General features: G+C 31.7%; 5 protein-coding genes across 5 annotated transcripts; 2 read left to right on the top strand and 3 right to left on the bottom strand.

Annotated features, from left to right (window-relative positions):
* Positions 1-1,967: 1,967 nt before the first annotated feature.
* Positions 1,968-23,798, bottom strand: LOC133327642 (transmembrane protein 198-like). The gene is made up of 6 exons (XM_061536168.1): positions 23,716-23,798; positions 5,725-5,827; positions 5,004-5,266; positions 4,777-4,941; positions 2,510-2,779; positions 1,968-2,177 (listed from the first exon to the last, which is right to left on the bottom strand). Exons 1-6 carry the CDS (start codon positions 23,737-23,739, stop codon positions 1,995-1,997), a joined length of 1,008 nt encoding a protein of 335 aa, XP_061392152.1. The 5' UTR covers positions 23,740-23,798; the 3' UTR covers positions 1,968-1,994.
* Positions 23,799-27,953: 4,155 nt separating this feature from the next.
* On the top strand, positions 27,954-28,275 carry LOC133327631 (cytochrome c oxidase assembly factor 6 homolog). Its single transcript, XM_061536157.1, has one exon. It carries the CDS (start codon positions 28,003-28,005, stop codon positions 28,273-28,275), a length of 273 nt encoding a protein of 90 aa, XP_061392141.1. The 5' UTR covers positions 27,954-28,002.
* A 113-nt stretch (positions 28,276-28,388) lies between these two features.
* LOC133327603 (N-alpha-acetyltransferase 38-B, NatC auxiliary subunit) lies at positions 28,389-28,799 on the bottom strand. Its single transcript, XM_061536127.1, has 2 exons — positions 28,767-28,799; positions 28,389-28,709 (listed from the first exon to the last, which is right to left on the bottom strand). Exons 1-2 carry the CDS (start codon positions 28,797-28,799, stop codon positions 28,389-28,391), a joined length of 354 nt encoding a protein of 117 aa, XP_061392111.1.
* A 3,182-nt stretch (positions 28,800-31,981) lies between these two features.
* On the top strand, positions 31,982-36,925 carry LOC133327610 (molybdenum cofactor synthesis protein cinnamon). The gene is made up of 7 exons (XM_061536140.1): positions 31,982-32,018; positions 32,079-33,036; positions 33,101-33,370; positions 33,430-33,588; positions 33,659-33,821; positions 36,519-36,620; positions 36,780-36,925. Exons 1-7 carry the CDS (start codon positions 31,982-31,984, stop codon positions 36,921-36,923), a joined length of 1,833 nt encoding a protein of 610 aa, XP_061392124.1. The 3' UTR covers positions 36,924-36,925.
* Positions 36,926-45,890: 8,965 nt separating this feature from the next.
* LOC133327620 (short-chain dehydrogenase/reductase family 9C member 7) lies at positions 45,891-47,024 on the bottom strand. Its single transcript, XM_061536149.1, has 2 exons — positions 46,242-47,024; positions 45,891-46,135 (listed from the first exon to the last, which is right to left on the bottom strand). The coding sequence occupies exons 1-2, from the start codon at positions 46,990-46,992 to the stop codon at positions 45,891-45,893; spliced, it is 996 nt and encodes a 331-aa protein (XP_061392133.1). The 5' UTR covers positions 46,993-47,024.
* Positions 47,025-72,089: the final 25,065 nt, after the last annotated feature.

Below are 72,089 nucleotides of genomic sequence, written 5' to 3' on the forward strand. Positions count from 1 at the left end.
AATCGAGATGTACAGGAGTCACAATGAAGTCCGAAAATTTTACCAACGGGTAAAACACCAAACCGAAGGCTTTGGTGCAGGCACATCCTCCTGTAGAGATGAAGAAGGAAACCTGGAAGGAGCATTTTGAAAAACTTCCAATAATAGATGACAGCCAATATGAAGTCAGAATAGCAATAAATCGGATGAAGAATTATAAAGCAGCAGGTGCCAATGGGTTACAAACCGAGCATGCACCAGCTGATTAGTACAATTTGACTAGAAGAATGCATGCCCAATGATTGGAACCTCAGCATCCTGTGTCCCGTGCACAAAAAAGGATACAAGACGATATGTGCCAACTACGCCGATGCGATGCGTCGAACATTGCGAGCGGTAACAGCCACCTTTGAACGAATTGAAAAGGATTCTGCCACAGTGGGTCTGGCAGTAAACGGCGAGAAGACCAAGCTGATGGTATCAACGCGCAAGACGTCCAGTAGACTCGGAACAACTGTGGAACTTGCGAACTACAGCTTCGAGGCAGTCAAAAATTTTATATACCTCAAAAGCAAGGCCAGCTCCCGCCAGACCACACTCACACCGTCTACAAGACGCTGATACTACCCGTGCTATTATATGGATCTGAAGCATGGTACTTACGCAAGCAGATGAGGCAGCTCTTGGGGGTGTTTGAAAGAAAAATTCTCCGAAAGATCTACGTGCCGATCTGCGTCGACGGTGAATATTGGCGGCGAATGAACCATGAACTGTACCAGCTATTCTTGGACATCAGCATTGTTAGACGTATTGAGCTGCAGCGACTACGTTGGCTAGGCCATGTTGTAAGAATGGATGAAGATGCCCCAGCCCAAAAGGCATATAAAAGCGAACCAGCTGATGGTTCACGCAGAAGGGGAAGGCCGCGAATATGATGGAAAGATCAAGTCGAAGACAACATTGCCGAAAATGGTCTTTCAAATTGGAAAAACTGCGCAAAAGACCGACGCGACTGGAAATCTTTTCTAAGCTCGGCTTATGGTATGAAAGTTCTGTCACAAGCCAGCTAAGTAAGTAAGATATGAGAAAAAAAATACCTTTGAGCTTCACTATAGAACTGAAATTTGGAAAATTCGCAGTTTTATAAAATGGCGCCCAACGTGTTATGATCAGCTTAAGTTGCATAAAAACTTGTAGGAAATGTGTTATTGATAATGATTTGGACACGCTACATAGAAAAAAAAATTATTTAAAATTTTATCAAAATAGCGCCCAAAATGAAAACTTTTTTTTTGGGTTCAGATATGACAAAAATATACCTTAGAGCTTCACTATAGAACTAAAATTGGGATAAACTCGCACTTTTATAAAATGGCGCCCAACGTGAAAAAACGTGAAAAATTTTCTCTTTTCATGACAAACTGTATTGGTTTTGTTTTTTGTGTGTGATTTTTGTTTTAAAAAACATATAGTAAACATAAATTAGTATTATTATTATTTTTTTTTAATTTAAAAAATAGTAAATAAAATAATATAACTAAATTATTAATAATAATTATTAATAAATAGTGCTTAAAAAGCATAATCACTTTTTTGGTATTATTTTTTATAAACTAGGAGAAAAAAAATTATATTTCTTTTGTTGGTTTTGTTGTTTGTAACTTTTAGGTTATGTGTGTTTATGTTTTGGAACCATTAAAAACCTGTAAGGATGTCATTTCATTTTTTTCTTTTCATTTTTTTCAAAACTTTACTTAAAGTGCTCTCAATTTATTTTTTTCTGTTTCGTCCAAGTTTCTCAATTTTTTTGTTTGTTTTGGGAAACCATTTAAAGCTTAAAAAGTTATTTAAGACGCAACTGTCAAATGTTTTTTTTTTTTGTTTTTTTTAAATATTTAATGGCAACCCTGTGCCCATTCTATACATTATTCTTACTCTTCTCTTTCTTTATCTCATTTTCTTCTTCTTCTTTATCGTCGTTTTATCACGCTTTACATATAATTATATACCGTTTGTTATGCTATATCACGCACAATCTCGATTTTATCAAACATATCCGAATCGGGTGGTATTGTCGTAAAATGTGTACGATCACTGCGAAAGGTATTCCGTTCATTGGAACTGGTTTTCAGAGAACGTTCTGAGGGTGTTTCGGTGCCGCTTAGCTGGATGCGTTTTTGCAAGGCTGATACGAAATTCTGGAAAAGAAAAGAAAGAATTCATAATTAAATAAAAATCTGATTTTCTCTTTTTCGATCGAAAAAGAGAGGAGACACCTGCGGTCTAAAGAGCTAAAAAACTGCTGAACACCCTTCAGATAGGAAAAAATAGTAGACTTGTATAAAAAAGAAAATTAGAAAATTTTAATTTTATAAAATGGCGCCCAACATGGTTGGATTCTTTAGATCTGCAAGCAACACTGTGGTCCTAAGAGCTTTGTATTCTCTTTATTTGAATACTTAAACCTCTCTTTTACTCTTTTTTTTCCTCTCTCCACTTCCCCAAAACTTCAGGCCCTCTTCCAACTCACCTGCGATATAATATCACCCCGTGCCGTGCGCACCTGATATAGATAACGGAATTTTCGCTGCCTCGCCTCTTCGCGGGTTTCACGCGGTCGTGATTGCATGCGCGCCAGCTGTTGATGTCTCTTCTGAAAGACCCGTTTACGATGATCGATACCCCAGGCGGTAATGAAACTCTGTATCATTAGGCCAATAATTATGCTAATGGGCCAGGCAAAGATCAAAATGCCACCATAGCAGGCGGGTGGATTTGGGTGGGGTTTCATATTGAAGAGCTGGAAAAGAAGAAGAAGAAAAGGAAGACAAAATGTTGAAAAATTATTGAATCACAAATAAAAAGAAAATGGCGCCCAACATGTCAAAATTGTACACCTTTGAGCTTCACTATAGAACTAAAATTTGGAAAAACCTTTAATTAAAAAAAATGGCGCCCAACGTATTATGATCATTTCTAAAAGGGTCATATGAGCTTCAGAGCTAAATTAAAAAAAAAACTTTTGGAGAATGAGGAAACGCTAATATGGACTCACTAAATAAGAACAAAAAATATTGGCGCCCAACGTGAAAACACATTTTTGTGTTTAAATACGACAAAAATGTAACTTTAAGCTTCATTATGGAACTAAAATTCGGAAAACCCCACAACTTTATAAAATGGCGCCCAACGTGAAAATTAATTTTTATTGTGTTAAGATACGACAAAAAGTATATTTGAGCTTTACTAAACTAAATAAAATTCGGAAAATCCCCATTTTATAAAATGGCGCCCAACATGATTTTTTTTTTATTTTGGATAATTTTAAAAGATAGAAGATGAAATGGCGCCCAACGTGACAAAATCTTGTTCTTTCTGGCATGTTAAAATAATGACTGTTTAGTCAGGGGTATCTGCAGAAAAAATCTGAAAAAAGTCGATTTTGAAAATGGCGCCCAACATGACTGATTTTTTTAGACTCAAAAAAAGAATTTAGATAACAAGGAAAATATTTCGTGGTATTGGCTACAGAAAAAAATCCGAAAAAACATTGATTTATAAAAGTGGCGCCCAACATAATAGGGTCGTTCCTTAGAAAATGTCTAGGGGACTTAACGAGAAAAATAAAGAAATGGCGCCCAACAGGATAAAATTCGTCTTTTTCCGAGCATCTTAAAATAATATCTAAACAGTTAAACTCAATTTCTAAAATGGCGCCCAACATGATTGATTTTTTTCAGATTCGGAAAAAAAGTCCTATTGAGCTTCGAGGTGGATATTGAAATCTTAAAAAGGGCATCACTTTAAAAAAATGGCGCCCAACATGATTTGGATCTGAAATAAATCTCTGTCAGATCAAGCGGGATTTTGAAAGAACTTTTTTCCCAGGTCAGCCGAAAAATTTTAAAAAATATTTGTCCCAAACTAGGCAGGATTTTAGGCGTGGATTTTGAAAAGCTCCAGGCCAAACGGATTTTTCAAAGAATATTTGTACCAGGCCAGGCGGGATTTTTGGCGTTGATTTTTTAAGTATATTTGTACCAGATGAAGCGGGATTTTTGGCGTTCATTTTTTCAAGAATATCTGTCCCAGACCAAGCGAGATTTTAGCCGAGGCTTTTTGGAGAATATTTTTACTAGGCCAAGTAGGATTTTAGGCGTCGATTTTTAAAGAATATTTGTACCAGATGAAGAGGGATTTTAGGCTTCGATTTTTATACAATATTTGTACTAAACGATGCAGGATTTTGGCCGTGGGTTTAAGGGAATATTTGTCCAAGGTCAAGCCGTATTTTAGGCGTCGATTTGTAAAGAATATTTGTCCCAGGTGAAGCGGTATTTTAGGTGTCGATTTTTAAACAATATTTGTACCAGGTGAAGCGGGATTTTAGGCATGGATTTTTTAAAGAATTGTGTCCCAGGTGAAGCGGGATTTTAGGCGAAGATTTTTAAACAAATTTGTCCCAGACCAAGCAGGATTTTAGGTGCGGATTCTCAAAGGATATTTGCCCAAGGCATAGCATGATTTTAGGCTTCGATTTTATACGATTATTTGTCCTAGGCCAAGCGGAATTTGAGTCGAGGATTTTTAATGAATATTTGTCCCAAACCGAGCAGCATTTTAGGTGTGGATTTTTAAAGAATATTTGTGCCAGATCAAGTAAGGTTTTTAAGGAATTTTTGTCCCAGGCCAGGTGGAATTGTAGGCCTGGACTATTAAAGAAAGTTTCTCCGTCATCAAATTTCTCAGAGACTTTTAGAGCCTCAGGACTATACGTTTTTTTCTTTTATTACTTACCCATGTGGTCAATTGCAGACCATGCAAAAAGAAATCCACCGAACATATGATCATGGCCGATCCCACCACACTTGTCGTTAAAATTGTCACATATTTTGCACTGCACAACGTTAGAACCGAACAAATAATGGCGCCGCCAATTAAGGCCACAGCTATTTCGATTTGCTGTAAAAGAAAAAACACATCGATTCACTTCTTTAGATTCAAAATCGCCGACCAAAACTTACCCCAAATTCATTATCCGGCATTGTGGCCACACATACCGCCATGGCAGCACCGGCCAAAATCACACCGGCAAAGGCCGATATGAAAAATGTTGCCACCGGATATGTGGAACCGAGTACAGCACCCACTAAGCCACCGACAAGAGATGAGGCAGCATCGGCCGGTTCACCTAAATAGCCCGTGATATAGATACGCATCATGGCCACAGCTTTAATGCCAATAAAGGCTCCGGTTAGAAAACCCACGGCACGCAGGCAGCGGTAACCTAAAGGGGGAAAATAAAGAAAGGAAATTAGAAGACATAGATCAGGGTCTGTTAGGTTTTATGGGGTCAGCTGGACTTTAACACAGTTTCCAAGTAGGAGGTTCGGGGAGATTCTAGTTTTTCTGATAAGAATCCTTTTTTTTACTTTTCCATACACAGATTTTTTCTCCAATCCCTTTTTTATTATTTTTTTGTGCGTGATACCCAAGTGATGTGTCACCGAACGACCTTCAGGCATTTTGTGGTTGTTGTTTATGCAACATAGCTCTTGAAATGTTGTTGTAAAATAGGTGAACTTTATGCACACACTTCTGGGGGTATTTGGCAAATTACGTTTTTTTGTGGTGGTTGGGCGCCACTCACCGAATATCGGGCGTATTTGTGTGTGTATGAGTTTTCAGATTTATGATTTTTTTGTTCAGGGTGTGGGGAGAGGCTTATAAATTTCTTGTACTTACCAAGCAGCACAAATACTATGCCAAAAACCGCACACATTGACCATAAGAGGGCATACATGGTATCTGGTGGGGCACTGGTGCATGGATGATCTTCGAGGAAACCCTAGAAATATACCACAAGACAATTTTTACGGGTTAATAAGGCTTCACATTGTTTTTTTAGTTTGGAGGGGAGGGGAAGGAGAAATAATAAAAAATAAAGCATACTTTTGGGATAATATTTGTACTAGGCTAGGTGGGATTTTAGGCGTGGATTTTTAAAGAATATTTGTCCCAGGCCAAACCAGATTTTAGGGGTGGATTTTTAAAGAATATTTCTCCCAGGACAGGCAGGATTTTAGGCGTGGATTTTTAAAGAATATTTCTCCCAGGCCAGGCAGGATTTTAGACGTGGATTTTTAAAGAATATTTGTCTCAGGCCAGGCGGCAGTTTAGGCGTGGATTTTTAAAGAATATTTCGCTCAGGCCAGGCGGCAGTTTAGGCGTGGATTTTTAAAGAATATTTCGCTCAGGCCAGGCGGCAGTTTAGGCGTGGATTTTTAAAGAATATTTCGCTCAGGCCAGGCGGCAGTTTAGGCGTGGTTTTTTAAAGAATATTTCTCCCAGGCCAGGCAGGATTTTAGGCGTGGATTTTTAAAGAATATTTCGCTCAGGTCAGGCAGGATTTTAGGCGTGGATTTTTAAAGAATATTTGTCTCAGGCCAGGCAGGATTTTAGGCGTGGATTTTTAAAGAATATTTGTCTCAGGCCAGGCAGGATTTTAGGCGTGGATTTTTAAAGAATATTTGTCTCAGGCCATGCGGCATTTTAGGCGTGGATTTTTAAAGAATATTTGTCTCAGGCCATGCGGCATTTTAGGCGTGGATTTTTAAAGAATATTTGTCTCAGGCCAGGCAGGATTTTAGGCGTGGATTTTTAAAGAAAATTTCAGCCAAGACAAGCGGCATTTTAGGCGTGGATTTTTAAAGAAAATTTCAGCCAAGACAAGCGGCATTTTAGGCGTGGATTTTTAAAGAAAATTTCAGCCAAGACAAGCGGCACTTTAGGCGTGGATTTTTAAAGAAAATTTCAGCCAAGACAAGCGGCACTTTAGGCGTGGATTTTTAAAGAAAATTTCTAAGGCCAGGCTGGATTTTAGGCGTGGATTTTTAAAGAATATTTGTCTCAGGCCAGGCAGGATTTTAGGCGTGGATTTTTAAAGAATATTTGTCTCAGGCCAGGCGGCATTTTAGGCGTGGTTTTTTAAAGAATATTTCTGCCAAGACAAGCGGCATTTTAGGCGTGGATTTTTAAAGAATATTTCTCCCAGGCCAGGCAGGATTTTAGGCGTGGATTTTTAAAGAATATTTCTCCAGGCCAGGCAGGATTTTAAGCATGGATTTTTAAAGAATATTTGGCCAAGGCAAAGCGGGAGTTTGGGCTTGGATTTTTAAAGAATATTTGGCCAAGGCAAAGCGGGATTTTGGGCATGGATTTTTAAAGAATATTTGGCCAAGGCAAAGCGGGGTTTTGGGCTTGGATTTTTAAAGAATATTTGTCTCAGGCCATGCGGCATTCTAGGCGTGGATTTTTAAAGAATATTTGTCTCAGGCCATGCGGCATTCTAGGCGTGGATTTTTAAAGAATATTTGTCTCAGGCCATGCGGCATTCTAGGCGTGGATTTTTAAAGAATATTTTCTCAGGCCAGGCATTCTAGGCGTGGATTTTTAAAGAATATTTGTCTCAGGCCATGCGGCATTCTAGGCGTGGATTTTTAAAGAATATTTGTCTCAGGCCATGCGGCATTCTAGGCGTGGATTTTTAAAGAATATTTGTCTCAGGCCATGCGGCATTCTAGGCGTGGATTTTTAAAGAATAAGGAATATTTTTTTGTCTCAGGCCATGCGGCATTCTAGGCGTGGATTTTTAAAGAATATTTGTCTCAGGCCATGCGGCATTCTAGGCGTGGATTTTTAAAGAATATTTGTCTCAGGCCATGCGGCATTCTAGGCGTGGATTTTTAAAGAATATTTGTCTCAGGCCATGCGGCATTCTAGGCGTGGATTTTTAAAGAATATTTGTCTCAGGCCATGCGGCATTCTAGGCGTGGATTTTTAAAGAATATTTGTCTCAGGCCATGCGGCATTCTAGGCGTGGATTTTTAAAGAATATTTGTCTCAGGCCATGCGGCATTCTAGGCGTGGATTTTTAAAGAATATTTGTCTCAGGCCATGCGGCATTCTAGGCGTGGATATATCATGCGGCATTTAGGCGTGGATTTTTATCAGGCCATGCGGCATTAGGCGTGGATTTTTAAAGAATATTGATTGCCATGCGGCATTCTAGGCGTGGATTTTTAAAGAATATTTGTCTCAGGCCATGCGGCATTCAGGCGTGGATTTTTAAAGAATATTTGTCTCAGGCCATGCGGCATTCACAACACATGCGGCATTCTAGGCATAAAGAATATTTGTCTCACAAGCAACTAGAATATTTGTCTCAGGCCATGCGGCATTCTAGGCAATAGGCCATGCGGCATTCTAGGCGTGGATTTTTAAAGTTGTCTCAGGCCATGCGGCATTCTAGGCGTGGATTTTTAAAGAATATTTGTCTCAGGCCATGCGGCATTCTAGGCGTGGATTTTTAAAGAATATTTGTCTAAGGCCATGCGGCATTCTAGGCGTGGATTTTTAAAGAATATTTTCTCAAAATGTCCTTGCCGTACAATGATGTCAAGTTCTTAAGCTAATCAATAGATCTGTTATATATCTGTTATATATCTAAACATTATTATATATTTTTTTAATTGATTGTATCTGCAAAAAACACACTCACACACACACACAACACCCATACATTCACAATCAGCTAAACATTGTCGCTCATCTGCAATAGGTCGTCGTCAGGTCATAATATACGAGGACAAAATCCACATAAACACACACAAAGTTAACAATGCATACATATACACATATATGTATATACTGCAATATAGTTATTACATTGGATGTGCCAGCAAAGCGATCAAGATTTAACATGCAAAAAACAAAACTCAACAATAAATAAATAGTCGTAGGAACTTTTTTTCTGCTGGGCTCTTTTTTTGCAATTTCATTGTTTTTTTGCTGTTGTTTGCATACCATCGACCTCAAACCGATGGCGTTGGATTCCTATCGAAATGTAATTTTTGATGGACGGATAAGGATAATGGCGGAAAAATTGGAAATATATTGGAAAAACAAAACGAAAGAAAATGATTTTCGAAGATAAATGAAAATCAAATTTTAAGGAATCATATTTATGGCGATTTTTTTCGGAAATTTCATTATCATTTCCAATGATACTTTTCACGAATTCAATAAGGACATTTTCTACCTTTAAAAATTTTTTATTTCATTAAAATCCATCAACTAATTCGGAAGTTATGGGCCTGAGAATGTGATACGAAAATATCGACAAAAATTTGCAAATTTTAAGTCATTGTGATTTTTCCCCATAACTATGATTTTTTTCACTGGCTAAGCTAATGATAAATATTTCATTTAAAAGAGTAGATGTTTGCCTTTCATAGTTGGGTTATTTCATCAAAATCGACCAACTACTTCAGAAGTTATGGGCCTGAGAAAAAGATTGCGAAAAATGACCAAAAATTATAATTTTTAAGTAATTGCGAATTTTTCCCAATATCTTTGGTATTTTGTTGGCTAGACCCTTTGTAATCAATTTCATCATAAAGATTGGATATTACCCTTTCATATTTGGGGAATTTCATAAAAATCGGCCAACAATTTCAGAAGTTATGAACCTGAGAACTTCACTACGAAAAATTAACCGTAAAGTACATATTTTAAGTAATTGCGGATTTTCCCCCATATCTTTGGTATTTTATTGGTTAGGCCCTTTAACATTAATTTCAACTTAAAGAGTGGATATTACCCTTTCATAATTGGGGTATTTTATATCAATTCGCCCACTACTTCAAAAGTTATGGACCTGAGAACTTCAGTACGAAAAATTAACCATAAATGAAAACTTTTAAGTAATTGTGCATTTTGCCCGATATCTTTAGTATATTATTGGCTAAACCCGTTGAAATTTATTTAATCGTAAAGAATGGATATTACCCTTTCATAATTGGGGAATTTCATAACAATTCGCCCACTACTTCAAAAGTTATGAACCTGAGAACTTCACTACGAAAAATTAACCATAAATCACAACTCTTAAGTAATTGTGTATTTTGCCCGATATCTTTCGAATTTTATTGGCTAGACAAATAAAATTTAATTTCAACTTAAAGGGTGGATACTACTCTTTCATAATTGGTATAGTTCATAAAAATTGATCATCTACTTTAGAAGATATGGGCCGGAGGAAGTAATTACAAAAAATCGACCCCAAATTACAACTTTTAAGTAATTGTGTATTTGGCCCGATATCTTTGACATTTTATTGATTCAATATAGCAAAGTTATATTCTGTATAGTTATATGTGTATATAATGTAGATATTTCTCTTTCATGATTAAGGGATTTCATCAAAATCGATTCACTACTTCAGAAGTTATGGGCTTGAGAAAGTAAATACTCAAAATCGACCAAAGTTTGCAAATTTAAAGTGATCGTGTATTTTTCCCCATAACTATAGTTTTTATTTGTGGGAGCAATATAACATATTATAGTGTAAAGAGTGGAAATTTATCTTTCATAATTGAGTTTTTTTATAAAAATCGATCATCTTCTTCAGAAGTTATGGACCTGTGAAAGTGATTACAGAAAATTGACCAAAAACTACTCTTTTCGGGTATTTGTGAATTTTAATGGATATTTTAAGCTTTTCATCGGTCATATTATTTGAACTTATTTCACTGTAAAGTATGGACCTTCGCCTTTCATAATTGGTATATTTTATCAAAATCTACCAACTATTTTAGAAGTGGTGGACCTAAGAACGCAATTAGAAAAAATCGATCCAAATTTGCAAATTTTAAGTCATTTTGTATTTATTCTTATAACAATGGCTATTTGTTAGCTGAACTAATGAAAAATATTTCAGGGTATAGAATAGAGATTTTCCTTTCATAAATGGCATCTTATATCAAAATTGGCCCACTACTTCAGAAATTATGGGCCTTAGAAAGTGATTACGAAAAATGTGCCAAAAATTATGAATTTTATGGAAGTGCGTATTTTCGACGTTATGTCAGGCTTTTCTTCAGTCATATTAATGGATCTTATTTCAATGTAAAGTATCGTCAATCCCCTTTCATAATTGGTATATTTGATCAAAATTGAACCACTACTTCAAAAGTTATGGACTTGAGAAAGTAAATACTGAAAAATTGACCAAAATGGGCAAATTTGAAGTCATTGTGTATTTTGCCCCATAACTATGATTTTATACCAGCTGGGGCAATGAAACTTATTTCAGGGTATAGAATTGAGATTTTTCTTTAATAATTTTCATATTTTAGGGACATTGACCCACTAGTTCGGAAGTTAGGAGGCTGAGAAAATGATGACGGAAAATCTACCAAAATTTTCAGATTATAAGCAATTGGATATTTCTGACTCTATCACAGGCATTTGACCAGTCATAACAATGGATCTTATTTCAATGTAGAGTATGGGCATTTATTTTTCATAATTTGGTTATTTTATCCGTATCTACCAACTACTTCCGAAGTTATAGGCAAGAAAACGTGATTACGAAAAATCGACCAAGATTTGCCAATTTTAAGTCATTGTGTATTTTTCCCCATAACAATGGTTTTTTATTGGCAGGTCCAATGAAACTTATTTTAGTGTAAAGGGTGGTCATTCCACTTTCATAATTGGGATATTTCATTAAAATCGGTCCACTACCTCAGAAGTTATAGGGCTGAAAACGAGATTACAAAAAATCGACCAAAATGTACAAATTTTAGTTAATTGCATATTTTCCCCATAACTATAGTGTCTTATTAGCGGAATCAATGAAACTTATTTCAGTGTGGAGAGTGGACATTCCGCTTTCATAATTGGGATATTTCATTAAAATCGATCCACTACTTCCGATGTTATGGACCTGAGAACGTCATTACAAAAAATTGAGCAAAATTTCCATATTTTAAGTAATTGAATATTTCTGACAATATCTCAGGCATTTGACCAGGGGTAATAATGGATCTCAGTTCACTGTAAAGAATGGATATTGACCTTTCATAATTGGGACATTTTATAAAAATCGACCCACTACATCAGAATTTATGGGCCTGAGAACGTGATTACAAAAAATCCTGAACAATTTCTACATTTTCAGTAATTCTGTATTTTTATCGATATCTCAGACTTTTGATCAGTCACGCCAATGAAATTTATTTCTACCTAAAGTGTGGCAATTGACCTTCTTAATCGGTATATTTCATCAAAATCGTTTACCATTTTCAGATGTTATAGCTGATAAAATCTGACTACGGAAAATCGATCAAAAATTTCGCATTATAAGCAATTGGATATTTCTGACTCTATCACAGGCATTTGACCAGTCATAACAATGGATCTGGATTTCAACGTAAAGAGTGGACATTCACCTTGTGTTGTGGTTCCACCGATTATGTCATCGACAAGTCGATTAATCGGTAGCCCAACGATTACCTATCATCAACAGAGAAGAACGATCCCTAAGGAATAAGGAGAAAAAAGCTAAAATACTTTGCCGCAAACACAATAAAGAATTCAGACCGCCAGCGTCTAAATATTTAAATAGGTGTTTTATTTTTACCAACCACCACCAGTTCCTAATTAGCAACACGTAGATATCGCCTGTATACTTGTTGTGTTGTCTAATATTAATTTATTGTTGTTCGTCTTTGTGCAACAAATACTTTCGGCTCTAAAGCTACTCTGTTGATTTAGAACCCCTACAAGTGAATACGCCTGTATCGGAACTTGTACACCTTGCATAATCGGGATATTTCATTAAAATCGACCAACTACATTAGAAGTTACAGGCCTGAGAAAGAGATTACAAATTGTTAGTCATTATGTATTTTTCCCATAACAAAGTGTTTTTATTTCATGATATAGTATGGAGATTTTTCTTTCATAATTAAAAAAATATATTTAATTGATGTCATACCTAATCATTAATATGGGCTTATTAAAATCCAGGTTCCCTAGTTTATCTGGTTCCCATTTTTTGCCTATTGTTCCATAATTTTTTTGCCATTCACTTTCATCCTCGTCGCCAGCATCATCATCATCATCCTCAATGAATGAATGTGACACCCACAAACCTCATATCCTAGATTCAAAACTGGATGAGCGCTATACATTGTCATTAACCACAGGATGTTTTAATGTGAAACTTCCTTTTTTCGGCCTTCTCCACCATGCAACTCCCTTTTTCTACCATCACTCAGTTGTATATTAATATAAATCTAGGAGAGTTTCATTTGCTAAATTTTTTTTTTGATTTTACGATGTATAAAATCAAATATATATGTACGTCTGTTTAACAATTTGTAATTATCAGTCACATTTACAACACAGCGAATGTCCTTATTCTACTTTCTCTACTCTCTGCTGTTTCCCCGTTTTCCTGTTTCTTTTGTTCCATTTTTTTATTTCACGATTTCTATTCAAGCAGTGAACTATTGTAGACAGGGGAACAACATATTTCTCCCTTCTAAGGTGAGTGAATAGAGATGGAGTGTCAGAAATCATGTGACATATTTTACAATCTTTTCTGACATATTATATGTCAAAGCTTTGATTGTTTTAGCTGCAGGATAAATATATACTCCGGTAGCAGGAAGCCAAACCTTCATAATCTGTGATCACTTTCGCGGACTCATAACTTCTGAAGTATTGGGAGGATTTCGATAAGGTACATAGATTTCGAAAGGTGAGAGTCTTCCCTTTAAAATAGAAAAACATTTCTTTAAGGTACCCATTAAAATACCAAAGATATCGGATAAAATTCACAATTACTTAAAAATCCCAATTTTTGGTCGTTTTTCAGTAATCACTTTCTCGGGCTCATAACTTCCAAAGTATTGGGGGGATTTCGATAAAATACACAGTTTTCGAAAGGTGAGAGTCTTCCCTTAAAAAGAGAACAACATTTCTTTAAAGTACCCATTAAAATACCAAAAATATCGGGTAAAATTCACAATTACTTAAAAATTTTAATTTATGTTAAATTTTCGGTATTCACTTTCTCAGGCTCACAACTTCTGAACTATTGGGAGGATTTCGATAAAATACCCAGATTTTGAAAGTAGAGAGTCTTCCCTTTAAAATAGAAAAACATTTCTTTAAAGTACCCATTAAAATACCGAAGATATCGGATAAAATTCACATTTACTTAAAAATCCCAATTATTGGTCGTTTTTCAGTAATCACTTTCTCAGGCTCATAACTTCTGAAGTATTGAGGGGATTTCGATAAAATACACAGTTTTCGAAAGGTGAGAGTCTTTCCTTTAAAATAGAACAACATTTATTTAATGTATCCATTAAAATACCAAAGATATCGGATAAAATTCACATTTGCTTAAAAATCCCAATTTTTGGTCGTTTTTCAGTAATCACTTTCTCAGGCTCATAACTTCTGAAGTATTGGGGGGATTTCGATAAAATACACAGTTTTCGAAAGGTGAGAGTCTTCCCTTGAAAAGAGAACAACATTTCTTTAAAGTACCCATTAAAATACCAAAGATATCGGGTAAAATTCACAATTACTTAAAAATTTTAATTTATGTTAAATTTTCGGTAATCATTTTCTCAGTCTCATAACTTCTGAAGTATTGAGGGGATTTCGGTAAAATACGCAAATTTCGAAAGTAGGGAGTCTACCCTTTAACATAGAAAAACATTTCTTTAAAATATCCATTGAAATACTAAAGATATCGGGTAAAATTCACAATTACTTAAAAATGTTAATTTATGTTATATTTTCGGTAATCACTTTCTCGGGCTCATAACTTCTGAAGTATTGGGGGGATTTCGATAAAATACCCAGACTTCGAAAGGTGAGAGTCTTTCCTTTAAAATAGAACAACATTTATTTAATGTATCCATTAAAATACCAAAGATATCGGATAAAATTCACATTTACTTAGAAATCCCAATTTTTGGTCGTTTTTCAGTAATCACTTTCTCAGGCTCATAACTTCTGAAGTATTGGGGGTATTTCGATAAAATACACAGTTTTCGAAAGGTGAGAGTCTTCCCTTTAAAATAGAAAAACATTTCTTTAAAGTACCCATTAAAATACCGAAGATATCGGATAAAATTCACATTTACTTAAAAATCCCAATTATTGGTCGTTTTTCAGTAATCACTTTCGCGGACTCATAACTTCCAAAGTATTGGGGGGATTTCGATAAAATACACAGATTTCGAAAGGTGAGAGTCTTTCCTTTAAAATAGAAAAACATTTCTTTAAAGTATCCATTAAAATACCAAAGATATCGGATAAAATTCACAATTACTTAAAAATGTTAATTTATGTTAAATTTTCGGTAATCACTTTCTCAGGCTCATAACTTCTGAAGTATTGGGGGGATTTCGATAAAATATACAGTTTTCGAAAGGTGAGAGTCTTTCCTTGAAAATAGAACAACATTTCTTTAAAGTATCCATGAAAAATACCAAAGATATCGGGTAAAATTCACAATTACTTAAAAATGTTAATTTATGTTAAATTTTCGGTAATCATTTTCTCAGTCTCATAACTTCTGAAGTATTGAGGGATTTCGGTAAAATACGCAAATTTCGAAAGTAGGGAGTCTACCCTTTAACATAGAAAAACATTTCTTTAAAATATCCATTGAAATACAAAAGATATCGGATAAAATTCACATTTACTTAAAAATTTTAATTTATGTTAAATTTTCGGTATCCACTTTCTCAGGGTCATAACTTCTGAAGTATTGGGAGGATTTCGATAAGGTACATAGATTTCGAAAGGAGAGAATCTTTTCTTTAAAATAGAAAAACATTTCCTTAAAGTACCCATTAAAATACCAAAGATATCGGATAAAATTCACATTTACTTAAAAATCCCAATTTTTGGTCGTTTTTCAGTAATCACTTTCTCAGGCTCATAACTTCTGAAGTATTGGGGGGATTTCGATAAAATACCCAGACTTCGAAAGTGGAGAGTTTTCCCTTTAAAATAGAAAAACATTTCTTTAAAGTATCCATGAAAATACCAAAGATATCGGGTAAAATTCACAATGACTTAAAATGTTAATTTATGTACAATTTTCGATAATCACTTTCTCAGGGTCATAACTTCTGAAGTATTGGGAGGATTTCGATAAGGTACATAGATTTCGAAAGGAGAGAGTCTTCCCTTTAAAATAGAAAAACATTTCCTTAAAGTACCCATTAAAATACCAAAGATATCGGGTAAAATTCACAATTACTTAAAAATGTTAATTTATGTTAAATTTTCGGTAATCACTTTCTCGGGCTCATAACATCTGAAGTATTGGGAGGATTTCGATAAAATTTCGAAAGAAGAGAGTCTTCTCTTTAAAAAAGGAACATATTTCTTTAAAATACCCATTGAAATACCAAAGATATCGGATAAAATTTACATTTACTTAAAAATCCCAATTTTTGGTAGATTTTCTCTAGTAAATTTCTCTGACCCATAACTTCCCAAATAGTGGGACGATTTTTATAAATTATCCCAATTATGGAAGGGAAATGTCCATCTTTTACGTTCTTTGTCCAAATTAATAAAATATCAAAGATATGAGGAAAAATATACGACTGCTTAGATTTTACATTTTTGGTCGATTTTCAGACCAGATTTTGAAAGAAGAAAGTCATTACTTTGTGGTACATGTTCTTAGATCTACTCAATAGAATACCGAGTAAAATATGGTAAAAAAAATATACAAGGACTTAAAATTATGGCATTACGAACTTTGTAGAATGTCGAAAGCTTACCATACCGACCATCACTGCCCCGAAGTGAACCATTTTTGTAGTCCTCAAAACTAAATGAGCAGCGACGAGCTGTGTTGGTTCAAGCCAAACAAATGCATTAGTACCACATCCGTAAAACCACACTTCAAATCAGGAAAGAACAACAAAAATGAAAATGAAACAAAAAAGCGAACATAAACATATTCGCCCTGCTTAGGTTTTCTTCCTTGCAAGTTCTCCGTTTGGGTTGGGTGCAAAAAATTTGATTCAAAAAAAACTTACCATTTACATTTTGGTTCTGTGTGAATGGTGTTGATGTTGCACTTTCATGCGGAACTTGAAATTGCGAAAAGAAAAAAAGAAGGACAACAACATCAAGGAGGTCCTCCTTCTCTTCTTCTTCTTCTTTTGTAATATAGCAATTCGAATAAATGAATAAATTGAGCACGACATTTCAGAGCATTTGCACAAATTTTGTGCCCTGCTGCTTCTTTGAGAGGCAAAATAATGTATGCCCTGCCTTATTTAGTTTGGCCAAGGACATAACTTATTCAGGCATTCCGAAAGTTCTACTTCGACAATGTTGTTTCCTTATGATGTAAATTTTGGTTTGGCAAATAATTTAATACGAGGCTCGGCTCATATTATTGACGTATGCCCGAAATAGGAACTGACAAGACCAACATAATGGGAGGATCATTCATTGACTACTTTCTATAAAAAAAATCCAGATTTTTTCTTAACCACCTCGGCTTATTAGCTTAATTGTGAAAGTGGAATCTCTAGTATTTACGCTGAAATAAATTTCATTGATCCAGCTAATAAAATATCTTAGTTATGGGGGAAAATCCACAATTACTAAAAATTTGTAAATTTTGGTCGATTTTCTGTAATCACTTTCTCAGGCTCATAACTTCTAAAGTAATTGGTCGATTTTCATAAAATCTTCCAATTATGAAAGAAAAAGGTCCACACTTTACATTGAAATAAGTTTCATTGAGGTAGCTAATAAAATACCAGAGTTACGGGGCAATATACACAATTACTTAAAATTTGTAAATTTTGGTCGATTTTCGGTAATCATTTTCTCAGGCTAATAACTTCTGAACTAGTGGGCCGATTTGGATGAAATATCACAATTGGGAAAGGAAAATGTCCACTATTTAAGTGCCTACAAGTTTCCTATTGGTCTATTCGCCAAAAAACACCAGAAATCTAAGGAAAAATACACAATTACTCAAAAATCGTAATTTTCGGTGGATTTTCCGTAATCACTTTCTCAGTCCCATAACTTCTGAAATAGTAGATGGATTTTAATAAATTACAATGATTTTGAAAGAAGATAACCATCTCTATAAAATAACGACACTTTTCTTTGTTACTCCCTATGAAAAAATAAAGATATCGGCTAAAACTTAGAATGACCTAAAATTCCAAATTTTTGGTTAAACTTTTGTAAGCAATTTCTCAGGCGCCTAACTTCTGGAGTTGTGGATCGATTTTGATGAAATATCGCAATTATGAAATGGGAAACCCTACTTTATACGAGGAATCATGTTTCAATTGCCTAGCTAATAAAATTCCAGAGTTATGGGCAAAAATGCACAATTACCTAAAATTACCTAATTACCTAAAATAAGCAATTTTTGGTCGATTTTCAGAAATCACCTTCTCAGGCCAATAACTTCTGTTGAAGTAGTTGAATTTTAATAAAAGGTTCCGATTTTGAAATATGAGAGTCTTCTCTTTATATTATCGGAAATTTTTCCTTGAGGTACTTGAAAACTTTAATCGATAACATTTTCGAAACTAAATTACGCCCATGGCCTATAAATAAGGTCACCAAGGGAGACCAGCTGATTATCGATACCTCTCAAGTTTGCTGTCAAAATGCATTATTGTGAATTGACTTCCATTATGAAAACGTAAACAAAGTCGAAATTTTTGACATTAGACTTGAGAAAAAACAGCTGTTTTCCGATTTCGATTGCTACCTTGTTGGCCTTATTAATAGATCTTGGTAGCAATCGAAATCTGAAAACAGCTGTTCTTTCTCAAGTCTAATGTCAAAAATTTTGACTTTGTTAACGTTTTCATAATGGAAGTCAATTCACAATAATGCATTTTGACAGCAAACTTGAGAGGTATCGATAATTAGCTGGTCTCCCTTGATGACCTTATTTATAGGCCATGGCACAATGAATAGGTAGTCCATTTAGAGCAGCTGATGTCTTGATTAACTGTCAAAGTGCGTAATATCTAGTTGAATTCGATGTGTAATGCTGCCAAATTTTTGAAATATTATAAGGAGACATTTGACAGATGGTCGAGACAAAAACAAATGTTTTGTTTTGATACATCACCTTATTATTGCATCATGATTACGCCCAATGCATTTTTGGGCAACAAATTTAGATGCAAGTGTCATCAATTGTGCAATCGTTTTTTTTTTCTAATTTACAACAAATTTTATAAATGGAGAGGAGGAGAAGAAGAAGACAACTTGAACAACATATCGACGTCAAACATTAACTACAACGACAAAGTGGGTCAATCGCACAGAAGACAAAAACAAAAACCAACAGGCGTCTATTCTCTTTTTACTACTTTTGTTTACGCTGGCGGATATCAAGGAAACTTTAATGCAAATCAAAGTCCAAAGAGGAGAGAAGAGTAGAACAAAAAAAAAACGCAAACTTGTACCTTCAACTCTGAGCTATGAGTAAACAAACAAGCAAACAATTTGCAATGCTGCATGCATGCTTAAAGGATAATAAAAGGATATATAGATGAAGGAAAGCGACTAAAATGTTGTCGCTGTCGTCTTTCATCTGCTTTGTCTATGGCTTTGTTTCATCCTCCACCTCCTCCTGCATTGCCTTTGGGAATTTTTATGGTTCAAGCTAACACATAGCCCGAACCATAGGCAAGGAAACTGGCAATGTGTTTAGCGTACAATGGCATGGGTGTGAAGCTGTGACAAATATCCTTGGGGAGAAAATGTTTAGGAAAGCACAAAAAATATTTATAAAAGTGTTTGTAATAATTAAGAATAGGAGAAAAAGACAGAAAAAATTATGATTATGTTTTGGTAGGGATCATAAGCCCACAGAGAGTTTATGGTAAAGGAAAAACCAACAAACAAAAAAATGCATCTAAGAATCGATCTTAATTCTTGAAATAAAGGCTAACTCAAAAATACAAAATAAGGAAGAAATTCAGTTATCGGCTTGAATGTTCGTATTGCTGCATTTTAAGGGTTATGTCCCACGCTCAACACTTTTAGGTTATCCTACATGAGTAGAGCACAAAAAATCCCAACATAGTATGGACCTTGACATTCCCATTTCATGAATGGCTGCCAATCCAATAATCAGAAATCAGCCTCAACAAAAGAAACTAGAAAGTCAAGAATCGAAGAACTAGGGTCCCCTATCTTTGGTGACTGATTGGAACGAGTAAAATGAAATAAAAAGAAAAAAAAATGATTTTGAAGAGGAAACGCCGATGCCCAAACCATGAAAATACGCCGTTTAGTGGACTTGATCGGCTCAGAAGAGTTTCTGAAACTATGTTGACATATTTGCATTTAAAGTTATTTCTACGGGCCATAACATCGGAAATAGTGGAAAGATTTTGATAAAAATATCCAGATTATGCAAGAGGAAATTCCATACGTCACGTTGAAATAAGGTCCACAGATGTAACTAATAAAGTTCCTGAGATATCCTCAAAAATTCACAATTACTAAAAATGTGCATATTTTGGTCGATTTTTTGTAATCATTTTCTCAGGGCCACAACTTCTGAAGTAGTGGACCGATTTTAATGAAATATCCCAATTATGAAAGCGGAATGTCCAATCTTTACGGTGAAATAGGATATATTGAAGTCGATTTTTTGTAATCATTTTCTCAGGGCCATAACTTCTGAAGTAGTGGTATAGGAAAAAAAACCAACAAACAAAAAATGCATATGCGAATCGGTCTTGCATCTTGAAATAAAATTCAACTCAGAAATGCTTAACAAAATGAAGTGTTAAATATTGTGAATTATGCAATTGGCAACACATATATTTGACAGTAATTAGAGATCCCTACAGTGATCAGTTACAATAAGATGTAGATATAATTCATGGTTACTTTTAATAGACACATAAGTAATCATTACAATGAACCTCTCAAGTTTGCTGAATTAGAATTGACTTCCATTATGAAAACGTAAACAAAGTCGAAATTTTTGACATTAGACTTGAGAAAAAAACAGCTGTTTTCCGATTTCGATTGCTATCTTGGTGACCTTATTAATAGATCTTGATTACAATGAACTAGAATTAGAATTATCTAGAATAGAATAATCTAGAATAAGCGCCAAGCATATAAAATAGGTTGTATCATAGAGAAATTGTCTCAGGTATAAGTAAAAGCTCTCAGTTGCAAAGTGTCGTGCTCTCAGTTGTCAAGTATATGTTCAGCTTATAAAGTGTCGTGCTCTCAGTCTGTAAAGTATTGTCGTCTCAGTTAAAAAGTGTGAAGTGCTGTAAATAAAGTTTGAAAACCCCCGAATACAAAAGAGGGGGTTTCAATTTGCTGTGGACATCGCCGGAAAATTTTTAAAATAATATCAACATGAAGAAATCTGGAGATCGATGTGTAGAGCGAAATAAATCCCATGATAGTATGGAACTTATGAACATTTCCGCTCCATCGTTGACAGCCAATCCAAGATTATTTCCAGGAATCAGCAAATAACAAAAGAACTAAAAATTCAATGACCGATGAACATTAGAATAGATCCGCATCAGGCTCTGTCTCTCCCCGCACGCTGTCTCTCTTTGAGAGTAAATTATGTAAAAAGAACGTAAAAACCGGTTCTTTGCCTGACCGTGGTATAGATTTCCTGACCCTTTTTTGACATATTTGCATTGAAAGTTATTTCTTTGGCCCATAACTTCGGAAATAGTGAATAGATTTTATTAAGAAAATATCCTGATTATATAAAAGAAAGTCCATAGTATATATTTAAATATGTTCCACAGATGTAACTAATCAAATACCTGAGATATCCTCAAAAATACGCAATTACTTAAAATTTGGCAATTTTAATCAATTTTCCGTAATCACTTTCTCAGGCCTATAACTTCTGAAGTAGTGGGTCGATTTTGATCAAATATACCAATTATGAAAGAGGAATATCCATTTTTCGCAGTAAAGTAATGTATATGGATAGGATTGATAAAATGTATGGCACATCGTTAAAAATACACAAATACCTTAAAAGATAAATTTTTAGTCGATTTTTCGTAATCAATTTCACAGGGCTATAACTTCTGAAGTAGTGGGTCGATTTTGATGAAGTTTGTGAATTATGAAAGATAAATATCTGTTCTTTATATTGAAATATATTTTTCTATATAGAGCTAAAAAAATATCATATATATCGGGTAAAAATCACAATTACTTAAAAGATGTAATATATGGTCGCTTTTCCGAACTTACTTTCTAATGGCCATAACTTCTAAAGTAGATGGTCGATTTTTATATAATAACCCAATTATGAATGAGGCATTTCTTTCAGTTAAAATTGATTTCAAGGACCTAGCCAATAAAATACCAAAGATTTCGGAAAAATTTCACAATTACTTTAAATTTTTAATTTTTGGTCCACATTTCGTAATTATATCCTCTGGCCCATAACTTCTAAAGTAGTTGCTCGATTTTTATGAGATACACCAAAATATGAAAGGGAAATATCTGATCTTTGTTTTAAAATATATTCTGTTACATTGAACCAATAAAATGTCGTAGATATATTGAAAAATTCACAATTACTTAAATGTTGAAATTAATTTCAAGAGCCTATCCATTAAAATATCAAAGATATGAAGAAAATTTCACGATTACTTAAAATTTGTAATTTTTGTCCAATTTTTCGTAATCATATTCTCCTCCCCTCAACATCTAAAGTAGTTGGTCGATTTTTATAAAATATCGCAAATATCAACGGGAAATATCTACTCTTTATTTTGAAATATGTTTTGTTGTATTGAACCAATAAAATGTCATAGATATCGTGCCGAATACCCAATTACTTAAAAGTTGTAATTTTTGGTCGATTTTCTGTAATCACATCCAGGCCCATAACTTCTTAATTAGTTAGCGGATTTTTATGAAATTCCCCAATTATGAAAGGGTAATATCCACTCTTTAAGTTGAAGTAATTGTCAAAAGGTCTAGCCAATAAAATATTAAAGATTTAGGGGAAATTTCGCTATTACCAAATTTTTTTTTTGAAATTTTTCGATAATTATTTCTCAGACCCATAACTTCGGAAATAGTTGACTGATTTTGATTAAATAACCAAATAATGAAAGGTATTCACTCTTTTAAATGAAATATGTCTTATTAGCATAGCCCCTAAAGGGGGAAAATTCCCAAGGACTTATAATTTGCAAATTTGGGACGATATTTCCATATTATTTTTAAGGACCATAACATAAGAATTAATGGATGGATATTAATGAAATAAAAAAAATTAAAAGTTGAAGCCCACAGAAATCATCTGTCAAAATTTTGTTAACTGTCATACGACATTTTAATTTTAATTTAGTCTCCTACAGCTGTAGATCATCTGACTTAATTAAGCAACTCTGTTTTTTTTTTTTTTGCCTTGTGAATGACATATAAACAAAAGTCACATATAAATTACACAATTACCGTTATGTATATGCTGTCGTCCAGCTGTCAGTTAACTATGTTGCCATACGTTTGTTTTTGTTTTTTTTTCTGGTATATAAATCATGTTTACAACAATGGGAATATATATGAAATTATCCTTGACCCTGTTTTATTTTACTGATGATATATTTCAACGCTCTCTCGTTCACTCCTTTTCTCTCTCTCTCTCAAATACCCTTTTTTAAAATTTGTGATTAATATCATTACTCTCTGACTTCCCAAGTGAATTGTCACAAGTGTCACATTGTGTAATGATGATGATGAAGATGCCAAGGATAATGGTAATGATGCTGATGTTTTTGTTGTTTTTATTTGTATTATTATTTCAATTTAATTTTCTCTACTTACTTTTATGAAAAATTGCCAATCCATTTTATGGATTTCCGGATGTTCGGGATGTTCATAAACAAATACCGAGTCTACGGAACTCATGTTTGCGGATATTTATTAGTTATGGGGGATTTTGTTTTTTTTTTAGTTTATAAATTGCGAGTTAAAAATTCACGTTGAAGGAACTTAAGGAAATAAAATTTACACACACTCACATATATTTTTTCACATTTACATATTTATGTTTAGGATTATTGGATACATTTCCATGTACCTTGATTAAAGCTTTTCTTCCTTTTTTGTATTTTTTTTATTATTATTTTGTTTTATTTCCGTTTACTTTTACTTTCATTTGGTTTCACATTGTGTTTTGAAATTATTCCGAACTAGTTTGGCAGGAAACTGGACAAAAAAGGACCTGGTACAACACAGGACATTAAGGATGTTTGTTGTGCTAAAGCTAAAGATTTGTGTTTTTTTTTATTATTTTGGGAAGCCCGGAGACAACACAACCGTAAAGCGTCAACGCTGCCGAAACACAGACAAGCCACAATTACTGTGGGTACGGTCAGTAGTGGCACATTTTTTCCCACCCTATTTTACGAAGCGGCGGCAACGACGACAACAACAACACAAACTTAACGAAACAAACGTTTTGGCGAAGAAATTCCTTTGTAACTCGTGCTCATCCTTTGCTTTTGTTTTTCCCTTTTATGGGTGGAAAAAAATTGTTGACACCTTTTTTATTTTTCTCCAGTGGAGATTTTTTTTCAAACACAAATTTAATTTATATCCTTTTTTAATATTTTTCACTTATATTTTATTAACATAATTGAATTTCCTTGTATTTTGGCTAGTATCTTTTTTCACTTATCCTTTGTTAGTATGTTTTTTCCTTCTTTCCTGGCAGGATGGATATCTAAAATGTATCTGTGCTAGTCAAAACAAGCGTGACCGTATGATTTCCGTGTCCTATCTCCATGATTCGTTCAACATAACTACTGTAAATGTTGGAAGATAAAAATTGCATGTTCTGTAAAGGATAAATAATCGAAAGTTTAAATAAAGATTAATCGATATATTTTTGTGGTTATCGACTTTTGTGGGGCTAAAGGATAACGGTCGTTTAATATACAAAAAATATCCTTAAGAATATGCCTGCATATGAATATTTACTTGGCAGCATAGCAATAAACTAACAGCAAACACTCCCTAGGTCACTAGTTCATTTTAGTGAATACAACCTTTGGATTGTTTGATACGTTCAACTTATGATTGAATTATTAAAGAGAGGATTTTTTTAAAAAAGGCTTTTGTGGAGAATTATTTAAGGCCGAATTTTTTATGGGAGAATTATTTGTTACTTGGTCGCATCAAAGGATAACAGTCGTTTAATTTGTAAAACTATATCCTTAAAATTATGCCTTTAAATATTTATTTGGCAGCATTGTAATAAACAGACATCAAACGCTCACTAGGTCATTAGTTCATTTCAGTGAATACAACATTTGGATTGTTTGATACGTTCAATTTATATTTGAATTGTTAGAGGATGTTTTAAAGGCTTTTGTGGAATTTATTTAAGGCCGGATTTATTTTGTGGAGAAATATTTGTTATATGTGGTCGGGATAATGGATAACAGTCGTTTAACTTACAATAAATATCCTCAAGAATATGACATCAGTTACTTACTTGGCAGCACTGTATGAAACATATATCAATCACTCACTAGATCCCTAATTCATTTAAGTGAATACAGGATTTGATTGATTTGTTGCGTCCAATTGAGGTAAAATTATTTAACAGGGAATTATTTAAGATTTTTTAGAGAATTATATGTGATGGAGAACGATTTGTTATATAGTAGAGTTAGAGGATCTTTAGGTTCACAATATCCTAAAGACTATGCCTTTAAATCAGCTTTGTAATCAACATCATTGGTTCACTAGTTCATTTCAATGAATACAGCATTTGAGTTAATGAAGAGGTTCAATTTATGGAGAATTATTTATTGGATTTTTTTAAGATTTATATAGAGGATTGTTTAAGGCCGGTTTTTAATGTAAATTTTTAAGGAGATTTATTTAAAAGACATATTTTTTAAAGAACGCTTTAATGGAGAATCATTTAAGCGTGGATTTTTAATAAATACTTTTATGTAGAGTTACTAAAACCTCAATTTTTTCAAGAAGTCTTATGGAGACTCATTTAAGCATCATTTTTTAAGTAATATTTTATGTAGAATTATTAAAATGAGGATCTTTTTGTGAATAACTTCTATAGAGACTTATTTATGGGGTAGATTTGTGTAACACAAAATTATGGAGAATTATTTGAGGATTTTGGATTTTTAATGTAGATTTTTATAGAGAGTTATTTAAATGGAGAATTTTCTAAAGAAGCCTTGTATGGAGACTTTTAACGTGGATTTGAAGGTGGATATTTTTAAAGAAAACTATTTGTGGAGACTTATTTATGGGTGGATTTGCTAAATACAGGAGGATTTGGATTTTTTAATGAAGATTTTTATGGAGAGTTATTTAAATGGATAATTTTCTAAAGAAGCTTTATATGGAGAATTATTTGGGCGTGGATTTTTTTAAATCATTTTAAGGATGGACATTTTTACAGAAAACTTTTTGTGGAGATTTATTTATGTGTGTATTTGTTAAGGAAATTTTATGGAGAATTATTTGGGGATAATTTTAATAAAAATGACTTTTAGAATGTTTTTTTTAGTAGATTTTTTTATAAATATTTTATTGGATTTAAGTCTGAATTTTTAAAGAAAGCTTTTGTAGAGAACTTTTAAAGTGAAAACGGTTTATGTAGTGTTATTTGAAAAGACTTATGGAGACTTATTAAAATTGGGATTTTTTAAAGTAAACTTTTCTGGGGAGTTATCAAAGAAAGTTTTTTTACAGAAAACATTTATGGAGACTTTTTAAGCAAGGATTTTTTAAATACATTTGTATGAAGAATTATTAATATTAAAATTTTTATAAGGAGACTTTGTGAGCTTTAATCTTGGATTTTCTTTAATATGTTTTGAAAGACTTTAAGAGCTTTACGCCTAAATTTTTATAAATTTTTAAAGAATATTTCCCAAACCAGATTTCGAAATTTAAGCCTGAAATTTTTAAATATAGCTTTTGTGGAGAATTATTAAAGTGAGGATTTTTTACTGAAAACATTATATGTAGAGTTATATAAGAACACTTATGGAGACTTTTTTAAATGAATTTTGTAAAGAAAGCTTTTGTGGAGAATTATTAAAGATTATTTTTTTACATACAATTTTTATGTAGAGTTATTTGAAAAGAGATTAGAGAGATTTTTTACAAAACATTTTATGGAGACTTATTTAAGGGGAGATTTGTAAAAGAAATTTTTATGGAACATTTTTAAAGCGAAGATTTTTTGAAGAAGTCTTTTATGGAGAATTTTTTAAGACTTTAGTAGGGAATTTTTATGAATAGCTATCAGAGGTTTGAGCATGGATTTTTAGAAAAATTTTACGGAAAATATTTAATTGAGGATTTTTTCTACGGAAAACATTGCGAGCTTTAATAATATATTAAGAGTTTTAAGCTTGGATTTTTGAAAGACTTCAGAGCTTTAGGAGTTTTTTTCATAATTTCTAGAAAGACGTTGACAGTTTTTAGCCTTAATTTTTATAAGCAAAGCTTTAGGCGTAATTTGTTTAAAGAATATTTCCATTACCCACAGCAAAGCTTTAGGCGTGGAATTTTTAAATACATTTCCACACCACATAGCAAAGCTTTCAGCGTGGATGTTTTAAAAAAATATATTTCCAGAAGCCATAGCAAAGCTTTAGGCGTGGATGTTTTAAAAAATATTTCCCAAACCCCATATTAAAGCTTTAGGCGTGTATTTTTAAAGAATATTTCAAGAAGCTTGTATTTTTTAAGGATTTTTTTTAAGAATATTTCCAGATACCCATAGGAAAGCTTTGGTGAAATATTTCCAGACATACATAGCAAAGCTTTTGGCGTGGATCTTTAAAGAATATTTCCCGAACCTATAGCAAAGTTTTAGGCGTGTAAAGTACAAACTTTAAATCCTATCATCCCAATTTTGTCATTTTGTTTCAAATACAACCCTGTTTGTTATTAAAATTATTAGAAAACAACCCTGCCTCCCGAACAGCTGTTTTGTTAATACAAATCATATGTTTCCCATATTTATTCGAGTATTTATGCAACTTTGCCGATAATTCTGCCCAACACAAGCATTTATTTAAGAAAATATTAAAAAATTGTAAATAATAACAAGAAGGCACAATGAGTTTCCTTAACAAAGAAGAACGGACTAAATGCTGGGGTGCCCGTGACGATTACTGGAAGTGTCTAAGTGAAAATGCCCCACAACATAGTTCCACCTCCGGCGAAAAGGTACCGGACGCATGTAAAAAACTACGCAAACTATTCGAGACCAGTTGCCCCGGCACCTGGGTGAAACATTTCGATCGCAAACGTACCTATGAACAGTTTAAACAAAAAATGGAACAGGGTGTTGATCCACTGGAGGAACATACCAAAGAATCTAAGAAATAAGTTAGACCGCATATTTACTGTTTTTTTTCTATTATAGTTTTGTTACTGTAATTTTTTATTTTTTAATAATAAAAAGATGATTGTTTTTGAGTAAAAAAGGGAAATAATTTTGACTAGACTTTTACTGGTGGCACGGCATATACCTCATCGTTTGGCAGATCCACGGATACGGAGATTATGTGTTTACCGGGTATCATGACATTGCCTAAAATCCGTGGTGATTCTTCACCCTCTTCTAGATATTCGGCACACATGGACAAAACAATATTGGAATCTTTATCGGTACAATTAAAGAAACCCACAAGTACCCGACCATCGGTAATAACCACACGAAATGGTTTTCCTAACCATCTGCGTAAATTGCGACGTCCAGGCGAGAGATTTTCATCATTGATATTGGCATTGTTCGTAATGACATTGTTAAGCAAATGGTTCTGTAATGAAGAGGTTGGTTCTTTAGAATTTTGGGTGATTGGAAGTTACGGGGTTACCTCATAGGGTTTGGAATTTGTTAAATCACTCATGTTGCGAGTGATTTTTCTTGGTAATTTTTTTTTCTTTGGAAATAATGGGACACTGGCTTTGTAAATGCCTCAGTGTTGTTGCTATGTTTGTTCACTATTCAAGTGTTCACTAGATGGAATAATGGAACTAGTCACAGGTATTTGATTAACGAATGGGTATTCGATTTCTTGTTAAATTTAGGTATTATTCGTGAAAATATAGAAAATTTGGAGTGGATTTTTAAAAGAATATTTTCAGAAGATATAGAGGATCATTAGGCGTGGGTTTTTAAGCTTACTTTCTGATTAAATGTCACAATATTTGGTTTGGGTTTTTTAAGGATATTTGCTAATCAATTAGCAGAATATTAGGCGTGGATTTTTAAGGATATTTTCTGACCCAGTAGCAAAGTATTAGGCGTAGATTTTTTAAGGATATTTTCTGTCCCTATAGAAAAGAATTAGGTGTGGAATGTGTAAGGACATGTTCTGATAAAATATCAAAATATTAGGGTAGGCTTTTTAAGGATATGTTCTAATCAAATAGCAGAATATTTGGCGCTGATTTCTTAAGAATATTTTCTAATTATATAGCAGAATACTAGGCGTGGATATTTAGCAGAATATTAGGCGTGGATATTTTAAGGATATTTTCTAATCAATTAGCAGAATATTAGGCGTGGATTTATTAATAACATTTTTTTAATTAAATAGCAGAATATAAGGCATGGAACTTTTAAGGATATTTTCTAATAAAATAGCAAAATATTAGGCGTAGATTTATTAACAACATTTTCTAATTAAATAGCTGAATATTTGGCATGGAATCTTAGGGACATCTTAAATAGCAGACTATTAGGCGTGGATTTATTAGCAATATTTTCAAAGCAAATATCAGAATATTAGGCATGGATTTATTAACAATATTTTCTAATTAAATAGCAGACTATTAGGCGTGGATTTATTAACAATATTTTCTAATCAAATAGCAGAACATTAGGAGTAGATTTATTAATAATATTTTCGAATCGAATAGCAGAATATAAGGCATGTGTATTTTTGAGGATTTTTTCTAATCAAATAGCAGAATATTTGGCGTTGATTTGTGAAGGATATTTTATAATCAAATATCAGAACATTAGGCATGGATTTATTATCAATATTTTCTAATTAAATAGCAGAATATTAGGCGTAGATTTATTAACAATAACTTCTAATCAAACAGAGGAATATTAGGCTTGGATTTTTTAAGGATATTTTCTGATCAAATATCAAAGTATTAGGCGTGGATTTTTAAGGAATATTTTCTAATTAATTAGCGGACTATTAGGCGTGGATTTTTAAGGGATATCTTCCAATCAAATAACATAATAATAGGCTTGGTTTTTAGGGTATTTTCGGATATTAGGCTTGGGTATTTTCGGACCTAATATCTAAGCAGTAGGCATGGATTTTTAGGGATTTAATAGCAAATAGCAATGCAATTGTCGCGAATTTGTATAGGCACGGATTTCTAAATAACATTCCCTGTCCCAATAGCAAAGTATTAGACGTGGATTTTCAAATGGATTTTTTCTTTCTTCCAGTAGCTAAGCAGGCTAAATAACTTGCATACAAACAAAATATGTTATTTATTGGAATGTTTTTCAATTTAGGTTATTTTGTGCCACATTTGCTCAGTTTTTGGGTAAGGTATTAATGGAGAAAATATTCTCCATAAAATTTCACTAGGGGTCTCCAAACAAACCGATTCTCTATCTATATAAAAAACATCACGAAAAAATTAATGTCAAATGGCATTTATAAACATATGATGTACAATGGCTTTTATTTTGGACATGTTCTAATTTGGCCCATTTTCTTGCAAAAGAAAGCATTATTAGGAGATGATATTAATGAAAAAAAGATTCGCCACAAAGTTTCAGTATAGATTACCGAACAAGAGAAATCGGAATATATATTATATATAACCAAAATATCGATATAAAAACGTGTATGAATAAAATTTATATTATTTTTGTTAACGGGTGCACATTTTGTTTTTCCAGTTTCTCAAATTTATCCCAAAGGGATCCATTTTTTGGTGATGGTATTAATAAGAAAAATATTCCGCATAAAATTTCACTATAGGTTACCGAATAAAAGAAATCGGTATATACACTATATAATAATAAAATATCGTAATAAAACTAATTAATTAATAAATAATTAATTTAGTGTTGTATTTTGGAGGATAAAATCAATTAGGCATAATTTCTTCCAAAAGGAAGCATTTTTTGGAGATGATACCAATAGAGAAAATATTCTCCATAAAATTTCACTATGGGTTACCAAACAAGAGAACTCGGAAAATGTATTTATAAAGCCGAAATATCGGTAAAAACTTGTATGCATAAAACTGAAGTTTTTTGGGTGTATATTTTGTCTTATTTCCGAAATGTCCAAATTTCTCCCAAAAGTAGTCATTTTCTGGTGATGGTATCAACGGGAAAAAGATTCCCCATTAAATTCCACTATGGGTCACCGAACAAGAGAACTCGGAAAAATGTATTTATAAAGCGGAAATGTCGGTAAAAAAAAACTTGTATGCATAAAACGGACTTCTTTTGGGTGAATATTTTATCTTATTTCCGAAATGACCAAATGTCTCCCAAAAGGAATCATTTTTTGGTGATGGTATCAATGGAAAAAATATTCTCCATAAAATTCCACTATGGGCCGCCGAACAAGAGAACTCGGAAAAATGTATTTAAAAAGCCGAAATATCGGTAACAGCTTGTATGCATAAAATTGACGTTTTTTGGCGTATATTTTGTCTAATTTCCAAAATTTTTCACAAAAGGAAACATTTTTTGGTAATCGTATAAATGGGAAAAGATTCTCCACAAAATTTCACTATGGGTCTCCAAACAAGAGAAATCGGTATATGCAGTAATTATAACAAAATATCGGCTTCAAACCAAAAAAAAGTATTTATTTTTTCTATATTGGACATAACCTTATTATCACCTGCTTTTCACAGCTGTTATCATGTCGCTTGCATTACACACTCATTCGTAAACAAAACCGTGGTATTGGTCAGTATCATCTTCCACCTCCTCCATTTGGAAATTGAAAATAGTTCCAATTGCCCCTTACACAGAATCTTGTTATTTGAAACCAATTTGATCTCGAGAAACTGATAACCTCTTGTTTGGGAGACAATGTCGGATTCTGGAATTGTTTTTGCTGTTATTACCAGTAAGTTCTAAATCCGATTATATACCACCCTTCTTTATTAATAATTCACCCTATTTACAGTCAGTGACACCTGCCATGAAGATGCCACCAAAGATCGTAGTGGTCCTCGCCTGGCCCAACTAATTGCCGAACATTTTGAAAATCCCCGCATACTAAAAGAAATTCTACCCGATGAAAGGGAATTAATAAAACAAAAATTATTGCAACTGTCGTCGCCCGAGATTTCCACAGCTTGTATTCTGACAACCGGTGGTACAGGCTTTGCCGCACGAGATGTTACCCCCGAGGCAACCAAAGAAGTTTTGGACAAAGAATGCCCTCAGCTTGCCATGGCCATTGGTATGCATTCTTTGCAAAAAACCAAATTTGCTGCCCTATCTCGGGGTGTTTGTGGCATTGCGGGTAAGACGTTAATTGTCAATCTGCCCGGAAGTGAAAAGGCTGTGGTGGAATGTTTCGATTATATAAAGGATCTATTGCCGCATGCATTGCATTTGATTAATAATGATTTGGCATTGGTACGCAAAACCCATGAGCAATTGCAGGGTTCGGGAGCAGCCCCTGCGCCCAGTGTGCCCCATGTCTGTCCCCACAAAACGGGTAAAGGTGATGCCACAGATCGTAATTCTCCCTATCCCATGCTGCCAGTAAACGAAACCTTGAATTTGATATTGAAAACAATTAAGACCCAGGAGACCCTGCCGAATCTGCTAAAGAATTTTAAATCTCCCGTTGATATACCACCCTTCAGGGCCTCCATTAAAGATGGTTATGCCATGAAATCTTCAGGATTTTCTGGTACCAAAAAGGTCATAGGTTATATAGCTGCAGGAGATTCTATAATTACGGAAGATTTTGCAGAGGATGAATGTTATAAAATCAATACTGGGGCTCCGGTGCCGCTGCAGGCTGATTGTGTGATACAAATTGAGGATACCAAGTTATTGAAAACTAAAAAAGATGGCCAGGAGGATTTGGTGGAAATTTTAATTGATCCGAAAAAGGATTTGGATATAAGGTGAGGTTTTAAATTTCCTATTCAAAATTTTAAATTAATTTTCTTTCTCTATCTCCTTCCTCAGGCCCGTAGGATGTGACTTATCCAAAAATTCTCCCCTTTTCCCCAGTGTTGATCTCTCACCCGTGGTGGTGAAATCGCTTATGGCCTCGGTGGGCCATGCAGTGCCGCTTCACAAACCCTTGGTTGCGGTCATCTCAACGGGCAGTGAACTTTTGGATCCTCAAGACTACCCCATTGAGGGTAAAATCTATGATTCCAATACCACCATGCTGAGGCAGCTATTGCAATATTTCGGCTTTGAGTGTTTCGTAACGAAAGTTTTATCCGATGAGTATGTCAATGAATTTGGAAATGAAACCTTAAAACCATTCCCATAATTTTTCCCCACAGTTTCGATGAGGTCTCCGTAACCCTTAGCAACATTTATGATGAAGTCGATTTTGTTATCTGCAGTGGTGGTGTGTCAATGGGCGATAAGGATTACATTAAACCGGTGTTGCAAAAATTGGGTTTTGAATTGCTGGTCGGACGTGTCAATATGAAACCAGGGTAAGGCTTTTGTAGTTCTGAATACCGATGGGGTTTTTTGTAATTTAAATTTTCTTTTTTTTTTATATAGCAAACCCATGACCTTTGCCGCCAAGGGTGATAAATATTTCTTTGGTTTACCCGGCAATCCGGTCTCGGCATTTGTATGCTTCCATTTATTTGCCTTGCCTGCGGTTCGTTGGTGTTCCGGTTGGACCCAGGAGAAGTGTATGTTGCCAGTGGTGCAAGTCATTGTAAGTTAATGGGGTTTTTTGGGGACATGAATGCATGACAACAGACATTTCTCCTCTTCGAAAAAGGAAATCCGACTTCGAAAACACAAGGGTGACAATGGAAAAGAGGTCCAAAGACTTTATTAAAAAACAAATTGACTGTAATTAAGTATTTTGGGTTCTTATAGGGTAAAAAATCTGCCTACCAAAAATTAGCAGCATTGGTCCACATTTTCGGGTAGCTCTCATATAACCTAACCTCGTAAATTTCGGTATTTTGGAAATTTTAAACACATTTTTCAATCGAATTGACTAAAATTAGATATTTTGAATTCTCATTGGCTTGTAAATCTTCCTATCAAAAATTGCCTATTTTGGTCCACATTTTAGGGTAGCTCCCATAGAAGGGTACCTTCGAAATTTCTGTTTTCTGGGAATTACTTGCACGCTTTTCAACCAAATTGCCTGTAATTTTGTATTTTTAATACGGATTGGGTAGTAAAACTTACTACCAAAAATGTTCAGTATTGGTCCATTTTTTAGGGTAGCCCCCATATACGGGTATCTCAAAAATATCGGTATATTGGGGACTTTTTCAACCGATTGGACTGTAATTTGGTATTTTGGATGCTCATAGGATAGAAAATTTTCCTCCCAAAAATTATCGATTTTGGTCCACTTGTTAGGATAGCTCTTATACAAAGGTACCTCCGGAAATTAGTTAAATTGGGGAGCTTCGGCTAGTTTTTTAACCAAATTGGCTATAATTTGGTATTTTGAATTCTCATTTGGTGTCAAGGTTGCCCACCAAAAATTTTCAATTTTGGTCCACTTTTTCGAATAGCTCTCATACAAAGGTACCAGTCAGATTTAAGATTTTTGAGGATTTCTGGCACATTTTTACATCAAAATGACTGTAATTTGGTATTTTGGATTCTCACTGGGTAGTAAATCTTTCTACCAAAAATGATCGATTTTAGTTTACTTTTTCGGGTACCTCCCATACAAAGGTACCAGTCAGATTTCAGATTTTGGGATATTGTGGGGATTTTTTTGGCATTTTTTCCAATCGAATTGTCTCAAATTAGATATTTAGCGTTCTCATTGGGTGTCAAGTCTCCCTACAAAAAATTAGAGATAATGGTAACATTTTTACGGTGGCCCCCATAGAACATAACCTTCCAAATTTCGGTATTTTGGAAAGTTTAAACACATTTTTCAACCGAATTATTTCAAATTTGTTATTTTGGGTTATCATAGGGTGGACAATTTCCACACCAAAAAATTATAATAATTCGTATAATTTTTAGGGTGGCACCCCTATAACATAACCTCCAAAATTTCGATATTTTATTGATTTTGGGTGCATTTTTCAAATGAATTCGTTCAAATTTCATATTTAGGGTTCTCATTGAGTGCCAATTCTTCTTACCAAAAATTATGAATATTCATGCACTTTTTCTGGTGGCCCCATAGAACATAACCTCCCAATTTTCCGTATTTTGGTTAGTTTGGACAGATTTTTCAAACGAATTGGTTCAAATTTCATAGATAGGGTTCTTCTTGGGTGTCAAATCTTTCTACGAAAAATTTTGAATATTGGTGCACTTTTTAGGATGGCTCCCATAGAACATAACCTCCCAAATTTCGGTATTTTGGACTCATTTTTCAATCGAATTCGTTCAAATTTGTTATTTGGGGTTTTCATTGTGTAGAAAATCTCCATACCAAAAAATCTCCATACCAAAAAAAAAAAAACATTGGTCTATTTATTATGGTAGTTCCCATACAACATAACCTTCAAAATTTCGATATTTTATTGTTTTTTGCCCATTTTTCAACCGAATTGATTCAAATTTGTTATTTAGGGTTCTTGTTGGGTGCCAAATCTTCCTACCAAAAATTATGAATATTGGTATAATTTTTAGGGTAGCCCCCATAGAACATAACCTCCAAAATTTCGGTATTTTGGTGAGTTTGGACACATTTTTCAACCGAATTGGTTCAAATTTGATATTTAGGGTTCTCATAGGGTGGATAATCTCCCTACCAAAAATTATCATAATTCGTATAATTTTTAGGGAGGTCCTCATAGAACATAACCTCCAAAATTTCGATATTTTGGTGAGTTTGGACACATTTTTCAACCGAATTGGTTCAAAATTTCTTATTTAGGGTTCTCATTCTCTTACCAAAAACTATGAATATTGATGCACTTTTTCTGGTGGCCCCCAAAGAATATAACCTCCAAAATTTCGATATTTTAATAATTTTGGGTGCATTTTTCAAACGAATTCGTTCAAATTTGATATTTAGGGTTTGCCCCAAAATTACTCTATACTCGATATACCTCTCTCCTTCCGTATAAATTGTAATTAAGGTACAGCATTATCATCTATAGCCTTTACTACATGAATACTTCGTATCCTAAAAAAAATCGAACAAAACTGTTTCTGGGTTCTAATTTTTCGTAGAAAAATTTTCTTTTTTTATAAAAATTTTCAATTTCAAAGTAAAAATTTTTTTCATAAAAAATTTTCAATTTTTTTTCATAAAAAATTTTCAATTTTTTTTATAAAAAATTTTCAATTTTTTTATATAAAAAATTTTAAATTTTAAATATTTTTAAATATATTAATATATTTTAAATATTTTTTTTTGGTATTTGAAATTTTTCTTATATTTTTTTCACAATTTTTTTTTTAATTTTTCTTTTAGCTGGAAAATCAAAGTGTACCATTGGATCCCCGACCTGAATATATGCGTGCCACAATCACCAGCCGTAATGGTCAACTTTATGCTTCGATTACCGGCAATCAGGTTTGTTGTTGATTTTTTTTATTTTCAAAACTCCCTTCAATTTATATTTTTAATTAAATGCATTTTTGTTGTTGTTATTTCTGTTAACACTTTCGCTTTGGCCAAACCAACCAACCGTGTACCCAACCGCTGAACGCAATGAATGCAACCCCCCAATAGATGAGTAGCCGCTTGCAAAGTATTGTTGGAGCCGATGTACTTGTGCATTTACCGGCACGCACCGAAACTAAAACTGAAGCCAATGCTGGTGATATATTGCCAGCCAGCGTATTGCGTTACGATTTCATAACGAAATATGAATGAACGAAAGTGAGTGAAGAGGAATGAAATGAAATATGCCGCCTAATGATGATGTCGTCAAGTCTTAGTCGTCGTCGTGATTGTCGGACCAGTGAAGCATGGCCGTTTTTGGAAATTCATAACCAAAAAGCACACACATGCACATCAATACCCATACACCATACAGCTAGAAATTTGCAATACTAAAAACAAAAAAAAAAAGTTTTTTTTATTTGAAAAAATTTTTTTATTAGTTTAGAATTTGTAATTAAAAAAAAAAAAATAAAATAAAAAAATGTGTTTAGGTTCGATACATTGTTTACGACAATGTATATGTTCGATATGTTGTTCACCCCTTCCGTAGCATACCAATTATTATTCACATTAATTGGCCACTCATTTGAGTCAATGGGGGAATCTTCTCTGCGCTCTCTTCTAGGAGTCACATTCGCCTGGTTCGGATTGTAGGAGAGAGTATCCGCTCTTTCCTACGCTCTCTCCTAGAAGTCACATTCGCTCAGTTCGGATGCAGAGAGGACTTTCCAGTGCTACGGTCGTCGATGTGATCTCGACCTTGTTTACGCTACATTTGCTCACCGCGACTTCACTTGCATTCTAACTTTCGTTGTTTAAACTTGCATTCTAACTTTCGTTGTTTAAACTTGCATTCTAACTTTCGTTGTTTAAATTTGCATTCTAACTCTCGTTGCTAAAACTCGCTTTCGATCGAACACGCACGCATTAAGGTAAAGTTTTGTTTCATTCGAAACTCATTAACTTTCCAAATAAAGTTTGAAAATATATTTAACCCAAACCTTGTTTTATTTTGTTTTTCTCTCTTTATTGGTTTTTCTCCCCTCATCGGTATCACGCCAACATTTTGATCCGTTCGAGCCGGATAAAATAAGCATTGTTGTTGCATTTTGATCCCATCAAGTCGGATAATCTACCAACAATTTCACACTTTTCGCTATTTCAAAGGAGAAAAATATCATCACCCCTCACCAAACACAACACCTCATCATCATCAACATCAAAAACAACATCATAAACTCAAAGGTACGTAGTTCAGTTTCTTTTATATTGAGCATATCGCGAGTGTTTTCGTTTTTACATTTCGCTTTACAAAAAAGTAAATATTCCATTTGTTGCTACTTATTTCGCTACGTCACGTACTGGTCGCCCTACAATTGCCTTAACGCGTGTTTCCCTAAATATACAGTCCACACATTGTCTCATACTCTTGCCATAATTTGTTTGCCAGTGATCGGTTGTGTAGTGCTTATTTGTTATTTCTCACTAATTGCTACATATACACCCCCGCATTCTCGTTAACTCCGCTAGCCACTAGTGAGAAAAAGCACTAAAAACAATCCGAATACTACTCTTGCCCTTTTTCTACTTTTCCTTGTTATTCTCAAACCTACCAACAATTCTAATATCGCATCCACTCTTCTCGTTTGTTTGCATAAATATAACCATAATATTCCACGCGCCTTTTTATAGCGTCTGTTGGTTAACACTCAATCATACCAACAACATATCCATCTCACCAACTCTCACTGTTGGATCGTTCTCGTTGTTTTGTTGATCGTGTGATATCAACAACAAATATCATTCTCGCATTCCAGCCGCCTTGTTAAGTGTGAGCCGACTAACAAACAAACGTACCAACAAGATCTTGCTCTCCCCACACATCTCTGTTGATTCGTTGTCGTTGGTCTGTTTGTTGTGCGTTAGCCGCTCACTCAACACTGCTTGTGTTTTATTCCCTTTTGTGCGGTATTCGTTGTTCACCACTGCACAGTGGGTCCGTATGAAAAATAGTGGATTTTTATAAATAATTTTTTAAAAAATATTTAATAAAAAATTGTTGTTATATTTGTTGGTCTATTGTAGATTTTTGGACTTTTACCAAAAAATACCCTACTTTCGGCATTTCACAAGCGCATTCAAAGCATTAATTTGTTGTTAATTAAAAACTCTTTTTGGGCAATTTTTATTGAACTTTTTGTAATTTTTTGCGAAAAAATAGATATTTACTTTTACAAAAAAATTATTTGTCTGTAAAATTATAGCATAATTTGAAATTTCGTGTACCCTACTGTCGGTAATTGCGATTTTCAAATTATTTTCCTAATTTTTGTTCCTTTTTTTTGGAAATTTCACAAAATTTGTTGTTTTTAGTTGTTCCTATCGACTATATTTCCTCTTTTTTCACCGATACTATTGCAAATTCGACTGTGTGTACCCTACATTCGGTTCTAGTCGACCTCAAAAAGTAAAAATATAGATTTTTTAATTTTTTGCTTCGCTATCGTTTGTTTTTCTATAGAATCATGTCGGTCACTCCATTGACACAATTTATTCGCGCTTCAGATAATGTGGTCAAATTTATTGCCTCATACCATATACTTAAGCCAGAGACTCATACAATTTTTAGCCTTGAAATTCAAAGTTCGGAACTTCAAGAGTTATGGTCTAAAGTCAAGGACACTTACGACAAGTGTATTGACTATTTGTTGACAATAGAGGGTACAACATCAGAGCAGATCTCTTCTGTCGATTCAAAGTATCAATCATCTAATCAAAGTTTCACTGATTGTTTGTCGGAGATCAATGAAAGGATTCACAATTTTAAGTCGGTGAAATCTCCTCCTGCACCTCCTGTCGTCCTTAATGCTAACACACCGCAAACTACTTTAGCTCCAAATCCTCAACAAATCGGTAGTGCATCTAATCGGCCTCCTCATGATTTTAATAGTTCTAGTAATAGTTTGAATAGGAATATCCCAAATTCATCAAATATGGTTCAAACCAATTTTCCTAATCCTGCCGAAGTTTCGATTTCTAATTGGAGTTTGCCACCTAGCATTTCAAATACCATGCATAATCTCAACTTACCACCGTGTGAGATTGATGAATTTCATGGAGATTTCTTGTCGTGGCCCACATTCCGGGACTTGTTCTCAGCAATATTTATTAATAACTCTCGCCTAAGTGACATTGAGAGGCTTTGTCACTTAGTTCAGAAAACAAAAGGTGAAGCTAGGGAAATTGTGTCTAAGTTTCCACTCACCCATAAAAGTTTCGCTATGGCTTGGCAGTCGTTGAAGGATACGTACGATAATAAACGTATCCTAGTGCATAACCATCTCAAGCTCCTTTTTGACCTTCCCGTCTTAGATTCTGAATCTAGTTCTAACTTGAAAATTCTACAGCGTGGTATCAACGGCTGCATTTCTGCTATGTCAGTCTATGATGTAGTTACGGATCACTGGGATCCAATTTTAGTATATATTTGTCAACAGCGTTTACCAAAATTAACTCTAGCTTTGTGGGAGCAGAGTATAAAAGACAAATCTTCGCTATCGTCGTGGGAAGACTTAAACAAATTCCTTACTGAAAGGATTCAAACTTTAGCTTGTTTACGAGACATGAGAAGTTCTCCTTCTAGTCCGCTTTCGAAAAGTAAAGTCAAAACCCATGTAGCTACTTCTGTGGTTAATCCTAAATCAAAGTTCACCTGCATTCTTTGTCGAAATGAATCACATTCTTTACGTTCATGTCCAAAATTCAAAACACTTTCGTTTGAAAAAAGATTTGATGTTGCTAAAAAACAGGGTTGTTGTTTAAATTGTCTCTCTGTAGGACATTCCGTCAAAAATTGTGCCAGTATCCATAACTGTAATATTTGCAAAATTCGCCATCATACTCTGTTGCATAGGCCTACTGCTTCTCCTCAATCGTCTCGGAATGGTTCTACCCCCTCGTCTAGGATTGGTTCTCCTCTATCATCTAGGCCTTCGAATCCTATCGCGACAAATCTTGTCAATACTCCACAAGTAGATTGCAATGTGGCATCAACATCGACTGTCGCTAGTCCTAGAGTATTAAATAGTCAAGTGTTCCACGCATCCCAAAATCGCAATGTCTTGTTGGGTACTGCTATGGTCAACATAGTTCATTTAGGAGTTTCGTACCCTGTTCGCGCTCTGATCGACCCTGGTTCAGAGGCTTCTTTCATATCTGAACACTTGCAAACTCGTCTTCAACTACCTACTCAGTCAATTTCGGCCACCGTTTCAGGTGTAAATAGTTCATCCTATGCCACTTCTAAGAAAAATTGTTCATTTCGCATCGGTTCTCGCTTCAATTCTTCATTAACTGTTTATGCTAACGCTTTCGTTCTTCCAAAAATATCTGGAAATCTCCCTTCAGTGCCCCTTAGTTCTAATCTCACATCTTGCTTGCCCAATCTTCCTTTAGCCGATGCTCACCTCTTCAATTCTAGACCTGTCGATTTGTTATTAGGGGCAGATTTGTATCCACAAATCTTGATGGAAGGGACGCAACGAAATGTTTTGGGTTCCCTCTTAGCCCAAAACACGATATTCGGCTGGATTCTGACTGGTCCTATGCCTTCGTCCTCAGTCCAGGTCTTTAGGACTGCGTTGGATTTTGCTGAGGATGAATCTCGCCACAGAACACTACTCCGACTTTGGGGACTTCCATATGTTCCCAAATTGAAGCATCCTTCGCCGTCGGACATGTTCTGTGAGAGGAATTATCGTCGTTGTGTCCGGTCAAAATTCATTTAGCTTTTTCTCCTAATGTAGTTCTCGCTTACGTAGATTTTCGTTGCTGACCAATCTTTCTTTGCTTTCGAACAGTTCACTCCTCCCCAAAGCTCTCATTCTCTATCGCTGTCATCGATTGAACGTCAACCAATTACATTATCGTTTTCTTGCCAATTGTTTGTATTATTGCAGAATTCGTTCACGCGATTTCCATTCATGGTGGAAATCAGCCTCGTAGCCTTCTTATCCATATTTGGTTCTCTAAAATTATGCGTATTGCTATCAATCGTTTCATCTTCTTGAGACTTCATGGTTGCTCTTTTTTGAAAAAAAAAAGTTACTCGAGCCATTCGATATGAAGTTGTTTACGAATTCAGCGTGTCATATCGTCAAAGGTTTTGTATATGTCTTCGTCTGCTTTTAAATTAAAGCAGTTTCTTAGAAGTCACTCCTCCTTTGTGTTCTGCTTCCTTTTGGCATCTCATTCTCGTTTTTGCGTTGTCGCGTTTGTCATATGACAGAATTTGTTCTTAGTTCGCACAGAGGCTTGCTTAATTCTATATCCCTTTCGATACTGTTCAACTTGCATCGGGCCATCAATCTAGTCGCTCTTCCTCGTTCGCCACATTAACAAATAATAGTCGATTCCCCTCTAAGTCTTATCAATAGACTTCACTGGTTAACATTTCTAATAGTTACTCCAATTACAAACTCACTAGGGGAATCAATCAAAACAAAAAAAAATGGAATCATACTTAGCTCCTATTCAGTTTTATTAATTCGTTGTGCTCCATCATGAGCAATCATACTAGGTCCAACAAGGAATTGTTCGTCGACCAGATACAAAATTAGTTGTAAATAGTGAAGAATAACTTAATCGTGTATTCTTTTTGTCAAAGTAGTCGAAAAATAAATAATTCAAATTGACTTATATCCGCACCTGCTCAATAAAACTGAACTACTATACCTGTCGATGCATTTTATTCACAATGCAAATACTAACCTAGAATAAGTCGCGATTTAGTCTAATTCATGTTGCATTGCATTGTAGCGCTGCAAGGTGGGCGGCAATGTTTAGGTTCGATACATTGTTTACGACAATGTATATGTTCGATATGTTGTTCACCCCTTCCGTAGCATACCAATTATTATTCACATTAATTGGCCACTCATTTGAGTCAATGGGGGAATCTTCTCTGCGCTCTCTTCTAGGAGTCACATTCGCCTGGTTCGGATTGTAGGAGAGAGTATCCGCTCTTTCCTACGCTCTCTCCTAGAAGTCACATTCGCTCAGTTCGGATGCAGAGAGGACTTTCCAGTGCTACGGTCGTCGATGTGATCTCGACCTTGTTTACGCTACATTTGCTCACCGCGACTTCACTTGCATTCTAACTTTCGTTGTTTAAACTTGCATTCTAACTTTCGTTGTTTAAATTTGCATTCTAACTCTCGTTGCTAAAACTCGCTTTCGATCGAACACGCACGCATTAAGGTAAAGTTTTGTTTCATTCGAAACTCATTAACTTTCCAAATAAAGTTTGAAAATATATTTAACCCAAACCTTGTTTTATTTTGTTTTTCTCTCTTTATTGGTTTTTCTCCCCTCATCGGTATCACGCCAACAAAATGTTTATATATATTTTTTAAAATTTATTATAAATTTTATATATATATATATATATATATATATATGTAATATTATATATTGTATAAAGAAATATAATTTCTTTTTCAAAATAAGGATTATAGATATATATGTATATTTTTTGAACAAAGTTTAGTTATATATACACTATGAAAGAAAATAATAATGACCAATTTTTTTTTGTATAAACTTAAAAAAAATGTTTTTTTTTGTTATAAAAAAAGAGAGTATGCTTATTTACAAATTGTAATATTAGAAAAAGAATTTGATATTGTTTATTTTAGATTTTTCAAACAGAAAAAAGCTCTTTTCAAATTCCTGTTCAAAATCTTTTTCGTAAGATGTTTTTTTGCCAGCTTCCTTACGAACCTGGGCCATAATTATTTTCACAAATTTGAGATGGCTTAATTTATCTTTAATTATTGAATTGAAATTAAATAAAAAAACATTGTTAACCTATCAAGCATATTTATAAAAAATATTAAAAAAATGATTTTTTTTTCAAAAATATTTAAAAAAAATTAAAAATATTAAAATTTGTTCAAACTATTTTGACTGTAATTCTGAATCGAAATCGATTTTTTATATATTCCAAAAATTTTTGATAACTTTTCAAAATAAAAATTTTGAAAATATTTTTTGGGAAAAATTGCATTTAAAAAAAAAAAAATTAAATAACTTTTAAGAAATTTAAAAAAAATGAAAATACTTCTCTCTTAAAAAAACTATTTTTCAAAAAAAAAAAAAAAAAAAAAAAAAAAAAAATAAATTTCTTAAAAACTATTTTGAAATTTTTTACTTAAAGAATATTTTCAATTTTATTTCCAAAATTTCTTAAATATTTTTAAATTTATTTTTTTTAATGTAATTTTTCCCAAAATATATTTTTAAAATTTTTATTTTGATTTTTTTTTTAAAGAATTTTTTGTTTTTAATTTTTTCCAAATTATTGATTTTTTTCTTTAAAAATATTTTTTTCATTCCATGAATATAAATTATTCTCTGAAAAAATCTCAAAAATTTTTTTTTTAGAATTTTTTTTAAAGGATCATCTAATTCTTTTTTACGAAAAAATTTAAATTTTTGAAATTTTTATTGAAAATTGATTTTTTTCTTAAAAAATATTTTTTTATTAAAAAAAATATTTTTAATAAAAATGTTCAAAATTTGAATTTTTCTTAAAAAAGAATTTGATGTACTACTCCTTAAAAAAAAAATATTTTTCAAAAAAATTTTCCAAATTTTGAAAAGTTAAGTTATTTAAAAAAATATTTTTTTTAAATGAAAAAAAATTTCAATTTTTTTTTTTCAAAATTACGTAAAAATTATTTAAAGAAATATTTTTTTTAAATATAATTTTTCAGAAAAAATAATCTAATTTTTTTGAAAATATTGATTTTTTCTTGAAAAAAAATATTCCATGAATTCTCTGAAAAAATCTCAAAAATATTTTTTTTTAATTTTTTTTAAATTTAATTTTTTTTGAATTTTTTTTAAAGTTTAAATTTTTTTTAAAGGATAAGTACATTAAATTCTTTTTTAAGAAAAATTCAAATTTTGGAAATTTTTATTAAAAATTGAATTTTTCTTAAAAATATCCATTTATGAAAAAAAAAAAAATATTTGTAATATAAATTTTCAAAATTTAAATTTTTCTTAAAAAAGAATTTGATGTACTTCTCCTTTTAAAAGAAAAGATTTAAAAAATTTAATTTCTTAAAAAATATTTTTAAAAGTTTGAAAATTAAAAAAAAATACTTTTTTAAGTGTAAAAAAATTAAAAAAAATTAAATTTCTTAAAAAAATATTATCAATTTTTTTTTAATTTCTTAAAAAGTATTTAAAAAAATATTTTTTTTAAATGTAATTTTTCCCAAAAATTATTTTCAAAATTTTAATTTCGAAATTTTTATTTTGATTTTTTTTAAATATAGAATTTTCTTGAAAATAAGATCTTTTCTTAAAAAAATATTTTTTTTCAAAAAATTTTAAATTTTCCATGAAAAAAAAATCTCAAAAAAAAATTTTTTTATGGAAAATATTTTTTTAATTATTTTAAAAATATTTTTTTCAAAAAAACCAATCTTTCCTATTTTTTTTTTTGCGAAAACAATTTAATTAAAGAAATATTCAATGTTTCGAAATTGTTATTAAAAATTTAATTTTTCTTAAAAAATATTTTTTTATAGAAAAACTTAAATTCTTGAAATGAAAATATTTTTTTAAGAATAGATAATTTTTTCAAGAAAAAATCAAAAATTTTTTAAATTTAATTTTTTAATATTGATTTTTTTTGAAAAAGTTATTTAAAAAAATATTTTTATTTCAAGAATTTAAATTTTTCTCTGAAAAAAAATCTCAACAAAAATATTTAAAAAATATTTTTTTTATAAAAAAAAAAGTTTTTTAAAAAACATTTTTTTTAAATATTCGAAAAATATTTTTTCAACACCAAAAATCCCTCTTGAAAAGAAATATTTAAGAAAATATCTTTTTCTGAATCTCAAAGTCAACAACAACGTTGGTTTTTTATTTAATTTCAATAATCCAAATTAAAAAAAAAATAAAATACAACAATTTTCAAAACTCTTCAACCAAGTCCAAATTTGTGAAAATAATTATGATCGGATTCACTTCTGAATTTTGAAATAAAAAATTCTCAATTAAAAAATTAATCCTTTTTTCGCTTTTCAGATTTGCCAAAAGTCCGTCCTACTTCTCCTCGCCCTTCCCCTTGGTTCAAGCCCCTGCTGTCAGCAATTCAATTCAAACGCGTTGTACAACTCCACCGCTAAGGGATTTTTCCAAAGGATTCTTCTTCACGCCATTGTCGGCAGCTTTGTTCGATAGACGGATTGAGGAACGGCATGGCAACGCAAACTGGTATTTGGTGGAGGCCAAGAGGGAGTAGCGTTCATGGGGCGATTGATCCCACAGGGCACGTTCAACGACACTGAGGGCACTGGGACTCAAGACATTGGCGGTATAGGTTGTGGGGGCACCGCTGGAAACTGGAATGGGAGAAAGAAAAGAGAGAAAACAAATAATAAAAATTAGTTCCTCCCTATAGAGTCTATTCCCCACCCTCTCCTCCATCCTCCCCCCCTCTCAACTTACTTTGTGCCGTTGGCGGTTTATACAACATCTCAGCATGCAGACCGCATGTATCCAAACACACCACACGAATACCGAACGGCTGCAGTTCACGTCGCACCTCTTGAACACACTTCTCCGTGGCCACCTTGGACACATTGTAGGCAATCATGCCATCGCCATGACCCCCATTGGCGGCACCCAAATAAATCAAACGACCACCGGTCGGCTTCAGGAACTCCACAAAAGCCTTGGCAATGCGCAGCGAACCCAAAATATTCGTCTTAAACATCTGTTCCATTTGGTATAGCTCCTGCGATTCAATACGCCCACGATAAAAGGTTCCGCTGGTATTGATAACCGCCTGGATACCCTGTTCGCCAGCACTCAAATGACGTCCCAAATTTTCCGTTGCCTCACGCAACACTTCATCTTTGGTCACATCCAAGAAAATGGGTATAATCTCACCCGACACAGGGGCTTCAGTGAATTCACGCATTTTCAACCAACCAATCAAGAGCTTTGCCGGTAGGCTATCGACACCATCTTTCATGCCGGCCAGCACCCGGCAACCCTTACTGGCCAAATGGGTGCACAATTGTAGACCCAATGCTGTATCGGCACTGGTCACCAAGACGGTGTTCGATTTGGGATGTTCCGCCTTTTTGACATCATCGTCGCGTACCTTGCAGATCAAATAGATGATCAGGGCTCCGGCAATGGAGAAAAGGGCCAAGAGTTGAAAGGCCAATACCAGGGCAGTCATTGGTTCCATTATGGCATTGCTGGAACGAGAGGGAAAGAGAGAAAGGGGGAGAATTAGAAAAATTTGTATTTTTATCGATTATAAATTTTTATGAAATATTGATATCGATTATAATTTCTTATATATAATTTCTTAGATAAACATTGTTATCGATTACAAAAACATTGTTATCGATTATAATTTCTTAGGGAAACACAGTTATCGATAATAAATTTAAGACAAAATCATGTTATCGATTACGTTTCTTACAGAAAACCATGTTATCGATTATAATTTTTTATATGAAACATTGTTATCGATTATATTTTCTTAAGAAAATTATGATATCGATTCTATTTTGTATACAAATTTTTGTTATCGATTATGTTTCTTAAAGAAAACCATGCCAACAATAAAATTTTTTTATCGATTATAATTTCTTTATGAAACATTGTTATCGATTATATTTTCTTGATAATATTGTTATCGATTATGTTTGTGATAGAAAACATTGTTATCGATTATATTTTGGATAGAAAACATTGTTATCGTTCATATTTCTCACAGAAAACATTGTTATCGATTTTTGTTTCCATAGAAAGCGCTTTTATCGACTTCATATTTTAAAATAAACACTGTTATCGGTTATGATTTTTTGACGAATACAATGTTATCGATTAGGTTTTGTATAGATAACAGTTTTGTCGTTATATGTATAAAAAAAGTAAGTGTTATCGATTTATTTTCGATCACAAAGAATTATTATCGTTTTAAATATTTATATATAATATTGTTATCGATTTATTATATAATATAATAATGTTATCGATTTAATTATCTACGGAAAATATTGTTATCGTTTAGTTTATAACCAAAAACATTGTTATCGATTTATTTTATAGCAGAAAACATTGTTATCGGTTATATTTCTAAGGCATAATATTGTTATCGATTTAATTATCTACCGAAAATATTGTTATCGTTTAAGGTTCTAACCAAAAACATTATTATCGATTTATTTTATAAACGAAAACTTTGTTATCGGTTATATTTCTAAAGAAAAATATTGTTATCGATTTAATTATTTATTAAAGACGTCGCTATCGATTAAGTTACTTACAGATAACATAGCTATCGATTTATTTTCTAATCGAAAACATTGTTATCGATTTATTTTATAATCGAAAACATTGTTATCGATTTATTTTATAATCGAAAACATTGTTATCGATTAAATATCTAACCTAAAACATCGTTATAGATTTATTTTATAATGGAAAACATTGTTATCGATTATGTTTCTAAGGAGTAATATTGTTATCGATTTATTTTCTACTCGAAAATATTGTTATCGGTTGTTTTTCTTAACAAAAATATTGTTATCGATTTGTTTTTCTAATTGAAAATACTGTTGTCGGTTTGATATCCCACAGAATAGTTATCGTTTTGGTTTCATACGGAAACCAAAAAAAATTATTATAGATGAATTTATTTGTTATTGGTTATTTTTCTTAATAAAAAATATTGTTATCGATTTATTTTCTAAACGAAAGTATTGTTATCGGTATGATTTTACACAGAAAATATAGTTATCGATTTGGTTTCATGCGGAAAAAGTTATAATCGATTTCTTTTTCAACCGATAACTTTGTTATCGATTAATTTTTCAATCGATAACTTTGTTATCGATTTATTTTTTTAACGAAAGCACTGTTATCGGTTTGATTTTACATAGAAAATATAGTTATCGAATTGGTTGCATACGGAAAAAGTTATAATCGATTTATTTTTCAACCGATAACATTGTTATCGATTAATTTGTCAACCGATAACATTGTTATCGATTTATTTCTCAACCGTCAACATTGTTATCGATTCCGATTCATACATAAATCATTGTTATCGATTTTTTGTTCAATCGATAACAGGGTTATCGATTTATTTTCTAATCGATAATAGAGTTATTGACATATTTTTTATCCGATAACACTGTTATCGTTTTATTTTTAACCGATAACACTGTTATCGATTTAGTTTCATACATAAATCCTTGTTATCGATTTATTGTTCAATCGATAAAAGAGTTATCGATTTATTTTCTACTCCAAAACATGGTTATCGATTATATTTCTTAGAAAAATCATTGTTATCGATCTTTTTTCCAACTGATAACAGAATTATCGAGTTATTTCCTACTCAATAACATTGTTATCGATTATATTTCTTAGAAAAATCATTGTTATCGATCTCTTTTCCAACCGATAACAGAGTTATCGATTTATTTTCTAATCGATAATGGAGTTATTGACTTATTTTTTAATCGATAACTTTGTTATCGATTTATTTTCTTTGAGAAAACGACAAAAAAATTACCAAACGACAAAAAAATTACCAAATTTTGTTAGAAAACGACAAAAAAAATTACCAAATTATATATTTTTTTAGCAAATTATTTTTCCCAAAGCAATTCAAAACATAACGTTTTTTTTCTTTAACCTTAATCTTTACAAAAGAAATAAAAAATTCTATATGGAATTTTAATTAGTTAATTTTTTTTTTGTGTGTGACACACATATACAGACACATGGACATAGCGTGGACTTGCGTGTGTTTATCGCTTGAGAGACAGACAGAGTGGCTAACAAGAAAATTAATTCATGAATAATTTTGATTTTTTTATTGTATTTCAAAGGCGATAGATTTAAAACTTTTTCTTGTTTTTTATGTAAATTTTTTCGTGATGGTTGTTTTGTTTTCAGGTTAGTTATCGATTTTTTAGGGGCTGTTAAGAATTGTTTGTTTTTATTTTTTTGAATTATATAAATTTTAAAGTCTTGTTTTTTGGAGTTATTTAATTTTTTTTTTAATAGATGAACTTCCGCAAGTTAATTTTTTTGTTTGGGTTTAAACAAAGGCCTTGTTTTGTGGGTCCATCTCTTTGTGGTTTTTACAGTAGCTTTGGTGGTCGGCAATTTTTTTAGTTGGATTTTTTCCAATTAGAAATTATATTTAAGTGTAATTTCTGCACTTCATGTTTTCCTTATTTAGGGTAAATTATTTATTTTTTTTTTGAAATGAGGAAAACATTTTTTTTTTGTAATTTAAACTTGGATTAAAAAAATTTTTGTCTTGTTTTTTTTTAATTTTTTTTAATAAAATTCCAAACCACCATTAAGGCCATCAACAAGTTTTTATGTTAGCTGTTTACAAAACTACAAGTATAACATCTTAACAATCGATATTCAAAGGCCAATTTGATTGGTAAACCAGTCTCTAAAACGAAATACAAGGCTCGGGCCACCATAACTGGAATAGTGTTTGCAAATAAAAAAACAAAAACCGACAACAACAACAACTAACTTCCATTACTGAAAATTAAAAATAAAAAGAAAGTGAAATTTCTTCTTGTTGTTGTTATTGCCAATAATTGTGGATTGTTTTTTAAAAAAATGTCATCAGCCAAAGTGGGGTTATTACAGGCCGTTTTGTTTTTCCTTTTTTTTTTAATAAACCAATTTTTTTCTACATTGTTATCGAAAAGTCAAATAGTTTTTTTTATTGATTGAAAACAAAGGCAAATTAACGTAAATCCATATAACAACCAAATTTGGAGGATATGAAATGCGAAACAACAACAGTGGCAGGCAGACAGACTGGCCCAGCACTCGGGTTATTGTTCGTGAAATGAATACCAAGTTGAACCAGTAAGGAAAGTAGTAAAGTCGGACGGGGCCGACTATATGATACCCTTCACCACTTTGAGTATATTCAAGAAATGAATCCTAACAGAAGTCGTATGTGTCAGTCTCGTTTCCTACTGCCTGCTACAAACATATGCGCAAAAACATAATATCCTGTGCCAGAAAAAAAAATTGGTTCAAGAACCTCAAAACCTGGGGGCTACCAGAAAAAATTGACCATTATTTATAGTGTAGAGATGTGCTACCTAATAAGAACTCGACGTACTAAATTAAGTCAATTTGGTTGAAAAATACGATCAGAACCCCCAAAATACCAAAAATTTGGGGTAACGTTATATGGGGACTACCAGAAAAACTAGACCTATATTTATAATTTTTAGTGGAGTAATTTGGTACCCAATAAGAACCCAATGTACAAAATTTCAGAGAATTCAGTTATAAAACAAGCCCAAGAACCCGAAAACACCGAAAATGTGGGGTACCCTTATATGGGGGCTATCCGAAAAAATTGACATTTACTTTTAATTTTTGGTAAGGAGATTTGCTACCCAATGAGAACACAAAGTACCAAATTTCAGCAAATTCGGTCGAAAAATGCTATCAAAACCCCCAAAATACCGAAAATTGGGGGTAATCTTATATGGGGGCTATCCGAAAAATGGACCTTTATTTATAATTTTTGGTAGGGATATTTGCTACCCAATAAGAACTCAATGTACCAAATTTCAGCGAATTCAGTTAAAAAACGCGCTCAAGAACCTCAAAATACCGAAAATTTGGGGGTACCCTTATATGGGGGCTATCCGAAAAAATTGACCTTTGTTTATAATTTTTGGTAGAGAGATTTGCTACCCAATAAGAACTCAAAGTACCAAATTTCAGCGAATTCAGTTAAAAAACGCGCTCAAGAACCTCAAAATACCGAAAATTTTGGGGTACCCTTATATGGGAGCTATGCCTAAACGTGGACCGATTTTCTCCAATTTCAATAGGTTTCGTCCTTGGGCCAATTAAGTGACCTGTGCCAAATTTCATCCAAATCGGATCATAAATGTGACCTGTACTTTGTTAACAAAAATACATGGACGGACGGACAGACGGACGGACAGACGGACATGCATAAATCGACTCAGAAAGTGATTCTATGCATATTCTCAAAAGGAACCATGGGTCTATCTCGATTATTTTTGTCTGTTACAAACATATGCACAAAGACATAATACCCTGTACCACAGTGTGGTGAAGGGTATAAAAATAGAAAAAAAGTCCCCCAAAACAAAGGCCTAATCAATATTTCTATTACCAAAAGTGGTTCGCCAAATCAAACTGAAATCAAATCATAACAAAAACAATAACATCGGCAAGGGAACAGTGGCAGACATTTGTGATTAAGGTTTTCTATAGAAAATGCAATCGATAACAATTTTATTTGCAAAAACCCTTATCGATAATCATATTTTTCGTAGAAATTCCAATCGATAACAATGTTTTCTATTACATTTCAAACCGATAGCAATGTTTTCTATTATATTTCAAATCGATATGAAGGTTTTCGGCAAAAAATGTCATCGATAATAGCGTTTTCTTTAGCAAATTCAATCGATAACAATGTTTTTTAACGATACTATTTCGATAACAACAGTTTCTTTAAGAAACTAAATCGAAAACCTTATCGATAATCATATTTTTAATAGAAATTCCTATCGATAACAATGTTTTCTATTATATTTCAAATCGATAACAATGTTTTCTATTATATTTCAAATCGATAACAATGTTTTCTATTATATTTCAAATCGATAACAATGTTTTCTATTATATTTCAAATCGATAACAATGTTTTCTATTATATTTCAAATCGATAACAATGTATTCTATTATATTTCAAATTGATAAGAAGGTTTTCGGCAGAAAATGTCATCGATAACAGCGTTTTCTTTAGCAAATTCAATCGATAGCAATGTTTTTTTAACGATACTATATCGATAACAACAGTTTCTTTAAGAAACTAAATCGATAACAACAGTTTCTTTAATAAACTAAATCGATAACAAAAGTTTTTTTAAGAAATTAAATCGATAATAACAGTTTCATAAAAAAAAATAAATAGATAACAACAGTTTTTTAAGAAACTAAATCGATAACATTTTTTTTCTGTGGAAAACATACTCGATAACAACGGTTTCTATAGTATATACAATCGATAACAATATTATGAAATCGATAACAATTTTGTCTATTAAATTCGAAATATATATATATATATATATATATCATCGATATTAACGATTGCTTTAGAAAATTCAATCGATAACAATCTTTCTGGAGAAAACGTTATCGATAAGCACATTTTCTATTGGAAATACAATCGACAATAATATTTGTAGAAGAAAAATATATCGATATCAGCATTTTCTGTAAGAAACTAAATCGATAAAAAGGATTTCAGTAGAATGTGTTATCGATAATCACATTTTCTATGGATATACCGTCGATAACACAGTCTTCTGCGTGAAGCGTGGTCGATAATCATAAATACTTTAGAAAATCCAATCGATAACAATGTTTTTTGGTGAGAAACATGATCGATTATCGCATATATACACTCGATAACAGCAGTTTCTATTGAATTCCAAATCGATAACATTGTTTTCTGTAGAAAATATGATCGATAAAAGTGTTTTTGAAATGAAAATATATCGATAACAACATGTTTTTTAGAAAACCGAAATCGATAACCATGTTTTCTGTAGAAGACATTCTCGATAACATGTGTATCTATCGAAAATACCATCGATAACAATGGATTCTCTTTAAAAAATTATCGATAATAAATTTTCTTCACAGAAAAATGATCGATAATAAATGTTCTTCATAAAAAAATTATCGATTATGTTTCTTCCTTATAGAAAATTTTTCGATACTAATATTTTCGTATCGAAAAATTATCGATAATAATTTTTAGCCATATAAAATTTATCGATAAAAAATTGTGTTTAGAAAAATTGTCGATAATATATTTTCCGTATAAAAAAAATTATTATCGATAATTTTTCTATACAAAAATTATCGATAATATTTTTTATAGAAAAATTATCGATAATAAATTTTCTTCATAGAAAAAATTGTCGAAAATGTACTTTTCGTCTAGAAAAATTGTTGATAATAATATTTCTTATCGAAAAATTATCGATAATATTTTTTTCATATCGAAAAATTATCGATATCTATTTCATGTAGATACCGATACTATATTCTCAATGTAGAAAAATTATCGATAATATTTTTTTGTATATGGAAATTTATCGATAATAAATTTTCTTCATAGAAAATTATCGGTAATAAATTTTCTTAATAGAAAAGTTATCGATAATAAATTTTCTTCATAGAAAATTATCGATAATAATTTCATTCATGTAGAAAACTGATCGATAATAATTTCTTTCGCGTAGACAAATTATCGATACTATTTTTTCAATGTAGAAATATTATCGAAAATAATTTTTCCATATGGAAATTTATCGAAATTTTCAAATCAAAAAATTATCGATAATATTTTTTTATATCCTAAAATTATCGATAATATTTTTTTCATATCCAAAAATTTTTTATTTTTCATATCGAAATAGTATCGATAATAATTATGGATAGTAAAATTTCTGCATAGAAAATGTATCGATAATTTGTTTTCGCATAGAAAAATAATCGACAATAAAAACTGTCGATAATAGGTGCATATAAAAAAATTGTCGATAATAATTTGCCACAAAGAAAAAATATCGATAATAATTTTTCCATATAAAAAAAATTATCGATAATAATTTTTCCATATAAAAAAATTATCGATAATAATTTTTCCATATTAAAAAAAAAATATCGATAATAATTTTTCCATATAGAAAAATGATCAATAAATATTTTTCAATTGGGAAAATTATCGATAAATATTTTTCAATGTGGAAAATTAACGATAATGATATCGAAAAAATATCGATAATTTATTATTATTTTTTTAATAATTTAGAAAAATTATCGATAATTTTTTTTTTTTGTTTAGAAAAGTTATCGATAACATTTTTTGTATAGAAAAATTGTCGATAATATTTAAAATTATCGATAACAATTTTTCTTCCGTATAAGAAAATTAATGATAAATTCCCAATTACGATTCCCTTAGTTTCTCGCACATTCCTTAATCAAAACAAAAGACTTAGGACACAAACTTGATTTAAGCCTTGTGCTTTACTTCACTCTCAGAGAACTCAAAGAGAAACAAAACAGCTCTTCATTGCATTTTCATTACATTTTAGTCACGTTCTATATCCAATCGTCGTATCGATCATAATCGTAAAAGGCACAAGCCTTGTTGCCGATCGTTATGGGCTGTTGTTGTTGTTGTTATTATTGAACACCTTCAAGACAATCCAATAATAACAACAACAGCAAAAAATGACTTGTTGATTTGATTTTTTTGAAGGTATGTGCGTTGTTGGTATTAACTTTGCAATAATTTATTTAGCTATCCTATGGCAATATGGGTAGCTGTTAATGCGTCTGCGTTGGTGTTGTTGTTTTTAGTGTTTTTTGTTGTTTTTTTGACTAATTAATATTAACGTTACGTTTCGTTGCATTACTTAATTGGTGTTAAAAAACAGACGCACAAACACACACACAATATACACACATGGAGAGCAGAGCTTAAGAGATGGTTGAGGAATTTCAATTCATGTTGTTGTTGTTCTTTGATTTAGGGTGAGAGAGGGTAAGGGAGAGATGTGAAGAGCGGTTTTTACAACTGTTTGGCCTTATGGTAAAAAAACAAAAATTAATCCACTTTTCAATATTAGTTTATATAACAAATTAATATGTAGCCATTAATTTGGAAAAAAATGAAGGAAAATTAAAACAAAAATTAACCAAAATTAAAAAAATGAAAGTTAAAATTTATTAATTTGAAAAAAAAACAACAACATTACAAAGCAAAAAAAAAATACTAATAGACATTTCCTTTATTAAATTTTGAAAAATCTTCTTCCTGGTCGAGGAGCCGGCATAGTAATGTTTTTAACACGACAAATCCTCCTTCAGCTCCCCTGGCCCCCTTTTTCTCCCATCTAACATTTCTTTTAAAGTTTGAAAACAGAAAAAACTCCACTGTTTGGCCAAAAGAAAGTTGTTTCCTTTTGTAAATTTTTTTCTTCGTCATAGTTTGTTGCCATTGCGTAGCCAAACACCATACCCCAATTGCATTGTGTTGCTTTTGTTGTTGTTGTTGCATGGACACATGGGTTTTTTCTTCTTTGATTACCTTTATGCAGTCCAGAGGAAAAGTATTCCACTTTTATTTTTTTCGATTTTTTTTTTGCAACAAAACAATTGCAACTCATTTAGCTACAATGTTTTTTTTTTCTTTCTTTCTTGGCTTGAAATAACATGCCTTGCACCATTGCAAAACTAATAAATGAAAGCCCTCATTTAGTTTTCCATTGTTTGGAAATGGAGAAAAGGAAATAAGGTTTTAGACATTTGATAGGCAGTTGGCCATAACCAAAAGATTAGAGTAAATCCAAATGATATACCAAGAGATTTCCTGTAAAAAAATTAAAAATAAATTTTCCTTTGTGTCAGAAATTCCTTTAAAAAGGAGCCTCCAATCCTTGCCAAAAATTCCTTTAAAAATCCACGCCTAAGGAGCCTCCAATCCTTGCCAAAAATTCCTTTAAAAATCCACGCCTAAGGAGCCTCCAATCCTTGCCAAAAATTCCTTTAAAAATCCACGCCTAAGGAGCCTCCAATCCTTGTCAAAAATTCCTTTAAAAAATCCACGCCTAAGGAGCCTCCAATCCTTGCCAAAAATTCCTTTAAAAATCCACGCCTAAGGAGCCTCCAATCCTTGCCAAAAATTCCTTTAAAAATCCACGCCTAAGGAGCCTCCAATCCTTGCCAAAAATTCCTTTAAAAATCCACGCCTAAGGAGCCTCCAATCCTTGCCAAAAATTCCTTTAAAAAATCCACGCCTAAGGAGCCTCCAATCCTTGCCAAAAATTCCTTTAAAAATCCACGCCTAAGGAGCCTCCAATCCTTGCCAAAAATTCCTTTAAAAATCCACGCCTAAGGAGCCTCCAATCCTTGCCAAAAATTCCTTTAAAAATCCACGCCTAAGGAGCCTCCAATCCTTGCCAAAAATTCCTTTAAAAAATAATCCACTCCTAAGGAGCCTCCAATCCTTGCCAAAAATTCCTTTAAAAATCCACGCCTAAGGAGCCTCCAATCCTTGCCAAAAATTCCTTTAAAAATCCACGCCTAAGGAGCCTCCAATCCTTGCCAAAAATTCCTTTAAAAATCCACGCCTAAGGAGCCTCCAATCCTTGCCAAAAATTCCTTTAAAAATCCACGCCTAAGGAGCCTCCAATCCTTGCCAAAAATTCCTTTAAAAATCCACGCCTAAGGAGCCTCCAATCCTTGCCAAAAATACCTTTAAAAATCCACGCCTAAGTGGAGGCTCCAATCCTTGTCAAAAATTTCTTTAAAAATCCACGCCTAAGGAGCCTCCAATCCTTGCCAAAAATTCCTTTAAAAATCCACGCCTAAGGAGCCTCCAATCCTTTTGAAAATGTTCTTTAAAAATCCACGCCTAAGGAAATTCCTTTAAAAATCCACGCCACAATCCTTTTGAAAATGTTCTTTAAAAATCCACGCCTAAGGAGCCTCCAATCCTTTTGAAAATGTTCTTTAAAAATCCACGCCTAAGGAGCCTCCAATCCTTTTGAAAATGTTCTTTAAAAATCCACGCCTAAGGAGCCTCCAATCCTTGCCAAAAATTCCTTTAAAAATCCACGCCTAAGGAGCCTCCAATCCTTGTCAAGAATTCCTTTAAAAATCCACGCCTAAGGAGCCTCCAATCCTTGTTCAAATTTTCTTTAAAAATCCACGCCTAAGGAGCCTCCAATCCTTGTTCAAATTTTCTTTAAAAATCCACGCCTAAGGAGCCTCCAATCCTTGTTCAAATTTTCTTTAAAAATCCACGCCTAAGGAGCCTCCAATCCTTGCCAAAAATTCCTTTAAAAATCCACGCCTAAGGAGCCTCCAATCCCTGTCAAGAATTTTTTTAAAAATCCACGCCTAAGTGGAGGCTCCAATCCTTGTCATCGATAACAAAATATCCTCCCGAAATCGATAACCATTCCTAATAATCCAACAGGCTACATAACTACATATTTTGAAAATGACATTGATAGCGGAAGCATATTATGCTCGAACATGCTTCAGCATATTGTTCGAACTGCATGACGAATATTGGCCATATTTGGTGGCCCTAGAGGTAAACTAAGGTTGTATTAAATGTTAATATATGTATGTCTGTGTGTGTATTATAATTCACTCAAAGCGACCATAATTCACAAATGGAATTAATAATGACAGACATTTCGGTAGTTCGGTTCGGTTCGATTCGAGCTTGACATTTTAGGTAGAGGGTGTATAATAACATTTACTTATTTGCAATGGGGAAGGAGAAACTGCAACAACAAAAATTAATGGCATATCGATAACATACATGTACATACAGATATGTACATATGTATGGCTATGTATGCACATAATTTCATAATAAATTAGAAAAACAATAACAACAAACACACAATGGAATCATATGTTCAGGCATACAAATGTCAATTCGGTGACAGTTTGCTTTGTTGGTGTTGTTTGAAGAGAAATATCTAGAAATGAGTCATGGGGAGGTCGTACATATCTATTTTAAATAGGGAACATAATAGAAATATTATAATGTAAAGAAAAATTATCGAAAATTTTTCGATAATAATTTTTTTGATATAAAAATTATCGATAATAATTTTTTCGTATAGAAAAATTATCGATAATAATGTTTTTGATATAAAAAATTATCGATAACAATTTTTTCGATAAAAAATATTATCGATAATAATTTTTTCGATAAAAAAATTATCGATAATAATTTTTTCGACATAAAAAATTATGGAAAATATTTTTTTTTTACAAAAAAATTATCGATTATAATTTTTTCGATATAAAGAATTATCGATAATATTTGTCTAGTAAAAAAGTATCGATAATAATTTTTTCGTATAGAAAAATTATCGATAAGAATTTTTGTGTAAAAAAAATTAATCGATAATAATTGTCCAGTACCGAAAAATTATCGATAATAATTTTTTTGAAAAGAAAATTTATCGATAATATTTTTTTCGATATAAAAAATTGTCGATAATAATTTGTTTCCATATAGAAAAATTATCGATAATAATTGTTAAATATTGAAAAATCATCGACACTAATTTAAAAAAAAAATATCGATATTTTTTTTTGTAAAGAAAATTGATCGGTAGTAATTTTTATGATATAAACAATTATCGATAATAATTTTTTCGATATAAAAAATTTCGATATTTTTTCGATATAAAAAATTATCGATATTTTTTCGATATAAAAAATTATCGATAATTAGTGTCCAATATCGAAAAATTATCGATAATAATTTTTCTGTAGAGAAAAATTATCGATAACAATTTTTGTGTAAGAAAAATGTATCTATAACAGTTGTCCAGTATCGAAAAATGATCGATAATATAGAATAATTATCGATAATAATTTTTCCATACAAAAAATTATCGATAATAATTTTTCCATACAAAAAATTATTATATCTAGAAAAATAAAGAAAATTTATTATCGATAGTAATTTTTTCGATATAAAAAATTTTCGATAATAATTTTTGTGATAAAAAAATTTCGATAATAATTTTTTTGATAAAAAAATTTCGATAATAATTTTTTCGATATTAAAAAATTTTCGATTTTAATTTTTTCGATATAAAATATTATCATATCATTCTATATAGAAAAATTATCGCTAATATTTTTTTTATAGAAAAATTATCGATAATATTTTTTATTAAAAAAAAAAATAATCGATAAATGCTTTGATCGAGATAATTTTTTTGTTTATCGTTAAAAAATCATCGATAATATTTTTCTGTAAGGAGAAACTATCGATATTTTTTTATAGAAAAATTATCGATAATGATTTTTTTGTATAGAAAAATTATTGATAATATAGGTTTGAACTAGAAAAATTATCGAAAAATATTTTTCTGTATGGAAAAATTATCGATAATATTTTTTATTGGAAAAAATGATCGATAAAGGCTTTGATCGAGATAATTTTTTTGTTTACCGTTAAAAAAATCATCGATTATATTTTTTCTGTAAGGAGAAACTATCGATAATAATTTTCGTGTAAAGAAAAATTATTGATAATATTTTTGTCCATACAAAATAATCGATAATATTTGTTCATATAGAAAAACTATACAAAATATTTTTTTTAAAAAAAATATTCTCGATAGTTAAAAAAGATCGATAACAATTTTTGTGTATAGAACATTTATCGATAATAATATTCGTATAAAAAAATATTTGATAATTATTTGTCTTATCGAAAAATTATCGATAATAATATAAATATTAGTTTGTAAAAAAAATTATCGATAATATTTTTTTCCATACAAAATAATTGATTATAATTTTTTCATGTAGAAAAACTATCGATAATACTTTTTTTATAGAAAAAAATATCGATAAGAATTTTTGTGTAAAGAACAAATAACGATAATAATTTTTGCATACAAATTAATCGATAATAATTTTTTCATATAGAAAAACTATCGATAATATTTTTTCCATACAAAATAATCGATAATAATTTTTTCATGTAGAAAAACTATCGTTTTTTTTTGTAAAAAAAGATCGATAACAAGTTTTGTGTAAAGAACATTAATCGATAATAATTTTTTCGTATAGAAGAATTTTCGATAATTATATTCTTATCGAAAAATTATCGATAATATTATTTCCGTAGAAAAAAAGATCGATAATAATTCTTCTGTATAGAAATTAAATCGATAATTATTTTTCTGTTTAGAAAGTTTTTTGATAATAGTTTTTATATAGAAAAATCATCGATAAGTATTTATCTGTATAAAAAATATCGATAAATTTTTTTTTGAAAAGAAAAATTATCGATAAAAATTTTTTTTTGGGAAGAAAAAATATCGATAGTTGTTTTGCCGTATAGAAAAATATCGATAATAACGGTTTCCCATAGAAAAATTGTCGATAACATTTTTTCTGTATAGAAAACATATCGATTACATTTTTTTCTGTATAGAAAATACGTTGGTAACTATTTTTCTGCATAGAAAATATATCGATAATAAATTTCCTACATTAAAGAATTGTCGATAACAATTTTACCGTCGATTTCTTTATTAAAAAATTATCGATAATATTTTTTCTTATCAAAAAATTATCCTCAGTCGGAATTCTTTTAATATTCTGTTGTTCATGCCTTATTCAAAACAAAAGACTTAGGACACGAACTTGTTCAAAAGCCACTGCAACCGTTACTTTGCTCTCAGATGTCATTTCTCCTATGTACTCTCTCGTATCTCATTATTGGTATGTTATATGGATAATTTGCCTTTGTGAAACAAAAGACTTAAGACACAAACCTTACAGAGAATTATGAAAACGAATGGTTTTCTCCTCTCAATAGCCATTTTTGGGGAACTCTTTATTATTTATGTGATAAAATAAAAGACTTAAGAAACAAACGTGCCTGAAATAAAATATCTATAAGAAAAATAAAACATGTTTCGCATTGCTCTCTTATTTGGAGCTCTTAAAATGTATATTTATTTATTTTCAATTTCCCTAATACCTGAAATGTAGAACGTATTGATCTCAATTTCCTAATTCAATGAATATCACAGCATATTTTCAGTCAACCCAATCAAATGCAATCATCTTGACCCAAATTCTTTGGATATTTTCCCATTATTTCCATACGAAGTATGAAAAAAAAATCTCCAATAAATTCCCGCTTATTACAAATCAATTAACTACATTCAGGTGAGAGAAGAAATCTTGAAATAATAAAATTCTATAACACCATTCCAGACAGCTTGTAAAATATCCATCCATGGCATTTGGTGACCATTTGCCAACATTGTTTTTTTTCTTCTACTTCTTCTCGAATACAAAGTGGGCAATTTGCCCATAAAGTCATGCGTAAAATGTATTGTTGTTGTTGCTTTGTTGCAACCATGTTAACCCACTAACCTTAATAAGAAAAAAAGGTGCATTCTAAACGTTGTGGAGCTCTGGCCAAAAGGAAAAGCAGGAGGAGAAGAAGAAGACAAGGCAAAAAAACAGAAACAGAAACAAATCAAAGAACACACCTTTTATGGATCGTTGCCATTCGATACTCCGAGTTAACAGTAGCAAAATAAATTGTATTTGCCGTGATTGGCTGTGATATGTTGGACATTGTTATCGTTTCTTATAAAAGTTAACAAACCAAAATGTTGTTTTTTTTGCGAAACTCCATAATCGTCAATACGGTTGTGGACCGTGTTGCATGAAGTTTGAAATCATCTAAGTTGACCAAACACACAACAAGTTTTCAATACAAATCAAAAATTCTTAGGAATTTGTTTTCTGGGTCAAATGAGAAGGAATGACAGGTGATGGATGTTTGAGAAACGGAATTAATATTTTGAAAAAAAAAATATTTTTTTTTGTAATTAAAAATTATTAAAAAAATTTTTTTAATTATTTAATTAAAAAAAAAAATATTTTATAAAAAATAATTTTTAAAAATACATAAAAAATTAAAAAAAATAATTGCAAAGAATTAAAAAAAATATATAACAATTTAAAATATTTTTAAAAAATCCACGCTTAAAGTGAGACATAAAAAAATATTTTTGTTACTTTTTTTTTAAATTTTTTTCCTCTGCAATATAACACTTTTATGATGACTTTTGGTCTCTAGTATCTGCTTAACACATTGAAAATTATTATATTGCTTGTAAATAGATTCTAGAGTTAATTTCTGTTGTTTTCAAGCAATTTTTGTGGTGTGGTGAGTTTTCGAAAAAATTCACCACACCTTGGAAATTTGTGGAAATACATAGTAAAATGATTTTGAAGTGAAATAAAATTGAAATATACTTGAAAATAGCATTGTTATAAAAATATTTAACCCTTTTTATCCACATAAATAAACCCTTTTTTCACTGGGACTTTGCACTTTTTGAAGAATTTCGAACTTTAAATAGCTCGAAAATTATTTTATTGCTTGTAAATAAATTGTAGAGTTAATTTTTGTTGTTTCTAAGCAATTTTTGCGGTGTGGTGAGTTTTTTTCAGAAATTCACCACAGCTTGGAAAATTGTGGAAATACATAGTAAAATGATTTTTAAGTGAATAGAAATTGAATTATACTTAAAAATAGTATTTTTATAACATTATTTAACCGTTTCATCCAAGGAATTAATTTTCACTGGGACTTTACAATTTTTGAAGAATTTTAAACAATAGTACACGTTTTGACTATGTTCAACATATTTTTTCTCTCATAAATTGCTTCCAGAGTTCATTTGCATTGATTCTAAGCAGTTTTCAAGGTGTGGTGAGTTTTTGAAGAAATTCACCACACCTCGAAAAATTGTGGATTTGCATAAAACAGGATTTTTTAAGTGAAATAAAATCGAAACTAATGCCGTAGATGTTAAAAATCTTATCTTGAGCCTCATTTTATATAAGAAACACTTAAAAAAATATTTTTATTTATTTAATATAATAAATACAATATATGTTTTAAATATGAAATACATTTTTTTCAATATTATAAAATTGTCCATTATTTTATGATTTTAACATAAAAATTTTCGTTTATTTTTATAGAATTAGAAAAGAGAAATTTTTTATTTAAATATAGAAAATAAATTCCATGTTTACTTTTCGATTTTGTATATTTTGTAATTCACACCTCATCTTGCAATTTTTTCTGTTAAGCCAATGACAACAACAAAATAAACAAAAAGATTTATTCATAAACACTCCCGCCATTAGTTTAACTGAAAGGTTTTCATTGTAAAACCGTTGATGGATAGATGGATGGATGGTCTTTGAACAATTACTGCTGCCAAGACGGCATATCAATGGGATGGTACTGTTGCCAACATTATGGAGGAGTAACAACAAAACATAAAATATGGCAATAACAACATTTGGCTAATAAAGAAATTGGCATTAAACTGCAAACAACAAAACTAAATAACAACACGCACGCACCCGATTCGATTTTTGCCAGCCCCAGCCAGCCAGCTCTCCCCATGAAACGTTTTTAAACCACTATCAGCCATTAGTAAACCAACAACAAAAAATACTGGGGACAACAACAACTGGTTGTTGTTGCTGTCATCAATTTACACATTCAGACCTATACATAGATGAATTTTTTTTCTTTCTTTTTTCGAAAACATTTCAATGACCTTTTTCTAGAGTAACGTCGATGGGTAGGTGCGTGCAACAGAGTCTGCGGGTTTGTTGATTGGCTTGGTGGTGTCTGGCAAAATTTCAAAGATCAGTATATTTGCCTAGCTTAAATGCAAACTAAGAGGGAGAGAGAAAAAAGCAACAACAACAATATTTGAATGCGTTTCGAAATGTGACGTTAGTTTTTGGTCGCTTCGAACACCATTTATTGAATAGACGTGTTTACAAACAAACCAAAAAAGAAAATTAAAAAAATCATGGTGCAAATATTTTTGTTGCTGTATATGGCACGCATAAAAATATTATTTATTTTTTTACACATAAATCGTTTTCAAAATGTTTGCAAATCCCACGTAGTTAACAACCCACGTAGCACACACACATCAACACTCAATTTCATTTTAGGTTGACCCTAATGTGCAAAATTTTTTTGTTAGCTAATAATGCGGAAATATTTACAAATTCATGGTTTAGGGAGTATGGAATGTTAATTTAAAAAAAAGTTGAAAATTGTCCACAAATACCAAATTTCAATTTATATGGAGGTAGGAAAAAATATTTTTCTTTCAAAAATATATTTAACAAGGCATTTATTATGGGATTCTAGGAACAAATCAATTTTATTTCAACTTTAATTCACTTAAAAATCATTTTTATATGCAATTCCACAATTTTCCGAGGTGTGGTGAATTTCTTCAAAAACTCACCACACCCTAAAAATTGCATAGAATGAACAAAATTGAACTCCAGAATCAATTTATGAGCAATTAAATTATATTCGAAGTGCTATACAGGCACTAGAGTTTAAAATTCCTTATAAAAGTGTTATATTGCAAAGGAAAAATATGGAATATGGATAAAAAGTTCGTAATATTGGTATTAAAAGTCGATTTTAAAGCTAATTTAAATTTTAAATCACTTAAAATCATTTTTGTATGCAATTCCACAATTTTCCAAGGTGTGGTGAATTTCATCAAAAAACTCACCACACCTCAAAAACTGCTTATAATGAACTCTAGAATCAAAATATGAGTAATTAAATTATATTCAAATTGTTATACAGGTACTAGAGTTTAAAATTCCTTATAAAAATTGATAAAAAGGGCTAAATATTGACTTTAAAAGCCTATTTTAAATCATTTTTCAATTTTATTACACTTAAATATCATTTTTATACGCAAATCCACAATTTTCCGAGGTGTGGTGAATTTCATGAAAAACTCACCACACCTCTAAAATTGCTTAGGAACAACTAACTAATTAACTCTACAATCAATTAAAAAAAAAATAAAAAAATTCTAGCTTATGGAAGGCAACTATCTATTACATTTTGTTAAAAAAAACTGTTATACTGCAGCGAAAAGGGAAAAGGTTAATGTGATTCTTAAAGTTTCACCCTTTAAGAATCACATTAAAGACAATTTTACATTTTGGCTCATTTTATTTTACTTAAAAATCAATTTTAATGCAAATTTACATTATTTTCAAGATGTGGTGAATATTTCTGAAAACTCACCACACTTTAAAAATTGCTTAAAATCTTCAAAAATGAACTCTAGAATCGATTTATAAGCATTGTTTAATTTTTATTTCACTTCAAAATCAATTTTTATGCAAATTTACACAATTTTTAAGATGTGGTGAATTTTTTCGAAAACTCACCACACCTCAAAAATTGCTTAGAAGCAACAGCAATAAACTGTAGAATCAATTTTTGGACAATAAAATAATTTTTCAATGTGTTATACTATTTGAAATTTTAAATTTAATTAAAAAACTGTTATACAGCAGCGAAAAGGTTCTTAAAGGGTGAACAATAGTGATAATAAGAATATTTTATTATTTATTTCATTTTTATTTTACTTAATTTGGATTTATATGCAAATTTACACAATTTTTAGGGTGTGGTGAAATTTTTCAAAAACTCACCACATCTCAAAAATTGCTGAAAATTAATAATAACGAGTTTCAAATTTTTATTTTGATTTTTAATGAACTTGGAAATACATTTTAAAGCAAATTCACTCATTTTCAAGGGGTGGTGAGTTTCGGAAAAAATTCACCACACCTTAAAAATTGCGGAAAATTAACAGAAAATTACATTAAATGCAATTTATGAGCAGAAAAAATACATTTCTTGTTTAAAAATCTGTCGTTTTTAAATATTAAACTCCGCAAATTCACCTCCGTAAGTGTTATATAATATTGTATGACACTTAAAATCGTATACCGTTTGTCTAAAATGCTTATTTTGCTTTTTTATATACTCAAAAATAATTTTTAAAGCATATCCACTCATTTTCAAGGTGTGGTGAGTTTCTGAAAAAAATTCACCATACCTGAAAAATTGCGGAAAATTAACAGAAAATTACATTATATGTATTCTAGGAGCAGAAATTAAATTTCCCGTTTGAAAATCTGTGGTTTTTAAATGTTTAACTCCACAAATCCCCCTCCAAAAACGGGACCTAATATTGTATGACTCTTAATATCGTATAGTGTTTACCTAAAATCCTTTTTTTTCTTTTTTATATACTCAAAAATAATTTTTAAAGCAAATCCTCTTATTTTCAAAAATCACCTAAAATCCTTATTTTTATTTTAAATATATTCAGAAATAATTTTTAAATCAAATCCACTCATTTTCAAGGTGTGGTGAGTTTCTCGGAAAATTCACCACACCTTAAAAATTGTTGCAAATTAATAGAAAATTCCTCCTGACACTAACTATGATGAAAAAAATAATTTTGATTTGAAAAAATCTGTCATATTTGAATATTATCTCCATTAATCCGTTTCAAAACAAGCCAAATTTTAAAAGATATTACATACCATTACATAAATAATTCATCATTATTTATAACTAATGATGACAGTTTGGAAGGTGATGGTGACGGTGTTGGTGAACATCATGTATTTGAATATCTCTTAAATCGCATAATTTACAGGCGAGCTGTGTTATGGTATGAGACTAATGCTGCTAATGAAGTGCATTAACCTTTTTTCTTCGCTTGCTTGTCAACTTCAGCTAACTACAACAACAACAATAACACCAAGATGTAATCATTTCACTCTCACCTTCCCCCAACCGCTCTCTGTCTCTCTCCCTCTCAAACATAACCACAATACCATCCAGCCTCTTAGCTTCGCTATGATACAATTCAAAACATTAACATCTCAGCAACAACAACACAAACAACAAACAAAATCAAATGCCACAAGAGCCAAATGTCATAGCACAACAACAAAAAAATAAAATCCATTCAAGGTGAAGAAAACTGTATTGAAATAAGCCGCCAAAAGAAGAAGAAGAAAAAAACAAAACACATTGTTTTTTCTCTTTGTTGCTTTGTGTGAAGATTGTGGGCAAAGTTGTGGAAAAAATGTATTTAAAAAAAAACGTTAACAATTTTCAAGTTCACTACAAATTTCCCAGGTAAAGAAAAAAAGTAAACAATTAACAAAAATTTGCATAATAAGAGATAATATTTTGATCGGCTTAACAAATTAGCGGAAATGCAAGACAAGATGCGATGTCGATTTAAAAACAAAACTTCAACGAACTTCAAATGGCGGATTTTGAAATGACAGGTTAAGTTAAGTACTATGACATTATGGGGGAGAAAACAATGACAAACAGTGTCATCGAATTTCCCACCAAAAAAATATGTCTTTTGGGGGGGAAATCCCCAAAAATACCAAATTCGACCAAAACAAAGTATTTTTCTACGAGACCCAAATTGATAGCTATAAAATCGGGATTTTGATTATAGTTACAGATTTCTGTTATATGGCGAATTTATGGGAAATTTGATGTAGAATATTTCCGCCATTAACAATTTCCCCCAAAAATGAGGTATTTAGGGTGAAAATTACCCAAAAATAACAAATTCGCCCAAAACAAAGTATTTTGCTAATAGATCAAACTTCATAGCTATAATTTCGGGATTTATATTATATTTACAGATTTTTGGTGTATGGCGAATTTGTGGGAAATTTGATGTAGAGTATTTCCACCATTAACAATATCCCCCAAAAAATGAGGTATTTAGGGAGGAAATCACCCAAAAATAACAAATTCGCCCAAAACAAAGTATTTTGCTAATAGACCAAACTTCATAGCGATAAATTCGGAATTTATATTATAGTTGCAGATTTCTAGTGTATGGCAAATTTGTGGGAAATTTGATGTAGAATATTTCCGCCATTAACAATTTCTCCCAAAAATGAGGTATTTGGGGAGAAAATAACCCAAAAATAAAAAATTCGCCCAAAAACGATTTATTGACTTTAATACCAAACATTAGACCCATATTTCCTCTACAAATATTGGAGATACCGATTTCATTTGGTCGGTGATTTATAGTGGAATTTAATGTAGAATATTTCCGCCATTGAAAGTTTGTCCCTAAAATCAAGTATTCAGGAAGAAAATCCCAAAAATACCAAATTCGCCCAAAAAAGCTTTTTTTAATTTTAATTCCAAAATATATACCTATGTTTCCTCGATAAATATTATAGCTACAGATTTTGTTTGTTCGGTGGCTTATAGAGAAATTTGATGGAGAATATTTCCGCCATTGAAAGTATTTCTTTAAATTGCAGTATTTAGGGGAAAAAATACCAAATCGACCAAAAACGTCCAAAACTCACTTGTTTGACTTTAATAGTAAAATATATACCTATATTTCCTCGATATATATTATAGCTACAGATTTCGTTTTTTCGGTGACTTATAGTGAAATTTGATGTAGAATATTTTCGCCATTAAAAAGATTCCCTTAAAATTATGTATTTAGGGAGAAAATGCCAATTTTTTTTTAAGTCGTCCAAAATTGCTTTTTTACTTTAATAATAAAATATTTACCTATATTTCTTCGACAAATGTTATAGCCATAGATATCGTTTGTTCGGTGACTTATAGTAGAATTTGGTGGAGAATATTTCCACCATTGAAAGAATTCCCATAAAATTATGTATTTGGGGAGAAAATCCCCAAAAATGTATTTAGGAAGAAAATACCAAAATTAAGGTATTTTTGTTCTAATGCCCAAATTAATGCCGATATTTTTGGGTTATATATTATAGTTAGATATTCCGTTTGTTCGGTGACTTATAGTAGAATTTGTTGGAGAATATTTCAGTCATTGCAAGAATTCCCCTAAAATGATGTATTTAGGGAAAAAATACCAAATTCTACAAAATCGCCCAAAACCCTTTTTTGGACTTTAATACCAAAATATTTACCCATATTTCCCCGATATATATTATAGCTACAGATTTCGTTTGTTCGGTGACTTATAGTAGAATTTAGTGGAGAATATTTCTGCCTTTGAGAATATTCCCCCAAAGTGATGTTTTTAGGGAGAAAAATCCCCAAAAAATGTATTAAGGGGGAAAATGCCAAAATGAGGGTATTTTTATTTTAATGGCCAAATCAATGCCGATGTTTTTGGGTTATATATTATAGTTACGATCTTCGTTTGTTCGCTGACTTATAGTGAAATTTTATGTAGATTATTTCGATCATTGAAAGAATTCCCCTAAATTGGAGTTTTAGGGGGAAAATCCCTAAAATACCAAAATTGCCCAAAAACGCGTTTTTTACTTCAATACCAAAATGTATAGCTATATTTCTCTGATAAATATTATGGCTACAGATATCGTTTGTTCGGTAACTTATAGTAGAATTTGATGGGGAATATTTCCGTCATTAAACGTATTGCCCTAAATTGAAGAGCTTAGGAAGAAAATCCTAAAAGTACCAAATTCGACCAAAAACGCTTTTTTGACATTAATACCAAAATGTTTACCCATATTTCCCCGATAAATATTATAGCTACAGATTTCATTTGTTCGGCGAAATATAGTGAAATTTGATGCAGAATATTTCTTCAATTGGAATTATCCCGCTAAAATTAAGTTTTTGGGGAAAAATATCCAAAAAATACCCAATTTGCCCAAAATCAAGGAATTTCCTTGAAATACCCACGTTTTTACAGATATTTTCTTGATATCTATTATAGCAAGAGATATCTTTTGTTCGGCGACTTATTGTGACATTTTATGGAGAATATTTCGTCTATAAACAATTTCCCCCAAAAATGTAGTATTTAGAGAGAAAATTCCAAATATGTCCAATTCGCTCAAAATTAAGGTATTTTGGGTTGAATACCTCAATTAATGCAGATTTTTTGAGGATATATGTTACATCTACCGATTTCTTTTGCTCGGCGACTTATATTAAAAATTGACGAAGAATATTTCCTCAATTGGAAATATCCCGCTAAAATGAAGTAATAAGGGTCAAAGTGCCAAATATTCCCAATTTGCCCAAAATCAAGGAATTTCCTTTAAATATCCAAATTGTCAATGATATTTTCTTGATATCTATTATAGCTACAGATTTCTTTTGTTCGGTGAATTATAGTGAAATGTGATGTAGAATATTTCTTCAATTGGAATTATCCTGCTAAAATTAAGTTTTTATGGGAAAAATACCCAAAAATACCAAATTTGCCCAAAATCAAAGAATGTCCCATTAAATACCCACATTGATACAAATATTTTCTGGATATATATTATAGCTACCGATTTCGTTTGTTCGGCAACTTATAGTGAAATTCGATGTAGAATATTTTTCCCATTGGAAATTTCTCCGAAAAATTAATTATTTTGGGAGAAAAGGTGAAAATACAAATTTCGCCCAAAATGTAAGTACTTTGCTTGAAATACCCATATTAATGCATATATTTTCGGTCTATATAGTACAGCTACAGACTTCTTGTGTTCCGCGACTTATAATGAAATTCGATGCAGAATATTTCCTCCATTGACATTTTCGCCCAAAAATGCATAATTTGGGTATAAAATCCTAAAATATCAAATGCGCCCAAAATATTTTTGTTGTTCATATAAATACCCAATTTAACAGCGATTTTTCCTGGTTATATATTATAGCTATAGATTTCCCTTGTTCAGTGACTTATAGTGAAATTCGATGTAGAATATTTCCTCATTCACAATTTCGCCCAAAAATGCATAATTTGGGTACAAAATCTAAAAATATCAAATTCGCCGAAAATACTTGTATTTTCATATAAATACCCAATTTAACAGCGCTTTTTCCCGGTTATATATTATAGCTACAGATTTCTTGGGTTCCGCGACTTATAGTGAAATTCGATGTAGAATATTTTCTCCATTCACAATTTCGCCCAAAAATGTATAATTTGGGTACAAAAATCCAAAAATATCAAATTCGCCAAAAATATTTTTGATTTTCATATAAATGCCCAATTTAACAGCGATTTTTTCCGGTTATATATTATAGCTAAAGATTTTGTGTGTTCGGCGAATCATTGTGAAATTCGATGTAGAATATTTCCTCCATTGATAATTTCCCCCAAAAATGCATAATTTGGGTACAAAATCAAAAAATATCAAATTCGCCCAAAATATTTTTGATTTTCATATAAATACCCAATTTAACAGCTCTATTTATCGGTTATATATTATAGCTACAGATTTCCCCTGTTCGATGACTCATAGTGAAATTCGATGTAGAATATTTTCTCTATTCACAATTTCCCCCAAAAATTCATAATTTTGGTACAAAATCCAAAAATATGAAATTCGCCCAAAATATTTAAGATTTTCATATAAATACCCAATTTAACAGCTCTATTTCCCGGTTATATATAATAGCTACAGATTTCCCTTGTTCAGTGACTTATAGTGAAATTCGATGTAGAATATTTCCGCCATTGACAATTTCCCCCAAAATTGCATAATTTAGGTACAAAATCCAAAAATATCAAATTCGCCCAAAATATATTTGATATTTTTTGATTTTCATATAAATACCCAATTTAGTTCCTCTATTTACCAGTTATATATTGTAGCCATAGATTTCCCTTGTTCGGTGACTCATAGTGAAATTCGATGTAGAATATTTCCTCCATTAACATTATCCCCCAAAAATTTAGCCCTTTGGGGAAAAATCATGAAATATCAAATTCGCCTTAAACAATACTTCTACTT

This window comes from Musca vetustissima, unplaced genomic scaffold (assembly GCF_032173495.1).
Source record: "Musca vetustissima isolate MV318-11 ecotype Yass unplaced genomic scaffold, APGP_CSIRO_Mvet_v1 utg17141, whole genome shotgun sequence".
In the NCBI taxonomy this organism is placed as follows: Eukaryota; Metazoa; Arthropoda; class Insecta; order Diptera; family Muscidae; genus Musca; species Musca vetustissima.

Bases quoted from the DNA above. Each gene is read 5' to 3' on its own strand.
- LOC133327642 (XM_061536168.1), bottom strand. From the start codon at position 23,739: ATGGATTGGCAATTTTTCATAAAA. The intron at 5,828-23,715 runs GTAAGTAGAGAA...GTATATTTCTAG, and splicing joins ATTGGCAATTTTTCATAAAA to GGTTTCCTCGAAGATCATCC. The intron at 2,780-4,776 runs GTAAGTAATAAA...CTTCTTTTCCAG, and splicing joins GTCTGCAATTGACCACATGG to CTCTTCAATATGAAACCCCA.
- LOC133327631 (XM_061536157.1), top strand. From the start codon at position 28,003: ATGAGTTTCCTTAACAAAGAAGAACGGACTAAATGCTGGGGTGCCCGT.
- LOC133327603 (XM_061536127.1), bottom strand. From the start codon at position 28,799: ATGAGTGATTTAACAAATTCCAAACCCTATGAG. The intron at 28,710-28,766 runs GTAACCCCGTAA...TCTTCATTACAG, and splicing joins CAAATTCCAAACCCTATGAG to AACCATTTGCTTAACAATGT.
- LOC133327610 (XM_061536140.1), top strand. From the start codon at position 31,982: ATGTCGGATTCTGGAATTGTTTTTGCTGTTATTACCA. The intron at 32,019-32,078 runs GTAAGTTCTAAA...CCCTATTTACAG, and splicing joins TGTTTTTGCTGTTATTACCA to TCAGTGACACCTGCCATGAA. The intron at 33,822-36,518 runs GTAAGTTAATGG...TTTTTCTTTTAG, and splicing joins TGCCAGTGGTGCAAGTCATT to CTGGAAAATCAAAGTGTACC.
- LOC133327620 (XM_061536149.1), bottom strand. From the start codon at position 46,992: ATGGAACCAATGACTGCCCTGGTATTGGCCTTTCAACTCTTGGCCCTT. The intron at 46,136-46,241 runs GTAAGTTGAGAG...CTCCCATTCCAG, and splicing joins TAAACCGCCAACGGCACAAA to TTTCCAGCGGTGCCCCCACA.